The sequence below is a fragment of the Corvus moneduloides genome, chromosome Z (assembly GCF_009650955.1).
Source record: "Corvus moneduloides isolate bCorMon1 chromosome Z, bCorMon1.pri, whole genome shotgun sequence".
Classification (NCBI taxonomy): Eukaryota; Metazoa; Chordata; class Aves; order Passeriformes; family Corvidae; genus Corvus; species Corvus moneduloides.
In genome coordinates, this window is record NC_045511.1 from 30,363,017 (window position 1) to 30,435,105 (window position 72,089).

Here is a 72,089-nt window from a genome sequence, read left to right on the forward strand (position 1 = left end):
GCACCAGATGTCCCTCCTTTCCTATCTACTCTATAAGAATTTCATAGCAATAAAGCCCATACATTAAATATGCAAGGATCCACGTCTTTTAGCCACAATTTCATGGCACATAGCCTCCATTTGTTTAACTGTAGTGCCCCAGATGTTTGCATACTGGACTGTGTTTGCCTGTGTCTTGACTCCACCATACCTGTATATAGCACAAATATTTCTGTATATAGATACATAAAGACATAAATTAAATATACATGCATATATTCATAAGAATGTAGAAGATTTATAACCAGTAGAAAATATTCTTTAATCAGAGCTAGGAACATTAATAACTAAAGTCTGACTGTGAATAGAAAGCAATCAAAAGTAAAACAAATGTTCAGTCCGCACCCTGCTTTACAAAGCAGCTGGACAAGCCTTCAAAGTTCAGGGGGAGGGCAGGAGGAGAGTGGGCATTATGGGAGAGGGAGACACAAATAAGATACAGCATGACTTGGGCTGTGAACCCATCCTCTAAGGCAGCTCAGGGTGTTCCCTGTGCAACCCCAGGAAGCCATAGAAGAAATCAATCCTTTGAGCTGAAGCAAGAGGCCAGCACCCAGCCACAGTCGAGCTGGGTGATTGTACAGTATGGCTTGGGAAGACTTTGGGTGGGTTTCACACACACCACACTGTGCATGAAAATGGAAAACAGAAAAAAGCCAGTGTCAGAGGAAGAGGATGGGGGCAAGGGAGGACACGCCACAACAAAAAGCCCTTGAAGTCTTTCTGATACAGACCGCACAAACTGGGAGAACTGGCCAATGGGCCTAAGAACTGGAAAGTGCAATTTTCAGTAAGTTTCACACAGAGAAAGGAGGTGGTCTTGATGAGCTCCCCTTTCCCAAGTTGCAGGTCATTCTTAAAGCTACCTGTAAGACCACCATGCTGTTCAGGCTTGTGCAAAATTTGTTTTCTTATCCTTAAGTCAGTGACCTTATAGAAAGTTTCTAACCTTATAGAAAGTTTCAAAAAGCTCCAGATGACTGACTGAGGAGGCAGAAGTAAGAAGTGTGTCATGATCCGCTGACATTCATGTCCAGGGCCTGACACAGTTGCAGAAAGAGGAGTGGACATAGATGAGACAAAGACATTCTGGGGGAAAAGATTGAAGGAGGTTAACAAACAACTCCCCTTACATGCTGTTAATAAAGTTTTTCTGTACATGAGCTCACATGATTGTCAAACATTGCATTTCTGACATAATCATAGTAGCATTAGGTTGCAGACATGCCTGCATCACTGCTTCCATTGAAATACATTCATTGTGTTCCTGGGAAGGCAGAAAACTTGGGAGATATAAATTGTTACTGTGAACAGAGGGCAAGTGGCAACCTGGCAATCTGGCTTTCAAACCAGGAATTTAAAGGTTATTCAAGGTGGCAAGAAACTCCTTTAGAGGACCAGGTGATTATGGCAGAGGTGAATGTGCAGTGGCAGGCAGGCTTGATAATATGCAGTGTTTTTTCACCTATAACAGTGGTGTTAAGTACACCTTTATAGTGCCATACGTATTGGACAAACATGACTGAACATCAGTTCAAAAGAAAAAACAAGCTCTGAACCACTCAGGGTTTAAAAACTCAGCTTTTAAAACTATTTTAGCTGGTGGCCATGCACCTCAGAAATTCAGACTGACAAGAGAAAAGAATTTTTAAATGAAGCTTTAAACAATGTACACCATTTTCCTACTAGTAATAAGTGTAGTATTTCTAGAACATTTCAACATGACAGTTGGAACAAAGACATGTGATTTATTTTACCACATGCAATACTTTTCTGATACACTGATGCATTATGAGAGTTTATGAAGAGTTATAACCATAATTTCCAGGGGTCTCTCAGAGCCAAGTCTGTGGACATGAACCCTTTCAATTTGTGGGAAAGGATGCTCTGCCCAGTGTCAGCAGAAACGATATGGTGGGCCCTGTTCTTCTGGTGGGATGGCATCCTGTGGTGACATCATTATGGAGTAAACACGGAGGTGTAGCAACTGCTGGCAGCCGGTGTCAGACAGGCTATGAACACCCTACTACATCCTCTCCTGTTCTGGAAAGCCTTCTGCTGACATGCATGGGTGTCCCATTAATACTGACTCGAAGATCAAGCCATGCTGCAGAGGCCAGTGTCCTGGTTACAGCTAGGCTAGAGTCAGTTTCTTCTCAGTAGTTGTTACAGTGCTGCATTTTGATTTGGAATGAGAATGGTGTTGATAACACACTGATGTTTTGGGCTTCTGCTCAGTCTTGTTTATTCTAAGTCAAGAACTTTTTTTTTTCCTTGTCTCATGCTCTGTCACTGAGGGAATATGCAGAAGGAACTGGGAGGGAGCATAGCAGGTGGTGAGCAATTGCATTCTGCAACACTTGTTTTTCCATTTTGTTATCATTGTTATTATCATTTCCCATTATTACTGTCTCTTATTTATTTTCAATTATTAAACTGTTCTAATCTCAAGATACAAATTTTATTTTGATTCTCCTCCCCATTCCACTGGGGAGGTGGGAAATGTCATGGGGTTGAGAGAGTGATTGCATCGTGTTTCATCTCCAGCTGGGCTTGGAACCATGACAGCCAGCTATCAGGTGTTTTGAAGACAACACTGAGGAGGTGCTGTGGATGATAGTGCCAGACTGTGTGCAGGGTCTGGGGTAGCAAAGCAGTTCCTTTTAACAGGGCAAAGCAAGAACAATGAAAACGGTGCAGAGTGAAAAGTTTTTCTCTCAATGCCAAGGCAGGCAATCCCCATGAACCCAGCAAATATGGTTTAAGGACCAGTTTAGAGCCTTCAAGCCAATTGCTAGCATTAGTCGGGGTCAACTACCCACCTTCAAGCAAGTTACCTGACAGTACCTGAGAAGCCTTCCCATCACCACAGACACTGTACATGAATAATATTGTAAAGTTCATGACATGCTGAAGTGAAGACTTGCACAAGACCTTAACTGTGCAAAAAGGAGTCAGAACTAAGACAGGCAGTCACAACACAGACCCAGATTATTTTGAAAGAAGATGGAAATTACTTGGAAAAATATCTGTTAAAACAGGAAATAACAGGGGGGTAGGTGGGGAAATGATGATAGATTGTAAGTTTGCATCCAGTGCTATCTGTGGATGGGGTTTTGAATTCATAAAGTCTCATGACCTTGCTTTTCTATATTCAGTACTTCATCTCATTTTATTTCTCATGGTGAATTCGAGATAACTGGGAGTAAATACAAATTCTGTTTTCCTAGTGAGTGGGATAAGCTAGGATTGCTTACTTACTTGCATCAAGAGATAAATGAGTGGAGTGGCATGTGAGTGACCAGAAATAAATCATAGAATATTTTAGATTAGAAGAGACCTTTAAGATCATTGAGTCCAACCATGAAGAGGGGTTAGGTGATGAGTTCCATTCTGAAAGTGCTGGTACAAAGTGTTTAGCTGTGCACACATACAGATGTCACAGCTGTGCCTTCCAATCTTATCCCAGCTTCCTATTTTGTCCATTTAGCTTTGTCATTGGAAATGATACATTTCCAAAGGCTTGGTACAAAAAGCTCTTCCGTCACATCTCCTCAAGGGATTTTTATAAATTGACCTTAATTGTCAGGTTCATTCAACTGCTTTCAGTACCCTCTTCTTCCCAGATTTTTCCTAGAATTCAATGAATCAGAAACAAGAAGAAATACAGTCAGGCTGAAAATGCCATCAGCTCAAACACTAAATTGAATTCAGATACCCACATTTAAAGCTCTGCTCTATATCTGCATGAGAAAAGCTTAGGTTGTGGCCTGAGATTCAGCTCCATTCCATCCATCTCTTGTCCATAAAATAGGAGCCTTTTGGAGGCAGACTCACTTACCATGCACTTGAAAAAATGCCAGCAGTCTGAGATGGTGGCAAATGAGTCATCATAGAATCACAGAGTCACAGAATCATTTAAGTTGGAAAAGACCTCTAGGATCATCCAGTCAAACTGTTAACCCAACCCTGCCATGTCCATGATGAGGCCATGTCCCTTAGTGCTCTATCTACACAGCTTTTAAATACCTCCAGGGATGGTGACTCAAGCACTCCCCTGGACAGCCTGTTCAATGCTTGACAAATCTTTCAGTGATGAAATATTTCCCGATATCCAATCTAAACCTCCCCTTGCGCAACCTCGTTTTTTCCTCTCATCCTATCATTTGCTATCCAGGAAAATAGATCAACACCCACCTTGGTACAACTTTCTTTCAGGTAAAAAGAGAAAAACAGTTTCCTTAACTCTCAAAGGAGTTCATAAGGAGGAACAATAGGTGAGTACCACAGCACTAGCACAGTGGTAAAAGTCATGGGCTCAGCAGTCTGGATGCATGAGCTGTCACACTACTGTGGAATTTACTGTCTATGTACTCTCAGGACGTGCAGGAATACCACCACTGACTAGCAGGAGATGTAGTCATGACCTTGACTACATGTCCAATCAAATCAAAATTAGAGTTTATGTCCTCTGGACTGCTGCCCCATGCTTTAGGCATTAGGTTCTCTCTTGATGTGATGCAGGCCATGTGCTGCATGAAGATCATCAGCCTTCCTGATATCTGGCACACAAACCGTGGGCTTTACTGCAGTTAATACCTTTCCACTCGCCTCCCCAACAGACTCCTCTCCATAAAATTCCTGCATCTTGCCGTTGGAAAGGTGCTAATTTCTGAACAACTTCTTCTCTGAGCTCTGAAAGGTTCCTTGTTCTGAAAAAAGGCTGTGAAGACTGCGACGTGGTCACAGGCTGAAGGCTTTAAAAGAGCACCTGCTAGAAACATTGTAAGGTCTCTCTCCTTTGCTCACACTGCTGTGTGTTCTCCCACTGCCTCTGCAACTGCTAAGAAATCTTCTGGGTTACTCAATATTTCCAAACTTCTCAATGCAGCTAAAGTGATTTCAGAGATTTCTCATCTCAATTGTCTTTGTTTGACCCACTGGCAGGCTAGAAAACAGCTCCTTTACTTCCAAGGTGACATTTCTGTTCGGTCTGAAGACATCTACCTCCCATCAGACTTTCATGTTTGCCTTCGGTCTGAGAACTGGCCACAGGTGAGTGACACACAGTCTTCTTTACTTGAAGAAAAATGTGGAAATGAAATGCAGATGTCTGCTGTTACACATTGCATTGTTTCCTCCAATTCCTTCTTTCTCAAGCTTTCTGTTTTAAGGCAAAATTTTTTTAACAGGAGTAAGTTGAATGTAAAATGTCAGCTGGCTGAGCCTGGTTTAGCAGTCAGCTAATATCAATTGGTTTCTGCAGTCAATTCATTTCCACAGGTCACCCTCAGTTCCTAATTTCCTGCCAGTTTTATTAACTTAGACAAATACGTTACCTTTTCTTGTCACAGATCTAAGAGTCAGCCAGAATACTACATTGAGCACTTCATTTGAGCTAATATGAAATAGCATACAGTTGAGATAATATGAAATAATATGAAATATGAAATAATATGAAATAACTCTGGAAACACCAAAATTAGGTGACTTCTTGTATAACTGAAGACACTGTTTTCACCATTTCAACAGCAATTCTAACTACCCACAACATCTTCTCACTGTTGAAGAGGTTCTCCCGGTCCCTACACCTTTGGATTCCTCACGTGGGTGCATAGGCCAGTTTCTCAGATCATTGAAACAACTCAGAAACCACTTTTATGTCAGTGAAATAATGCAGATTTTTGCTTACTGATCTACTCAGTTTACCTACCAATGAAGAAAGCAGGTTTTCAGGTAAAATTAAGAATGTCTTTTGATTGCTTTCTAGCATCCACAGTCAGGCAGAAAAATTCATTTACCTAACACAGATGTTTTAGCAGTTGAGCAAGGAAAGAGATGATTGCAGGTTATAATACTTTGTTGTTGATGTGTTCCTCATTAGGACCGTATGTCCACAGCAATTATAAAGCACTGTACAAAACCACACTTCTATGTCATTGCTGGCCTTCCTGAACTAGCACAAGCTATAGACAGAAGAACCTTGTCATACATTTGCCTGTACTTGCCTTTGACTCTGCTTGTTCCACCTCCGTTTTCTTGATTGCAGCTCCAGCCCAGCCACAGTGTCACCTCTTTCAAGGCAATAAATGTTCTGCTGATGTAACCATGCTGTTATCATTCTTTGCATTTTAATCTCTTCAGAAGCTGAGATAGCAGCTGGGAAAACATAAATCGTATCGAAAGAGGTTTACATAAAAAGTTGCAGAATCTTTCCCCCACTTATAGTAAAGAAAATTGAACGACAAACAAAAATCTGGTTATTAAATTACTTTTTCCCTGTTTAGTGTTATTTAGCAGATCTATAGACTTCCCCTATGACAGGGAGGTAGGAACCTGGTGATCTGGAAAGGTGCACTCCAACCCCCAGCACACTATGATTCTATTCCATGTGGATTGATACCAGGGCTGGGAGAGATCAAGCTTCCAATTTAATACTTTCTTCTTTTTGGCTTGTTTCATGAATGAAATCCTTTTTTCTTGTATAAGGTTAAATATATTACCCATGGATAAACTGTTCTGGGTGTAAGAGTAGGCTGGGGTCTCGTGTCTTGCAACATTGATTTTATTTATGATTTTAATACTTGTATCAATTCCCATCCTCAAGGCCACGCTGAAACACTAGTCTTTACTGTTTCAAGGTTTGTTTTTACTTTAATGGAAGATTCATTAATTACTTCATAAATACTTAGTCATTTACCACATGTGAGTGTGCTTCTTTGTTTTTAGGAGCGTAACTTCTATTTTCCTGTATTTTGTAAAAAAGACAGCATATTTTACTGCCTTTCCCAAAGACATAAGGCTTCCATTGGCTACTCTTGTCTCTGTGTGACCCTATGTCCTGATTCTGATTATGTCCTAACAGCTTCAGAGCTACTCACTGGATATTTTTTTAAAAGGACACCTTTTGGTGAATGTAAAGCTGGATGTTTACAAACATGGTATTACAGGCCTTGCATCAGGAAGAGGCTTCCCTTGCATTTTGTCTGGGGCTGATTCCTGCCATGAGGAACAAATACTTCCACTTTCAGGGAGATTTCCCAGAGCCTGTGGGGAAAAAAACCCTCTGTGTTAATTCTGCTGAGAACAAAAAAGCATCAGGAGTATTCTTTTGTAGGCAACCTCCAGGAGCATTCACTCTGTGTGGTGTACATGCTGCCTACCAATACAGAGCGCAGCACTGTAAAAGCACAAATAAAGCTAAAGCAAATCTTTTGGGCATGCAAGCACAGAAAAAAGAAAGAAAAACCCAAACCAGAACATTAAAAAACACAAAGGATTTTATTTTCTACTTCCCACCAGCAAGCGATGTCTGGCCACTTCCTGGGAAGCAGGGTTTCAATACATGTTAGCAGATGCTCCAAAAGGCAAACACCATGAGCAATGAATGCCACACCTTCCTCCTCCTTTCCCTTAGGTTTTGTACCTGGACAGACACCCTGTGATGTGGAATACCCCTTTGGTGAGTTTGAGTTGGCTGTCCCAGCCGTGTCCCCTCCCACGATCCTGCCTACCCCCAGCCTCCTGGCCTGTGTGGGGTGGAATTGGAGAGAGAGGCTGGTGCTGTGCCAGCACTGCTCGGCAGCAGCCAAGGCACTGCTGTGTTGTCAACACCTTTCCAGCCACTAATGCAAAGCACAGCACCGTGAGGGCTGCTGTGTGAAAATGAAATCCACCTCTGCCAGACCCAATACACTCTGATATAAGGAGGTGGTACCTTTCTGAGGAGGGAAGGAGGGATAGTGCACAGGGATCCATTGTCAACTCTTTAGATTAGGAAAGATGCTAATGTGTGAGCTAATTTTTTCCAAGGGGAACTAACTGAATTATTGAGTTTAAATAGCTGCTTGCATTTATATCCATATAAGCATTTGTGCTGGTTGGGGATTAGGCATAAGAAAATGTAGAGGAAATAAAGGACAAAAGATGGAGAAGGAAGGAAGGAAAGAAGGCAGGAAGGCAAGAAGGCAGGAAGGAAGGCAGGAAGGCAGGAAGGAAGGAAGGAAGGAAGGGAGCTAAAATGAAATTATAATAAATCCAAATATCTTCTTTCTAAATAAAGAACAGGTGTCATACACCCTTCTAATGTCCATGGGTGAGATAGCTTCACTATAAAGAGCAAAGTCTGATCAAGACTGGCTCAGCTAAAATAGCAAGGCCTGGAGGGAGATTTATTCCTGTTCCTCTTCCTTTTACCTCCTAGGAAATCAGAGAGCAAAGCAAATTGCAACAATTTGTGACTGTAAAGCAAACACAGAGTTCTAATTATATTGTTTTTCACCTACAGTTTCTTTAAATACACTGTCCTGGCTTGTGTTCGCTTTTCTAAAGCCCATTAGTTCTGTCAGTAGTGTTTTTCCTGGAGGAGAAAGTTATTCTAGCTGAAAAGCCTTTGATTATTTTCATTATTATCTGAGGCACTGGCACGACTTACAAAACATTCACTATGGCCTCTGGCCTCTTCAAATGCTGCTGTGTCTCTTCAGCATCCGTTGATTTGGTTTAAGAGTTTCATCTAATTCAACTGACAGAAAATAATTTAGTCAGGTCTTAAAGCAGGTTTCTTTCTTGACCTACAAATCTAATTTCCAATCAGCAGTTGCTCTTTGGTTGATTTACAAATTTGGACATAGACAGACAGATGGACAGATGTACTCTATTCTGGTGCCCTTTATTTACTTTGCATTCTGGATGTCATGACATATGCTCACATGGCACATCCTTGCACATACTTTTTCTTTTACAGTGCTGGCTGTATGTACACTCTGAACAGTAGCTGACTGACCACTGATTATTGGTCTAAGTGTTAAGAGGAGAGTACCAACACCAAGGCTATTTCTCTAAGGATGATCAACAAAGGAGGAAAGCAGATTAGGCAGTTTTAAGTTAATGTCTGTGCTGAGTGGTTCTGACAAACTGCAAAAATAACATGCATTTTGGAAAAGTGCCTTGTGTCATGGCTTACATGAATATCTTTTTCTTCCCATTTTTTAAGCTGCTTCCATCTTGCTACACTCATTCTTCATCTCCAAGTATAAGAAACCAGGAAAGGCAGGCAAGAGACCACCATGGATGAGTTGAGACCTGATGGTCAAACTGAAGGACAAGAAAGAAGTGCACAGGCAGTGGAAGCAGAGACATGATGATGGTGTTTTATCTTTATAATTTGCTTTGTCATGAGCTTAATATATATGTAAATTAATGTAGCTGTGAAGTCATTTCCTTTGGCTAATGCCAGATGAAAGAACACCTCCCATCAGAATATTGTTGCCGTTAACTTAAGAAATGGCAGTAATTACGAACAGCTTTTCTGCCAGAGTGCATTTAAAATGCCTCTTAGTTTGTGAACGTTCAGCCTCTTACAGTGGAGTTGGGAGAAGGCCAAAGTGTAACATTTCAGGTTGGTTATGATGTGTAATCACTTGTACTGCTGAAATACCCCTACGTGGGATGAAGACCAAGGGCCCAGGAAAGGGCTAAGCCTTACTATCTGCAACCTGTCCTGTGTACCACTGTGTTATCTTTGCAGGTGGAGATACACATAACTGACATGGAGAAAACATGACGTAGCTGGAGGACCTGGTCTGGTGGAGACAGAATGGTCCTCCTCTTTCTGTCTCTGAAGAGCTGAGCAGAACTAAAAAAATTGTATGACCAGAAAATTGAAGTATGCTACAGACCAAAATGAACTTTTGCCTCACTCAGGGTTATTTAAATATTAAAATGTATCATATGCTAATAATCTTTATGAAGTACATGCTACCACATATATGACTTTATTGCTTAAGTCTCTGTCTAGATCATGCTATATGTAAAGAACTGTAGGAGGATAATATTGGGCTGTATATAAGGAGGGTAGAAATTTCACCTGGTTAGGAGGAAGACCAAAAATGACCTTGACAACAGCTGATGAAGACAATACTTGCATCTTCGCACTAGTTCTCCTGCAATCCATCTTGGATCGGTGTGGGAAATCCTCTCAGTGCATATTCTGAGTTGCAAAAAAGTGGTTATTAGAGTAGCAGGGAATCCTGCAGCCTAAACATCATATGCAGGCTCAGATGGGTAGATATAAGCAGGAAAACTATGTAAGAACATGTTTCACACAGTTGCATTTGAGATGGAAAACAAAACAACAGAATTCTATTACAATTCCCCAGTCTCTGCCAGAAACAAGTTACTCCCTCAAATGTACAAAGGTGGACAAGTCCATATTGGTGTGTCCTTGCAATTTTCACTGGCAGGTCTCAGGAGCAGAGACCAATTTTTGGTCCACAACCGCACAACTAGTAATGCATAGCATATTGTGTGGGATATTACCTGACTATTGGTGAGATGCTCAAAGAACTGAGCATTTATAAATGCATTGTTGGAGTTTGTGTAACTCCAAGGTTCTGAAATTACTCATGACAGAGTGCCCTGTTCCTCTGCAGATGAATTAAATCAGGGCCATAATTAGGGGCTTGATACAGCACTGTGAGTGTGACCTTGTAATGAAGAAAATCACTTTGAAAAGAGAAAGAATCAGAGATTCAGAGAATTTGTTTTCTAATTTTCATCAAAAAGGTCCTTGAAATGCGAAACAATTGTGACTAAACATGAAACACTCATTCTAAGTAACATGAGAGATGGTTAATAACTTGACAGTGTCTTTTCTATCAGTTTCTGCCTAAAATACGAAAGATAGGAAATAATATCAATTCAAGAAAGAGGATTTATCAGTATGGGCTTTGTCTCTTTCTGGGATAACATATTTTTGCTTTTTTATCCATAGAAATTTTTCATTTTTCAATAGTGACACAAATACAAATAGCCGTATCCAACCCATTATCTTACTTTCTTTCTTTTAAGGAGTTAATGGGGAGCTACCACATAAAGTATGGTGACCTAACTACGAACAAGAGTCCAGGAGTGTTATAACTTCACAATTTGCATAACTGAGGAATGAACAAGGGTGGGTGCTTCACTGTGTTTGACATTTGAGAAGAAGAAAGAAGGGATCAGGGATTCAAATGGTGGGAGCTGCTGGACAGCACCATTGCAGAGAAGGACCTGGGGGTCCTGGTGGATAGCAAGCTGACCATGAGCCAGCCGTGAACCCTCAGGCCACCAGCAGCCTGGACTGCACAAGGAACAGAACTGTCAGCAGGGCAAGGGATGAGATCCTTCCCTTCTTTCTCTCAGCAGTGTTGAAGCCATGACTGGAATGTGGGGGTTCAATTCCACATTCCCCAGTACAACAGAGACATTTGCTTTCTGAAGAAAGTTCAATGAAGGCACTGGAGCATCTCTTGTACAAGAAGAGGATGAGAGAACTGTGACTGTTCAGCCCAGAGAAGTGAAGGCTCAGGAGAGCATTACCAATGTGTGTAAATAGTTGAGTGAAGGGAATAAAGAAGAGGGAGCCTGAAAATTCTCGGTGTTACCCAGTGACAGAATCAGAGGTAATGGGAGCAAGCTGAAACATGAGAAATTTCATTAAAGCATAAGAAAAAATAAATTTATTTATGAGGATGATCAAAGAGTGGAATGGGCTGCCCAGACAGATTGTGAAGTCTCCAACTTTGCAGACTTTCACAGTCCAACAGGAAATGCACTGGGATATCTTGGTTTTTCAGACTCTGCTATGAGTGGAGAGATTGTCTACTGTCAGTTATAAAACAGAATGGAAGAATACCTCATGCTGTTAGTTCAGTGATGCAAACTCATTTAATTCAAACCCATTAGTAACAGGCCCAAAGGGTCCTTGCCAAAGTCATGACAAAGTCCATCTGTGTAAAAACAGGCCCAGGATTCTTTGCTTTTTCTTCATAACAAAAAGGCATCCTCTGACCCATATCATTCTGCTATCTTGCTAGAATAGCCAAGAAACCAAGGATCTGCAGTAAACTGAAGTTCCAAATCTTAACTCCACAGCAATGGTGTTACCTCCTTTTTAACTGGAACCTAGGATGTTGACTACACTGTGCAAGGCAGTTTGTCTTCCTTTGATGAAGGCATATGAGTCCCCCTACTTCTCATAAAGACTTCCAATGTGTAATATCCTGAAAAAAATGAGATCTACTCTTCACTTCTTTTGCACTACCACTTCTTAAAAAAGTGCAAATTATTACAGCTAATGTGCAACAGAAAAAACACTTGTTTTTCTTCAGTCAGGAAAAACCCCCAGACAATTTGCAATGGTTCATTTTTTTTTTTTTTTGATGTGTGATTTAGATGCTGGAATAAAACCCAGGCATTCAGGGGAAATTTTATAGAGAGAGAAAGAAAGAGTAGAAGCCATTTATCCCTGTTTTTTGTTTTTCAAATATAGATTCCCTCTCAGGGATTCTACTGTTCTGGAAAAGCCTCTCTTAGTCCTGCAGAGTTCTATGACATTTCATTATACTCTGACTTCAGTTTGTAAAAAATTTGTTGAAGCTTTCACTGCTCTAATGAGTAGGAACTAACATTATGATGCTTCAAACTGATCTGTTCCACAATTTTATTTTCTGGTTTGCTTTCACCTTCTCGACTCAGACACTTGAAGAACGAAACTTTCAGCCATGTGTAAAAATAGACTTTCTTTTCCTGATGCAGTCAAACTGTACAGTCTGTAGCAACTGCCAGGATATCTGATGAGATAGCCCTGGTCTTTTTGTCTTCTTCCAGAAAGTCAAAAAAAGACCAAAGACTAGTTTATTCTCTTCATGGGGTAACTGGGGTTTATTATGTTCTGGTTTTGTTGGATTTTCTTCAACCTTTTAAAGAAAATCACCTGCAAGAACCATTCCACTTGAAACTGTCACACCTCCCTTTTGGAACAGGCAAGATCCTTGAAAGAAGAGACTGAAGAGCTCATTGTAGATATACTGATCTAGCCTATGACATTTGAATTATGGAAAAGCTGCTGGGAAGGAAAGTGAGTCAGAACATCCCCTGTCCCTCTGAAGCTTGTTTTCTTCATGAACAAATTTTGAATAATTTCTTTGATATTACTTTCACTCCATTCCTTCAGAGTCCCCACCTGGAGCAGATTGGTAAATGTGAGGAGGAGATAGTTCTTACTCTTTGAACAGTCTACACAAACAGAGGAGACAGGAGACATTAGTGCTCCATCACAAAACCGTTGTTGCTATGACAGTATTCTTGTTGTTATGGCTAGTAGTTCCACTGATTAACTATTCATTTTAACATTTTAACATTTGTGTTTACCTGGAAGCATATGAACACATCAAGAAAAATAATAAACACCTAGTTATAGATAATGTCTCTAGGCAGGTTGCCATCCCAGGCTTACCCCATTCAGGCTGGAAATCCAGTGCAAGTCTTAAATATTTTTTCTCGGCCAGTGCAATAATCTCATCTATCTGATATTCAGTGAATGATAGTGGAAGAATTGCAGTTAGTAGCTCTTGGAAGGCTGCATTGTGCTTGGTCAAATTACACTAGATTTAATGGGGAAAAGAGTAAATATGATTATCAGAAGATTTCCTATAGAAAATGCTAGTTTTCATTGGCAGTAAGACACTTGGCACAGAAGACCTTGCAGGCTGACTGCAGAAATCAGGCTTGGAAAGTTTCTGGTTTAGAGAATAGCAGATTTTCTACTATTCACTTCCAAGAGCATCACCCACTTTGAACTCTGTTCTCACTGCATGCTATTACCCGAAAAAGAGAAGAGATTTATGGCATGTCCAGCAACATGGCCTGTCTGAGAGTTGCCCTTCTTCCCCATCAGAGATCACAAATTTACAGTGACTAAATAGCAAAAATATTGCCATAGGTCAGCCAGTTTTCATCCCATACAAATAAAATTATATTCTGTTTGATGTCCTTTAAGGAATCTGAAAGTCCCAATCTTTTACAAACCTGTCCAATACATGATCCTGTAACATGACTGCATATTGTCTTTAGTAGCTCACCTCTTGCTTAAGTATTGTCTTGACTCACAGGAAAAATTTGTTCGTAAAATGTGAAACCTAGAAAATTGTGTCTGAGGGAACACAGAAAAAGAGAAAAATAAGTCCTAGCTGTGCTGATATGTCCTCACTGAATCTCTTCAATTTTCTTCAAAGAAAAAACATCTCTGTGTAGCTCCTGCTCAGAATAAAAGAGTCAGACATCATTATAGTGTGAATCACCAGCAAAGATGTCTTTTTCCCATCCTAACAAATCCATTTCCCTCGAGTATCCCGATTCTTTTCTCTCACAAAGGTGTGGGACTGTAATAATTTTTGACTTCAAAAACTATTCTTAATCCATTTAAGTTTCTGACAACCAGATTGAAACTCTCATGTCCTGATAAATGGAATAAAATTGGAAACAATCATTCTATTTCTAAACTCCAAAATGGTGAGGGAGATGTCTATGAAGCCTAAGCAAGGTTTCTTGGTGACTCTAGCAATATGTGCCATAAGAAAGTCACATTTCCAAGCCCGCCTGAAGAACACAGTTTCTTTCTGGGGAGAACTGGTTAATGAGATGATCAGAGTAGGAAGTCTGACAAGTACCCTTAATGCATTCGTGCAGAGACAAAAGTGTGTCACTGTAACCCAGAGACAGACGTCTCATTCCTGCCCCGTACTGATTCTTCTCTCTGGACTCTGAGCAGCTGTCTTTTGGTGCTCTGCTCTGCTTTGGGTCATTCCATAAACCACTGCTTTGTTTGAATTCAACTCATACCCACTGCCTTGTCACAGAAGTGACCCATACCACAGAAATCTTACGTTCCTTTCCCTAGTCTAGAACAGACTTCCACAAGGCAGGAATAGCCAGAATAGCCATGTTCAGGTACATGATGTGGCAGGTATTCCTAAAGTGTATGCCCAAACTGTAAAGCATAAAATCCCCAAAGGAAGCCCTAAAAGCAAAGATGGTCAGATAATGTTGCTGTGACTCTGAGCTGCTGGTGAAAGGAAGGATATTGCATGCAGTATCCTCAGTCTCTGCAAGAGCAGCTGAACAACTGAATTAAAATTAAGTAACTCAGGTAACTGCAAAGCATTCACTTGCAACCAGTATCCTAATCTGCCCCATTCCTAGATGTTTATGACATCTTTCTGTTGCTTCTTTCATTGTTTTAAGCTGCCCCTTTTGGGGACTCATGCATCATAAATGGAAATGTAGAGGGAAATCTGTGGAGAGGACTGAAATTCCTTCCTTGTTCTTTCAAATTACAGCATCAATCAGGAAAGCATGTGAGATGTCACAGAACGTGGATAGGCAGAGATCACAATTTAATGTGGTGCATATGTGCTCCAATCCACTGCAGGTCAGTGCATATGAGCTTTGAAATGGTTCACAAGGCGTGTGAAATGTGCCAGGGAAATGGCACATGCCAAAAGTTTAACATGCTGAAACTACAGAGTACCAGATCAGGACATGTGCCTTGTAGGAAACTGTAGTCTGGGCACAAATGGCCAGGCAGGATGGAGGGTGGAGAGGATGCGAGGAAGTAGAGTGTTGTCAGAAGTTGCATGTGGGAAATGAAACAGAGAGAGGCACTCAAGTACACAGGAATTCTGTCAGTGCTGGCTGTGCAACAGCAATGAGGGTATCTTGGTGGTTAAGGCAAACCTGCTGCAGGAACAACACTACTGGAGTGAGGTTAGGAAGACAGGCATCACTTTTACCAGTGAACTATGAATGATGTGCAATTACATTTCATTCAGGGAGGTCTCCAGCCTTCGCCAGGTGACAAATTTCCTTGGAGAAGGTCCTTCCATTCCTCTAATCTGCTAACATCCACTTCAGAGAGCACGGGTTATCCCTCTCCTAATTTCAGGCAAGAAAAGCAGAGTGGAGCAGAGCTATCCACTACAAGATCTTAGCAATAGAAGCTCTACAGGCATTCAGAGAGAAGAAAGTTTCCAGGAATCAACCCAAAGTCAGAAAACAAGAGGTACCTTTGCATGTGATTCCACAAAAGGTATCCTCCTGTTGTTTGTTTTTAAATGTCAAAGCTTTTAACAGGAACAGAAATTGGAGTCACCAGAGAAAAGAAGCTGCAGGATCCTCAGTAAATTATCAGTGATAAATATTTGAAGGAGATGTAAAGCTTGCTGGCCTGTGAATAAAAGCAGAGTTAGATGCTGTAGACCCTGACTTCCCTTTGCATCCCAGCATCAGGAAAAGAACCCACAGAACAGTGACATATGGGTTAAATTAAAATCTTCCTGAAGATGTGTTAGAGGCTAAAAGATAATGCTTTATGGCTCGTCATTAGAAAACAATAGATGGCATGGCTTTAGTCACCCACACTGTAGCGCCACGCTGGCAAATATCCACTGGAGTCTTCAACATTATGTATACAGGTAGGTGTAACAGATACAGTGAGACTGCTCAGTGTTCAAATCAGGCCGGAAGGCTGCACTCATCCTTGTAAGTTAGCCCAGGAATATCCCAGGCATCTCTAGCAGCATGGCAGGAGTTGACCCCTTAGTAAACTATCTTAGTTTCCACAGCGAGTGGCTGGATGCCAAGTGCCTGTGGCAAATGTTCCCTAAAAGATCCTATTTGGGACAGTGTTCAGCTAATGAGAAACATGGATTGTAGTCTATCAGTCCCTGAAAATATGTTCCAGGAATGCTCCCCTACAAATCCAGACCCATTAAAATAGATACAGATAATATTATTTACAAAATCAGTGCTAAACTGAAGAAGTAAGATAATGAAAATATCTCTAAGTATCTCAATAATCACTATGACACAGTGAATTAAAAACACAGTCTCTGATACTGGGTGTAAAGGAGTCAACAAAGGGGATCCTTGGATTATTCAGCTGTGTTTTGGCCATGTTGCTATGTCTTTACAGACATCTAACCAAGTGATGGTAACTTGGAATAGAAATAATTACCTCAGATAAGTTCTTGAGATAACTACCAAGTTGTTGAAATTCACAACCAAGCAGCATGCTTCCTGTGCAGCACTATCTGGCTATCAGCAAACCTCCAAGTGTAGTTTCTTACATTGTCTTAACTGATGCATGGAATAGGGTTGAGGTATGCCTTATGGTCTCTCACACTGCTGGACTTGTTCTCTCCTGCATTAAGCAAAGCTGCAGCACAGGAAAAAATTTTGTCAGTATAACTAAGTCATTGGAGACGTTAGTGGTAGGAAATCTCTCTTAGATTCAGGCTTTGTATAGGAAATAATTTTTTTTCTGTTGAAGAAGGTAAGCAAGCAGAAAAAAAACATGCTTAGGCAAAAGCAAAATTACACTGCATTTAGTTAAAAATAAAAAAACCTTTAAAAATTAAGGCTAGAAGAAAGTTTTGGGAGAGAAATATAATATAGGACTGATTCATAACCCTAGTATTTTAATTCAGTTATGTTTTCTGAATAAAATTATATTTAATGTTTCCAAATTATAAAAAGATGTGTGTTTTCCCAGTGAAAGGATAATCTGAATAAGTGTTAAACAGAAAATGACAGTCCCCCTTCCCCAGAAGAGCAAGCAAGAAGACAAATAAAAACTTATTATGCATGCAGTAGGCTAGTATTAAATCCATAAGAAATGCCACTATTGTAAGCTGCCAGGGACGACTGATAAATCAGGTGATTATGTCACAATTCATAGGGAACTGGAAAACTGGACCAACAACAATCTGATGTAGGGCAAGAAGGGAAAATGCAAAGTCCTGCCCATGGAGAGGAAAAGATTCACATGCTCTGGGGCAACCAGCTGGATAGCAGGACCACACAGAAGGACCCAGGGGCCCAGATGGACAGCAACCGGACCATGAGCCTGCAGTGGGCCCTCAGGAGGGTTCAAGGACAAGAGCTGCCAGAAGGCCGAAGACAGAATTCCTCCTCACCAAGTTCGCCTGATGACCAACACCCCAGAGGGCTCTGCAGCCCTTCAGAAGGACCCCAGTAGGTTGGAGAGCTGGGCAGAGAAGAACTATCTGAAATTCAACCAAGGGCAATGCAGGGTCCTGCACCTGGGGAAGAATAACCCCAGGCACCAGCACAGGCTAGGGTGACATACTGGAAAGCAGCTCTGTGGAGAAGGACCTGGGGTCCTGGTGGACAACAAGCTGTCCATGAGCCATGAAGGACCAGACAGATAGTTAAAGGACCTGAGCATCTTTTGTACAAGAAAAGTATGAAAGAGCTGTGACTGTTCAGCCCAGAGAGGTGAAAGCTCAGGGGGACGTTACCAATATGTTTAAATAACGAAACAGAGGGAATCAAGAAGAGGGAGACTGACTCCTCTTGGTGGTGCCCAGTGACAGGATAAGAGGTAATGAGCACAGACATGTGTAAGAACACACATTTTTGCTCTGACTGGGGTTGAGCACACAAACAGGCTGCCCAGAGAGATTGTGGAGGCTCCAACCTTGCCAACTGTCACAGACAAACTGGGCAACCTATTCCAGCAGATCATACATGAGAGAGTGAATTAGACAGTCTCCAGTTGCTCCCACCAACATCAGCTCTTGTAGCTGTTATGTGACTTTGTGATTCTGTGAGGTGGATCATGGTGTGGAAATGACTTTTTCCTGATTTCTGCCCTAGAAATGCAAAACCACTGATTAGACAGAGGTAAGTATTGCATAGTGTCATTTTTATGCCAATTCAAGTTAAGAGTTTAAGTTAATTTTATATTAACATACAGAAGCCTTCTGTGGAGAGGTTACTGGCGTCATTTAAGTCATTTGTAGACCCTACAATATGTTAATAGGAGTGTACACACACCATCCTTTAGAGAGTTTAGTGTACAAAGCACCACCATTCACACTTCACCACTGGAAGATATTTATCAGATCACAGCATTTAGAAACAAAACATTGTTCCAACTATTCAGCAGCTGCTTCTACAGAGCTAAACATTACAGAATGTGGCCCATGGCAATCTTCCTCCAAATACTTAATCTGTTCTTGTTATATCTGCATAAAGCAATGATGCCTTTGACCTCTGGAATATCTGCTTCAGCATTAAAAATCCTTCTGTCAGTGTATAGAAGATTTATTAAAAAAACCACCAAAAATGAAAACAAAACCCCCAGTGATGCCTAAACTGTTTATAAATATGGGCCAAAATTGTAGCAAACAGCATTGTCTCTAAATGAATTACTGTTTACTTTACTAGGAGGAAAAACTCCCAGGAAATAAAGAGTTTCATGCTAGTGTAGAATGAGGTCACCTGCATAATTACTAAGAGTTACTTAATAATTACTGCTAAATGTGATTGGTTTATATTTGGTCACTTACATACACGATTGCTCAGAAAAATTAATTCATGGTTTTCACATTTCTGTAAATGGAATGTGGGTCTTTCTCTTATCTGTCTCAATTTCACAGCATGCTGTGCCGTATGAGCTCCCACCTTTCACACCCTATTGGTCTCTTGCTGACATCTCTTTTAACCCTGCTTTTTAGTACTTCCAAAATAATGAACAGTTTTATTTCCCATTGTTCACGTGCTCCATTTTGTATCATCTTAAAACAATATTTAGCAGAAGGGCCAGCAAAATTTCTAAAATAATGAGATCTGATTTGGATCCTGTGTAAGTATTTCCACTAGTATAGCCCATTTTTTCTATCTGATTTAAGCAGTTCTTTGTTTGACTAATTTGCTGTTCCCTCTGCAGCCCGGTCGCTTATACAAATATCTCATCTGTTATAACTTTCTCCTGATAATCATGCTAATCAAGTTAAACCAAGCCTGTAATTGTTTCTCAGTCCTGTGGCTTAACTGTTGAAACCCACTCCTGCTCCACAGCCATTTCTGTCAGTCTCCTTAGGAGGTGTAATTTTTATCTGATATGGATAAAATCTTTTGAGTTCCTGTAATACATATAAAGTTGAGAAAACTGCAAAAAAAAAAGTCCACTTTAAACCAAACAAGAGAGCTAAAAGGAAAGACAGAAACACTTGAAGCACAGTAAGAGTATAACCAATTATCCATAAGCTTCTTTTGCCTACCTCTACTCATACTGAGAGCTTGCCCAAACCTCGACCCATCACAAATATTCTTGTTAGTTTTATTTGAAGAACAGCATTGTGTACATTTTTCTCTTCAACCAGCTTGTAAAACCCTATAATTCTGATATGAAAGAAACATACAATATAAAAATACTGCATTCTTTTCAAATTGCTTCTAACTGTCATTTGTTTTTTTTCTAAGAGCCTATGACAACAACCCTTATGCAAACTGAAATTTGGAAAACATGCTTCTTTGAAGCACACTGTGATTTCCATATTACAGTACTAGCAGAAGCTATAGACAATGTTACTTTTCTATTTATATTCTAAACAGTTCCCTTTCCATTCCCTTTGTTCTGATGAGCTCTCATTGCTTTCTTTGTTCTCACAAAGTGGAAGGATGACAAAATCTTACCTGAATTTGAGGAGAAGGACAAAGATTTTTGCATTGTAGGATCATGAAAAATGTTTAAATATGAGAATTACATAGAACGTCAGAGGACCAAACTTATGCATGAAACTGTGAACTAGCTTACTGATGTTATCTTTTCAAGGCCTACAGTTGTGCTTCAGAAGAAGAGCAAAGTCAGACCCATACATGTTCTGTCTGGTTTAAGGACATTTCCCACTGTCACTGAAGTTCTTTCACTCATTGGTATAACAACATATTCTCTACTGAATTCTGCTAAATATTTGCCAGAAAAACAATGCATGACAAGGGAACACAAAAATGTACAGGTCTGCACTAAGCTCACCCATCTAGCTATTTTATATCTTGACTCTTTCAATTCAAGACTCTTTCAGTGACACGTGGAAAGTGCTGTAGATGAAACTGCAAAGACTCCTTAATGAAAGATGAGAGATAATCCCTGTTCCGAAAGCGTCTCTTTCCGATAGTGTCATCTAAGTCTGCAGAGATGAGGAAGGAGTTGAGCCCAGAAACCTGATGCTAAGCTTTCCTTCCAGAGTGTGCATTCGGATACATACAAGCACTTTGAGATGAGACTAGAGCTGTTTCAAAATGTGTCTTGAAACAGATGTTCCCATTGATAAGCTGTTAAATTAAAAGGGTAGAAGTCTATGAGACCCCACTGGGTGACACTCTGATCCCATTCTTCTCAGTATTTTAATTATCAACTTGAATAATGCAACCTGCAAAAGTTGTACCCATCCAAAAGTAAGAGGAACGTTTATACCAGCCATCTGGCCTCAGGAGCCATGATCCCAACAGAAGAGCTAGTCACTGGCTCTGATGACAGCAAACACAATAATGGATTCCAAAAATAATGAAGGAAGAGTTAAATAAGCAAATAAATGGGGAAGTATCAGTTAGTCAACAGAAAGACAGAAAAGGATTCTGAGTTATATTGGAAAAAAAATTAAGTTTATTTATGTCAGAGAGATGCAGCTGGGCACTGATGTATATTAAGACTACATTGCTATATCTGAGAGGCAATTACATTCTTCTGGTCCATTTCTAAGTTGTGTTAACTGGATAAGTCAGTACTTTTCTGTTGCAATGCTTGGTTTGGTTTAGCAAGCTGCAACCTTCCCAGAGACCACAGCGGGGCTGCTTAGGGCAGGGCAGCCATTCCGCCCTCCCATAGTCCTTTTGGATGGCCCCGAGCTCCTGCTCCGGCTAGCTGGGCCCTGCAACACGGTGATAGTAAAGGAGGCGAGAAGGGTCTCTCTATTGAGAAACTTTATTGCTACATGTTGGCCCACCGGTTCCCAGAGGCAGAGTGACCGAGAGAGACCCCATGATCAGGGCACAGGGGGGTTTTCTCAGCGCACAGGGGTGGAGTTGGGGTACAGGAGAGAACCCGAGGGAGTGGCCAGGGCTAGGGGCAGGGGAAGGGGTTGCCTACATGGAAGGGGCAGACCTTTAATAGGAAAAGCAGTGGGGAAAATACAGCTCCACACTTTTCCAGGGAGATTCCAGAGCCCAAGAAAGATGAAGAAAAACCGAAAAATCCAGAGAGGCTCAGAAAATATGGCATCTCAGAGAAAGCTGGAAAAAGCTGAGTTAATTTCACTTCCAAAAAGATGTATAGAGCATGAGTAATTTGCTAATGTCTTCCTAATGCTCCAGTTGAGTTTCACTAAACTTGATTCCCCCCATCTCACTAGGAAATGTCATTAGCAGTCAAATGTAGTATGGAAAGCATGGCTGGCATTTCCCATACCAAAATTAGTGGGACCTTGTATATCCTTCAAAAAGACATAAGTCCTGTTCTAGGCCAGAGGATTCTGAGATCAGGATCTGCAGAGGTAGAGACTGAGTCCTCACTTAGAGGACACACACTTCTGGCAGCTCCTTGTAATGATGAGTTTAAAGACCGCATTTCACCCAAGATATGAAGTTTTTGTCTCCCTGTTCAGAAATATCCATCCCTTCCTTACCTGCTGCACATGGAGTCCTACCATGCTACATTACTCACAAAAGTAAAGTGTAAATAAACTGAGTAGCATCGACCTGAGATACTCAGATACTCTGAGTATTGTCATGGCTTAGCATAGTTTAGGTTTTTAGTTAAAGAGGGCTCCATCAGCCACGGAAGTGATTCTTTGCAAAGAGGTGCTTACAGCTTCCTCTAGACCCAATAGAACCAATCAACTGGCCAGTTTGAATATTGGCAACTTTGTTAAGCCACTTGAGAAGCTTGGCACACCTCTGTGATCCACATTTAAGAACGAACAAAGCCCGGGAAAGCTCTCTTGCTTCTGGCTTTCAGACAGGTAACTGGGGGCCCGCGTCACGGCTTGGCTGAGATCTCAGCTGCAGCCCCTCAGTGCGGGCCGGGCTGGCCGGGACACAGCCACCCCGGAGCCACGGGGCCCTGCTCCACCGCGGCCCTGCTCCGTGCGGGCGGCCCCGCGGCGCGGCGCGGCCAGGCCGGCCCTCACCCCTCCAGTGCGGCCGAAATTCACCTCAGGCCGCTGCCCGGCAAAGAGCAGGTGACCAACAGCGATAAGGGAATTCCAGCTGCGGGGCCGGGTGACATTAACCCTTGTAGGGCTGTAAGCTCCCTCCAGAACAGATGACGCCTGCAGACATCAATCCTCTCCCAAGTCGGAGGAAAAGGAAAGGTGAAGGCACGTGAAGAAAACGCCATAAAGACACCAAAGTCAGTGAAGAAAGAAGAGCTGAGAAAAACCCCGAGAGAGGAGAAAGAGGAGATGCTTCAAGCCTAGAAGCTGAAATACTGTTGTAAAGCTATGGTGATGGACTATGACACATCAGAGTACCTGTTGTAATTTCATGAAAGCATGGGGGGGTGGAGCGTTCAAACTGCAATTGTGAGCAAAAGTACCTGTGCTGAAATAAGCAAATGATGAAGTAGCTGTGATTTGATGAGAAGCTTGAACAGAGAGAGATGAAAGTAATGAAGACCCTTGCTCCCAGGGAAGAAGAAGACCTCTGTTCCTAGAGATGAAGAAGCTCCAAGAGATAGGTGAAGAGAATCTTTGCTTCTGAACAGCTCAACCTTAAAATGGTACCCCATCAGCTCAAGACTGAACCCTCGAAAGCAGTTGTGGGGAAAACTGTAAGACAAGGGAAGGGACTCTCACATGCGAGCAGAGAACCATCCTGGGTAGCTGTCTGGCTGTGACATTGAAGCCATGAGAGAACTGTTTCTTGTGGAGATGTCTCCATAGCATGAGCAAGAGAGACTCCTCTCTCTAAATGAACTGAAAAAGATTATTATGGAGGTGGTAAACTGACTGAAAATCTCAAGGATTGTCTTTTTACATTGTCAGTGGGAGAAGGGAGAAAGATGGGGGACAAAGAAGTGTTCTGAAGGTTTAGTCTGACTTTTTTTTTTCTTTCTTTTAGGTCTGTTAAACTTCTTTATATTCTTTTAAGTGTTGTGCCTGCTTTGCTTTCTCCTAATTCTTATCTCACAGAAGGAAAATAAGTAAGTAATGGATATTTTGAACCAAACCACTACAGTGTTTAAAACAAAAGCATAAACAAAGGAAAACCCTGTGCTGCCGAATCAGCAAACTCCATGTAACGATCCTAATTGGAAGACTGTTGTACACAGAAGAACTAGTGATCCATGAAATAGGCAGTGTGAGTGGACAAAAGCCAGGGCTGTGCTCTGCTCTGCTCTGCTGTGTGACATACACAGCCTGGCCTTCAGACTGTCTTGAGCTGTATCTATTAACTACAGGATCAAGATACCTGGGTGACTGTAGCAGAGAAGCCTACAGGCAGGTCCCACTTTATATTGGTGATTTTACCACTTGCATGCCCTTGTCTTTGTCTAACAGTAAAGCAACAAGCTCATGTAGGAACCCCATATTCTTGAACAATGAAAGTGTTGAATAGAATTATTTTCCTTGAAGGAAAATACTGTTAGAGGAACAAAAAATGAATAAACTTCCCATAGGTGGATCTGCACAGCATGCCACACCCATTCTACACTGCCCAATTTGACATTACCAGCACCAGAAGTAAGTTTGTCTATACTTTGATTTGTTTCTTAGTGGTACTACCTCTAAAAAATACAATTTTAAGTAGTACTTTACAGAGTCTGAGAATCTTTCATACAGGGTTTATAAAAAACCAAACCCTTCTGGTGCTGAGTCCTGTCATTCCTTTATCTGTATTTTCCACTCCAAATCCTGAAATGAACTATCATTACTAGGACTCCTCAGAGATATAGGATATGATGCTGTAGGATATGTAATTATGTTGCCATGCATCTTCAGGGAAACACTAGAGTCCATGTTAAAAAGGGTTGAGATGGCAGAAGAATATTGCTTAATCCATTGAACCATAAGAAAGCACCATTTTGCACCTTTCTAATCAAAGAATTTTTGCCTTATACTAAAAAGTAGAAAAATGTTTCTGTTTGTAAAGAAAAAATTGTCTTTGTCAGTTGTTTTTTACAATGCCAGATTATGTTTGATAGGTTCATTCCAGTAATAAAACTTCTCAAAATTATAATTTATCCAATGTAACTGAAATCTGCATATCCTTACAAATCCACTGATATGAGTTCCACATCAGTCATGGAGTGGAGAAGGGACTCTGCTGTGGAGATGACCATCTGCTGTTTGCTTCAGGTGTTGCGAGGTTTGGGCAAGAAGCAGGAGTCATAACATGCAACTTTCTTCATGGGCAGGAAAAACAATTTAAAAAAAATTAAAAGATGAAGCTGGAAGCCTTATTGTGGAGGCAGCAATACTTTATGGTTGTGATTAGAGGAGGGATGGGGCACTGCTTCCAATTTCAAAGAATGGCGTTACCACACGGAGTTAGTGTCCACTCACAGGTGAAAATAAATGACTCAGACAAAGATATGGCACCTCTGCAGTTGAAGCCAAAACCACAATAGCATAACTATTTATTGGGAAAGTGAATGGAAGTTCTCTGTCTAGTTATTGTATGTGAGAGACACATAATAGTGAATCTGCCTGGAATAAGATTTTAAATAGTCTAATAATGCCCACAGCTGTTTTATCTGTTGTCTCTTCATAAACTGCTACCTCCTCTATGGACCTCATTACCAGAAGCTCTTTTAGCTTCTTTTTCTGACAGAGATTAATGAAACTTCCTAAGTTTATTGAGTGAAATTATCAAATGATAGTTACACATAGAGACACCAATCCATACTTGTCCAGGATCAAGAGGGTTCTTCACATTTCCTCCAAAGGATTTTGCATCACACTCTGATCTGTAAGAGAGATGTTGTGCAGTACACTTAAGAATGAAATTAATGCATTGTGCAAATATATTCAAATTTTGGACAACTTCCATGATTATGTTCCTACCAGTCAGCATGCATTTTAATGCATTCTTCCCGCACCTGGTGCCTGAATAACAACTAAATTGCACACTATCAACAGAGCTTATTTGCTTTATTGAGTTATAGATGCATGAGCGAGAGAGGGATCCAAAATGTTTGAGCTTCATATAATTCAGATTTTCACTTCAGAACTGACTGTTTTTCCTACCTTCCCGGACTTCTTCCAGCAAAATAGTCCAAGAACCTGCTAAGCATCTGCAAGGACTCTCACTCCTTTTCTACCATTTGATTTGTGTGCATATGTGTGGGCACACTGTGGCATGAGCTTGACTAAAGTGGAATAAAGTCCCAAAATAGCAAATTGTGGGCTATACTTCAGGTCAACTGAGTAATCACAAGACAACTATTTCTCTTATCAGAAGGACAACACCCGAATCTGCACAGGAGTTGCAACAGTGTCCACAGTGGGTTTCTGGTCCTTACAAATTAATTAATTAACTGTAAACCGCAGTGAACCACAGTGTTTACTCCAACTGGCCCAGCAAAAACAAAGAGGAAAGGACAGGTACCTTGAAGCATTTTCTGTGAGAAAAACAGGAGTTATGCTATATCCCTGAGCATCTGTGTGAAATGTTACCATTTGTTTTCGTCTGCAAGTATTGCAGTCTGCCCAGCTGTCAAACCAGGATGCCACACTCAGCTCTGCAGGGTCTTCATAACTACAGCTGCACTGAAGAAAATGTCTTGGTCACAGAAGGAGACAAGCAGGCTCCATTACTGAGCAAGTGTTAGTAACAGGATCAGCTGTTGAAAAGAATTACAAGTGCTGGAATAATCATTTCCTTACATATTTAGCAAAAGAGATTCTCAAAGAACCACATGAAAGGAGCAAGAACAAGCATCTTATGTTTTGTTGCCCAGAAACACATCTGCAAGACTGAGCTGAAGGGTTTTTTTGCACAAGCTGAAACTTTCAAAGTGAATTCAGAGTCCTATATAGAACATTTCATGGAAATCCAAATTAGGCCAACACGACAGAGGTGACTGGAGAAAGTAAAAGTCTCAGCTTAGAAAGATAGAAGCAAGAATGAGTGCTTTCTACTTGGTGGAGAAAGTTTTCTCCTCGAGGGCTGAAGAGAGAATACAAAACCAGCCAAAATGGACCTCAAAGCATGGGAGGATCCTGGAAGTAGGTGTGAGAGCTGCTCACGTTACTAGGAGGTGATCATGACAGCAGTGCATTTCAGCCTACTGTTTTACATTTCAGTACACTGTGAATTACTGCTGAGTATGGTCTAGGCAGCATTTCCTATCATGTTTCTTTGATATGGAAAATAATTTAATTTGTAAAAATACAAGTAGTTGTTTCTCTGATTTCGAAGTTCTTCAAAAGCTTTGTCAGTCCAAACCATTCACAGTTTTCATGCTTTGATCCCAGGGTCTGAGCTCATCTTTAGCTCTAGTCCCTGAAGTAGCATCATGAGATGAAAAATCAGCTTCCACTAACAAAGAGCTAACCAACAGTTTTCCTACAGTTATAGGAATAAAGACCTAAAGCTCTGTGTTCTAACATTTAAAGGTGTTTAATTTTGGCATCTGAAACAGTTTGTATGCATCAGGTTTGCTTAAAAAGAAACCTTTTGAAATGATGTATCATTTCCCTTTTCTACTTTGTGATTTTTTTTCACTGGTTGGAGTCTTGAAAAGTTGAAAATGTTAGGTTCTCAAGATTTCTGAGTGCTGGAGACCTCTAAAAGCCTGTTATTTAAATGAAAAAAGGAAATAATCTCGTAACTTCAGAAACTGGTGTTTTAAGACAGGACATCTGATGAAATGCGAAGTGCCAATCATTCTGTATTGCTTCACATCTCTTCAGGAACAGATCTCTAGCCATTACACCATGCTTGCAAGACTCACTCACCTGTATTGGAGAGTTAGTAATCCCAGGGAGAACCATGGGAGCAGGTTACACAGAATTTGCATAATGTATTACCAACATAGCTCAGAAGATGCACTTGACAATTCACTGCACAAAATCTTTCTTATTCCTTCTGAGACAATGCTAAGGAGGTTGCAACTACCTGCTATATCTGAGTAATAAGGTTTAAGACTCAACTCATGCTTTATTCAGAGGATCAGATTTGTTTGACAGTTTTACACCCTCAGGTGTGATTTAATTAATGTTGGGGGGTAAGCTAATAGTTGTTTTTTTCTTCCTAGTGACTAACTCCACTTAGGTGATGAAAGGCATTACTATTACCTGGTACTGCATCATCTGGTCTCCTTTTTTTTCTGTCAAAATCATCAGGTGTAACAAAGAGTTTTGTGGTTACTGTAAAGGCCCTACTATCTAGTGCAAATTGAATTTCCTAGTGTATTTCTAGGCTTTTCTGGTTTCTGGCACACAGCTTAATGTCAATGGATGATCACTTCTCAGTGACTGGAAACAAAAAGTTTGAGGCAATAATGGTGTATGCCTCACAGTTCTAGCTACATTGCCCGAACATGTCCCATTTCACTGTCAAAAGACCAGACAACAGCTTCAGTTTCATCAGCAGGGTCCAGTGCCCTCCTCCCCAGCCCCCAAATGAAAACAAGCATCAGCATCTCCACCAAGAAAAAACCATAGTGAAAAATAATTTGTAATAATCTGTAACCTACAAGAAATTCAGGGTTCTTTCTAAGACTTTATGGTGTGTATGAGATACCACCTGCAGACAGAACTAAGCTATAAAATGTGAATTGTCATATCAGTAACCGTTAAACTTGAGTCTGTTATTCTCTTGACATTATGACAGCATGGAGAGGGGAAGTGTCTCTGGTAAGACTCCAAGGAGATACAGTCAGAAAAAAACCCTTCCCTGAAGTATCTGCACCTCAAACAGGTGACACAGGATAGGTTTCACTGATGCTGGCATGAGTCTAGCAGAAGAGGAGACTTCAGGATTCGTGTTGCCTTAATGATATAACAGTGTCTGAGGTATTATGATATGCTGTAGCCTGAATGATTTTGGTCTTATTTCTTGATAGACTCAACTGAACCAAAAAAACCCCCCCACAAGATACAAAGTAACATTTCAAGCCTCAAAACCAAGAACTAGAGAGTCTCTGTCTCCTGAGCTTTGTAGCACAGACGACTCAAATACACCTCAAGTTTGATAGAGCAAAAAGAAAAGCTTACTTGACACCCTAGCCTTCACCCACTGCCAGTGGGACAAACACTGGATGCCAATAAGCCTTGGAAAAGGAGGAAAAACCTGGAGAGTAGAGTTCTTGCAGCCTACTATACTTTCCTATGCCACAAGCAATAGATGAAAGACCACTTAATTCAAACCAGGCATCAGTACATCTCTAAACTACTGAATTGCCTACAGCCATTGAGGTACTGCTTCGCTAATACTTGAAATAAATAGAAGAAGTGGGAAGAAATCATTTCATCATAAATGCAAAGTAAGCCACACACAGGGTTAAAATTATATGCAATTAATTTTATATTCTGGTGGACACAGAAGAATCTTATCTCCAGTGGGACTTAATCTTCCATTTAATGGCAATACCTTCTCCAGCCGAGCCTGCAGCATACTCCGATCTTTGCTGCTTGGGGTAGCTATGTTGCTTACTGACTTCTTTTGAAAATTCTTCAGAGCGTGAATTGTTCATCATAATGAATAAGTCTTTTGCAGCTCCTGACCTGCACAGAAAGGCTGAGCACAGCCTGGATAAGGGCTAGATATGTAGGAACACACAAGAGAAGGATTTTGAGAGAATACAGACTTTTGCTGCTAAGCCTGTTTCTGAGTACACTCCAGCTTGCTGCTGCTGTCATCTTAACATGCACATCACACAACAATGACCAGTTAGCTTCACTTAGGCTGCCAGTCAATTTTCAGATCTGAGCTGTGAAGTGACTCATATAAGGCTTTCCTACTTGACAGCAATAAAAAATGATCCTAAGAGTGCAGGGCTGAATTTAATAGGGAACGACAGTTATCCCTAGCTCAGCCACTTTCTCATGAGAGCTTTCCTAACCCTAACTCACAATGTCTTTCTCTCTCCCTTGAAAGCCGTGTTCTGATTCAGTGGCCAGTGATGGAGAAGTCAGCTTTGTCTCCATTGCTGCTGTAGAGTTGCTCTTTGGCTGCGCATGGATCATCCAGGCCTGATAGCTCAGCCTGCTATTGACAGTTTTCAAGGGCAAGATAGGTCTCTTGCAGTGGCACAGACTTTTCTACCTCACTTGAGGAGTGTAAATGGTTAGACACAGCTTAGAAGATCAGTAGCCTGAGAGACCTTCAAACAAAGAAGTTGCCAGTCAGCAGAAACAGTCCTGTTCCAGAAGGCAATCCAAATTGCTCCATGGGATGAATCACAGTGATTCCTCTCACTGCCTGGAGGGCTTTTTGTCCTCCACGTTTTCTTTCAAAGAAGTCCAGGGAAACCAGGTTCAGAGGCTTTGCTGATATCAGGAGCTATCATGCTGGCAACTTTCCTCTTACCTGTAAGGCCAGACCTGCTGTCAAAGGAGAAAATTGTATCACTTGATATGATTTATTCTTGACAAATCCATACCAGTTGCTTTCTATCCTTGCAGCATGCTTTTGGGTGCTTCTAGATGGAATTATCAGTAATATGCCTAAGAATTTTTCCCCAGGTTCAAGTTGTCCCTATGTTCCCATTTCCCCTTTTTAGAAAGAGGTAAGATGCCTGACCTTCCTGGGCTCCTGGGAATTCCTTCAGCCTTTTTGACTCATTAATTACTGTATTTTGGTCTCCTGTGTCCCTAGTAATAAAATCTGGTAGTGAAGAATTGGATCTCAGGAGCTGCTTAAGGGATATTGCCACTCTGACTGCCCTCTCCTCCAGTTCAATTAGTGATAACTGGCTAATATTTAGTTCTCTGTGATTAAAAAAAAATAATTGCAGAGCCATCAGATGGGACAGCACTGGCAGTAATGATGTGAATGAATCCCTTTGAGGTTATTCAGGCAGCCAGGGACTCTGTCCCAACTGTCCTGCAGGCGACCCTTTCTGATGCAACTCAGTTAGTTGGTACCTATCACTCAGCGGCTTGTGCTGTAAATCAGTTCCTCAAGATTCACTGAGTAATTGAATTCCAAGCCCTGGGATAAAATAAAGGAAGAAAGAACACCTGTGACTTAAAATACTGAAGAAGCACATATTTAATAAGTATTTCTGTGATTTCTTTTTCTTTTCAAGCTGTGACAGAATTTCGTTCTCTGTTCTGTTAATGCAACAGTCTTCAAAGAACCTTAAGCCTTTCAGAGAGTCTGTTTTTGTGTTCAGCCTTTGATTTCTCTTCTACAGATTACCAGGACTGAAAGATCATATATGTCAGGACAGTGACCATGGCAACATGGCATGATTTATTCATTGTCCAAGCATGATGTTTAAAATCACGTCTAAATCAGTGCAACAGGACAAATCACACAAAAAAAATTTTATATATGTTTTAATCATACTTACATAATACATACAAGATATCTAATACATGGATAATATAATATATCTATACCTATATCTATGTATGTTTTATTGTCTGTTAAAACCTGTACCTAACTTCATTGCTCTGCACAAAGAGTCAGCTAGCCTTCCTCTTTGATGTGGATCTGCACAGGGGATCTAACCAGTTGTCACACCCTCAACACAGATAAAGGTCATGATATTGTTAGGAATTTTCTGGTTGGATCACCAGACTTCATTTAAGGTACTAAATTATATGCATGAGATATAGATGCTGCCATATCTTTTAACAAGTTGCTGAAATGTTCGAGTACCCTGCACCTTGAAAAGAGGGAACCTCATTTCTAATCTGAATACAGTCTAGCTGTATTTTCCAAGCACTGGCTTCTTCCAGCAGAATCCTTGGTCATGCAGACCTGTGGGTCTCATGGATTGTTATCACGTTCCTGGTTCCTGACCTTTTCACTGATTTAACTGGGAGGAAGAAATAGGTTTCTTCAGATTTAATTGAATGTTTTCTGTCCTCCTTTTTTTCCCTAGGTTTTACCATTTCCAGCAACTGTTAGAGTAGTGGGACTGCAGTCTTAACCATAGCCTGGAAGATGGTGCTGGATGCCACTCCTGGCAAAAATGATAGTCTTCCTCCAAAGAATACTCATGTCCCCTCTGACTGAGGAGAAGATGAGCTTGGGGTGATAACCTCTATCTTATTCTTTTGGTTTTGATTTTTTATTCACATTCACAAGAAAAACATATTTGTTTTCCTTTAGTTATATCAAATTTCCATGGAAGTTTCTATACCAGGAGTATTTAAAAAGTAGGTTTATATTTTAGTTCCATCTGCAAAATTTGAGTTCTCTCCCTTACAAGAAAATCCTCATCCATAAAAAAAGGTAAAATCTTGATTTGATTTGATGTGTGTATCATGTCTTGATGACACAGTATAGTGCAGTATATTCAGTGGTCTCAATATTATTTCAAACTTCATCACCACAGAATTACATTCTCTCTTTTGTAAGCCAGAACCAAAAGTATGTTGCCAAAACTTTGAAATCAAAAAACAATCTCAGAATATACACAAATGACAAAAATATATTCTGGAATTCTCGTCATAGTACATAACAAATACTTATTTGTGCTTTTTGACAACATACCAAGACATGGAGAGATATTCACTTACATACAAGTCCAGCTCCAAGAAGCAGAGGATGGATGGATGGATGGATGGATGGATGGATGGATGGATGGATGGATAGCTGTATGAAATAATTATTTCATGAACTACTGACTACTAGGATGGGAAGATGGAGGTGGTACCATGAGAATTGCCTTCAAAGTCTCAGGAAAAGACAAAGTAACAATCTTTTTTTAATCTGTGCATCTAAAACTGGATATAAGTGTTTTATGCATATTATGTCAAGGCTGGGATCAGGACATTACTAGAATTACATCAAAAAGAAAAACTTAACATCACTAAACATTAAGAATTGTGTTTTCTCTGTGCCCCATACAATCTCACAAACAAAAGATGTAAACTTTAAAACTGTCATTCATAAAACACCTTGGATTGTCATGGAAATATGACCACTAAAATTTTGAAACATAGGTCAAAGGCCATTCTGCAAAATTCAGCCTTCTCCAGGAAAATATAGGACAGAGAAGTCTGATCTAAGGGTACTAGGACAATAAAGCACGAAATATGAATTTAATCTGATATTTGCAGAGAGATTAATGTTGGGTATAACAACAAGTACAAACAGGAGACAATCTTGTCTCAAGCATCATTGGGGAAATAATGTTACTTATACTTTTCATTGTTTAATCAAATACAAAGGCTCAAGAGTACTCGGAATCTTGAACTAGAAAATTATTCTTCCTGGAATAAATAAAGTCTACATGGATTTTTATTTTCCTTTCTTAGCCCCCAATACAAAGAAAAGACAGGCCAGTGTTCTCCAACAACCCTATTAAAAACCAGTTTTTGAGCACACAACCTCAATATTTGTGTATATGTTTGTTTATCAGTTATATAAATGTATTACTGTAATAAAATGCTAGATACATTATAAAACATGGACCAGAATAGATATTGAAAAAAAATCAAAATATTTTAATTTTTGTTTAATTTTATTTTATTTATAAATGATACAGAAAGTATTTTCTTTATGCAAACTAGTGGATTGTTTTGTGCAACCCTTTCAGAGCATCCTACACTCAGTGTTTCTTCACTTTAGAAACCATGTCCCTACAGGATGTCATTGTAGACAGAGATGAGGAAAAGTGATAGAAGTGCAGAAAGGTGAGTCGCAAATACCTATGGGGAGGACAGATCTTGGATTTAGGCCATGAAAATGGAAACATTTGTCAGGATTTTCACGTAAAATCAGCATTGTCCTTCCAATTCAAATCTGAAAATTCATCAAGTGCCTTTAAAATGTGGAATTTGGGTGGTCTTTCCTTTTGCCATCCAGTTCATGCTTGCTGCTTTGTATGGTATACTAAGGTGTACGTTATAGTTTGCTTTCAAATATTCTTATCAGTCATGGAAGCTACATTAAAATTTTTTTAAGAGAAAATCCCAGTGTTCTGCTCTTCCTTTTCCTAGGCAAGATGTTGGAGCTTTAAGAAAGGTTCCCCTCTTAACCTGCTCAATGACATCGTAGGACCTGAAAACTGTTGGCTGTGCCCTTTAAAGTGTTGCCTTCCCCTTCCATCTCACTCGTAAACAGCATACTTGGACTTAACAGTTTATAAGCAACAAAGGCAGGACATCCAGCTCCTTAGGCAGATGGGAAGGAAGGTAACAGTGCATGAGCCTGCAGGATTTCTTCTCTTGTCATATTTTCTAATTATTGTTGGTGCTGTATACAAACAGGAAGCAATTGGCTGCCTGAACAATACCTGAAAAGCTATTGCTTTTCAGCAATACAGATGGATCGTATTGAACTCCAAGCTAAACAGGGAGTTCTCCCATGGGCACAAAAATTTTCGTTAATTCAATAATGAAGTATAAAGTTTATGAGCTGCTCACCATGTTTATCTTGAAGTAAGAGAGGTAACTGCATAATGTATGTGACAGGCAGAAAAGCAGGATGAATTTCACACGGTAAATCCATCTGATAACCTGCTAAAGGCCTGCTAGCATTATAGCCAGTGCTGCAGTTTCTGCTGCCTCAGTTTCCCTGCCTTTGTACACATGCTTCCTAGATGGATGTCAACTTGGGTACAAGCCATCTTGGAAGCAACATGTGCTCTGGATGTTGGCACCACCCTAACACAGGATCCTTGTCATATCTAGGTAAAATGCTTCCTTCTTTCTCTGCAAATCTACTGGGCCCTGAATAATGAACAGTAGAGAGGTGACACCACATTTGTGCATTTCAAAACTCCTTCACCATGAACCTACAGCATAGGTAGTACCTTTTGCACATTTCTTTGGTTTCTCTTAAGTGACTATTAAGACAGTGGAAATGTCAGTGCCAAAGGGGAAGAAAATGAAGCTAGTTTCCAGTCATTTAATGTTCTTTTACTCCTCACAAAGGTAACGGTGAAATAATTTTACTTCTTCACTGTTAAATCCTCCTTGAGGACTAGTATCAATTCCCAATCCCAGCTCCCGTCTTCATACTCTTGTAGCCAACTCCAGAAATGCATGAATTTTAAGTGCAAAACTAATTGAAGGCAAGTGGAATTGAGGTTGATTGAGTAATCCAACAAAATACTGATAGAACTCTGCTGTAGGACCTAAAGGAAACTTAATGAAACAAAACCAATCTTTATTGTTAGTATTTCCCAAGAGGATCATTTCTTGGTGAATACCGCCATGCTTCTGTATGAAATATTCAACAAAAAATCTGCTTCCACATTCTTAGGAAAATTAATCTTGAGTCTCTCTTGAGACTGGAAATGCTACAGCACTGAAAGCTAGAGCAAAGTAGGCTTTGTGTCCTGGAGGGTTATTGCTCATTGAGTGACATGGACTTATTTATGTTCCGGTTCCTCAGCTGGTCCCAAAGCTGAACTTCATTCCCCTAGTTCCTGCCTTGAGGTTCAGGGGCTTTAGAAATGTTGGAAGACAGTTTAACGTTTAAAACTGAAGCAAAAATAATTGCTGAGTAGCTCAACTTCTTCACATTGATTGCCACTAGTTCTCCTGTCTTATTTGTGGAGGGGGCACATTTTCCTTACTCTTTCTCTTCTATGCAGCATACCTGTAGAAGCCCTTATTATTCGTTGAATCTCTCAAAAACTGTAGCTCTGGCTGTGCCTTAGCTTTCCTGTTCCTTTCTCCATACATCTAGACGGTGTCTATATTCTTCCCAAGATGGGGATCTGTCCTTTGCGTTTCTGTCTTTAGTTGGACTGGGAAGCCAAACTGAGCCATGCTGGCCTCCTACCTTCCTTTCATGGTAATCTACAGGGAAACAAGGCCTCTTGCACTCTGAGAAGAGTGTCCTTAAGGAGCTGTCAACAATTTTTATCTCCTTTATCCCTGAGGGTAGTTTCCAAGGCTCTCAATGCACTAGGTCCTCAAAAACTATTGCTTTCCTAAAGAAAAGGATTCTTCATCTGGCCCATATCCCTCAAGACAGTAAATTCAATCAAAAAATGATCACTGCAGGCCAGGCCGACACCAATTTTGACATCTGTAATTACTTCATCTATGTTGGTAAATTACAGGTCTGGTAATGTTTCTCCTCTGGTTGGGCTGTCTGTCACCTGGATTAACAAATTATCCTCAACACATTCCAGGAGCTTCCTGGCCTGCTTATGGCTTTCTGTGTACTTTTCCATTAAATTCAGAGTGGTTGAAGCCCCCCCATCAGGATCAGAGCCTGGAGTGTGAATCTTCCTGTAGCTGAAGTAAAAACACTTCATTAACATCCTCCCCTAGATCTGGTGGCCTGTAGTAAACATCAGCCATGAGGTTTCCCTTGTTGACTGGACCGCAATTTTTACCCACAAATTTTTACCCATTTTATCTGTTTATTGTTGGTTTTCCACAGCAGCTCTATGTAGTTCATCCATTTTTTACACAGAGGGTAACATCCTCCCCACTGCTGCCCGCTCCTCCTTCCTTGCCTGTCCCTTTTGAACAGTTTATAGCCACTGATGCAGTGCTGCAGCCATGCAATTTGTCCCGCCACGTTTCAGTGACAGTGATTGACCACAGTGTTCCAGCTGCACAGTGGCTTCCAGATGTTGCTGTTTGTTACCCATGCTGTGGGTGTTCCTACACAGGCCCTCCACCTGAGTTACAGGTTGTTTCACCTATTTAGGTGAATACTCCCCAGTGCCTTTGAGGCATCCCACAGGTGTTTCTGTGTTGGTTTTGAATACATTAGCAGCCCCTAGTTTTTGTCTATTGCTCAAAACTTCATCCCTTCCCCACTAAATCTAATTTAATGCTCTCCGTGTAAATCTGTTGGTGACCAACATTCTGCCCCACTTTGTCAGGTGAATCTCACAAGCTCAAAACAGACCCAGCTTGAAAAGGCAGGCCCACTATCATAAAAGCCAAAACCTTGAGTATGACATCAGCCACACAGCCAGGCATTCACCTTTCAATTTGACTCCTCTTTCCTGAACTCCTATATCTGAGGAGGACAGAGGAGAACATAACCTGTGCTCCAGGTGATTTGGTATTGCTGAGGGATATACAGTCTTTTCTGAGTGTTCAAAGTTGCCTTACCACAGACCCTACATAGAATGGTATTGGAGCAGATGGTAATTTGTAAGGTTCACTAGGCTTAGCAGCCTCTCAGTGGCACTGCGAATGCAATCTGTTGATAGGCAGCGAACTTCTCTAGAGAAAAAGTCTGGATGGGAAATAGGTGCTTTGGTGCTTCACAGCCAGGAATCTCCAATTAGATCTTTTTCTGAAGCTGCTGTTTCTCTCACAAGTGATGAAATTGAATGGTTGGTGTTTCCTGGATCCTGTCCACTATTACTGTGACCTTCATTCTGCATGCCCACTGCACAGTATCTGTTGTGTAGAGACACTTCAGGGGAAGGTACTCCATGCAGAGAAAATTGTGCAATCTCCTTTATCTCATGAGTTGCTAGTGTCAGAAAGTTTGAGGTTAGATTACTTTGTACACCTTAAGGCAAGGCTGTTGGACAGTCCGAAACAGCGCACAACACCACTTATTGACCTCCTCTCACATTCCCAGGTACTGCACTGCCTATTGAACTCCTCCTGTAACAGACCTAATTGTCTGAAGATTTCTTCCATCTGGGTCCATTTGCAGCTACGATATCTACTGCTAAGGATGGATGCTAGAGGGATTTTCAGGTACTGGGGCAACAACAGCTATTCTGGACAGGTATTTCAGCTTTTGGTAGATCTCTTTGAGTAGATATATCAGCAGGGGTGTAATGTTTCTGCTTTGGTTTCAGTTGCAAGAAATGGGCACCATTTTCTTTCTATGGGCAGTCTTGTTACAGACTACAGGGCAGGAAAAAAAAAGCAAGCAACACCCACTTTGGAAAGAAAATTCTTTTGAAAGTCTTTAGAAAGACTTTATCCTTCTAATTAAAATTTCCTGGAGACCTCAAGTTTCTGTGTAGGTTTGAACAGCCACCAGCTAGCTAAAGAAGTCCGAAAAGTCTAAATAATCATATTAATGTATTTTAAAAACCTTTCTAAGGGAGAGTGGGAAAAAAATTACAGCAAACTCTGGAACTCCAGGTTTAATTTTCTGAAGTTCCTTTCCTGTGGAAATGTTGCTTTACAGACCAGGTACAACAAGAATGCAGAAACATTATCAAGATATTGGGACTAAAGCCAAGAAATAAAAATAGGAATTACCCCATTGTGAGTCTCAGGAAAGGGCTAAAACTGTTGGCATCTCTTCTTTGCACCACTCAGTATCTAGTGTAAAGCAACTGAAGTTTGATTACTCAGTACCTTTCCAGTATTTGCTTTCCCTTTTCTCTTTCCCCAAACAACATGTGCTTTGTGACATTTTGCTATGAAAGCAGTTTGTAGTAGTTTCACGTATAATGTGACAACTTGCATCTTCTGCCAACTGTCATCTTTTCATGGAAATATGAAGCAGAGCAGGAAAGATCCAGCACTTCTTGGTGCACTATGGCTTGCTTCTGTCAGATACTCAGTAATGCAAGGTTAGCAACACAGAGTAACTTGGCTGAGGTCAGAAGCAGCAGAAGTGGGTTTTATGTAAAAGAAAGTTAATTAAAGAGTTAGCACATATATGAAAGATAGTGACATTATACTCTGGGAAAATATTGAATGTAAAAGCTGTCTCTCCAACCGTCTTAAAGTAATTCAGTTCCTTGGGTTTTTTTCTTTGGTTAAGAGGAAAACAGAAAGCAATGCTCATTACCACAGCACAACCAGAGATTCTCAGCTGTCCTGGTGCACAAACAGAAATTAACACAAGGAGTGACAGTTCTGTTACAAGATGAATCAACTCACCTCAGTTCTTCCATAACCCTCAGGACAGTTAGCCTTGTGGCAAAATGAAACCACTTAGTATCTTACTTCTTTTTAAGAAAACTTATGCTCAGAGTACTTACTCCAAGGTAAAAATAAAGTGCCATTTTCATAAGGCATGAAGGCCCATCCTTGGGCCTTCACTTCAGAATGGGCTCAGTGTCTTATGGACATATGCCTGACTAATGTCAAACCTGTCAGGAACTAATCTGTTTCCCATCCCTCTGTTTCTCCATCTCTGTTGTTCCCATTTGAGCAGAAGACTTTGTCATCACAAATCAGAAATCTTTCAGAGACAGGTGTCATGAAGAGAATGAACAAAAGGAAGCAATATCCAGAAAGGGTGAGTAAAAGATGGCTGTATCTGTGTGTTACGCGTGGGATTTACTGGTGACATTAGTGTTTGACTAATGGTCCAGATTTAGAGAAGAACTTCTATAGAAAACTAGATATTTTCCAGGTATATTGATGAAAAGATCATGATATTTTGGATCATGATAAAAAAGATGACTGGGATAAGGGTACAGATACAGGAAAATCATTGAATGCCACTGACCTTGAACTTAGCAAGATTTTCAACATGGTTTCTTACAATATCCTTTCATCCAAGAAGGAACTTAAAGGTTTAGTCAGGCAGATAATTGCCTGGGTGAAATATTGAGAGGATCACTGGGTTCAAAACAAAGTGGCTGATGTGTACTCCACTTGGGCAGAATGATAGGTGGCTTTTCTCAGGTATTTTTCCTGGGCCCTATCTGATATTGGCATTGTTACCTATGACCTACATGTGTCGACAATGCATCTCATCACAACTGAGGATGACCTCAAATTGGAGTTGTAGCTCATACATTTGAGGGCAGACCTGCCATTCATAGAGACATAAATAAACCAGAGAAATGGGCTTGCAGAAACATAATGAAATTCAGTGAAGATAAATGAGGAGTTCTGCACCTGTGAAAAAAGCTCATTCAGCCTGGAGAAAAAGACACCTTTGGAGGTATCTCATAATTGTCTTTCAGTACCTACAAGATCATAAAGATGACATAGCAAGACTCTTCACAGCAGTGTGTGGAAGAAAAATCAGAGACAGTTATCAAAAATTAAGTCAGTGGAGGTTCAGAGGGATATAAGGAAAAGAAATGGAAGAGTTTTTCTAGAGAAAATGTCCAATCTTCATTCTCGGAGGTTTACAAGACTTTTTGGATAAAGCCTTGTAACCTGGTCTGAATTCAGTATTAGTCCTGCTTTGAGGATGAAATTGGATTATATACCTATGAATCAAATGTAGGATTCTATGAATCTTGCAAGGAATGAGAAATAAATAATATCTATTATCTGGCTTCCTGATTTCCCAGACTCTGAGGAGCCTCACCAGCCTGTCCAGCCTTACACAAGCTTTGTCATTCTGACAAGGATCAGGACTAAACCTTCCTCTCCCGAGAAACCAGCAGAGTGGAAGCTGTGTGGTGAAAAGTCATAGCACAGTTTTGTATAAAGAGGTAACACTCTCAAAGGCCACTAGCAAAGAATGTTCTCTGAAGGGACCTGCCGTATCCAGCCACAGCAGATCCAGGCTGCCAAGCCTACCAGAGTTTATTGTCCAAGTGGTGTGGCAAATGATAATTGCAAATTCCACAGATCATCTGACTCAGTTGTAAGCCACATGCCTCACCCTTTATGTGCAGAAAAGTGGAGGTTCTCTCCTCATTGCATCAAATACTTCAAGCAATAAACAGGCTTTTTCATCCTGGGCTTGTTAAAAGGGGGAGAGACATGAATTCCGCTTTATTCCTCCAACCACAAAAAAAAAAAAAGGCGAATTCTGGTGTCATTACTTTTCTTATAGCTACATCAGTCCTCTGAATGAGGATCATGGAATCATGGAATGATTCTACACCACATAAAGTATCCATTGCCTCAACATAAGACATTTGTATGTATCTTTCTCAAGAAGGGTGTTGTATGGAAATTAAACTGAAATATTAAAGCTGAAAAATTAATTTTCATTTAGGGCTGAGTTCCAGCTGCCATTTTGCAATGGAATGTATATGACAACACAAAGTGAGGGAAGCAAGAAATGTTTAACAGGCAGGCAAGCTGATCAGGACACCAGGAACTTGAATTAAACACCTTGGATTTAATTCATAGAAGGTCTTCCATCTCAGAGGGAATAATTGTGTTTCCACCACAAGGCACCACAAGACGAAGAGTTAGTAACAATCACACTTTATACAGGCTAAGAAAATTTATTGTTGTAGCAAGATTGTAAGGTTTTGTGAATGATGCAGCCAATGATTATATTTGCTATCTTTAGTCATTGACACTGTGCTGCAGTTGATCTGAAGTTTGCCATGAAGAAACTGAAGCCAGAAACATGTCAAGCATGCAAAAGATTTAGGGTTGATGGGATAGAAATCACAGAGCAAAATAAGAAATGAAGAACAGAGCTTTGCCATCTTATTCCTTATGTGTAACTATTGACATTTGAAAATTCAGTCACAGAGAGAATCTCTATAACCTCCTCTGTAATCACATGTAATTAGGAGCTTATATTGTGCCCTGAATACAAAGGCTTCAACATGATCAGTGAAAGTAAAAATCATCCCCATCTGAGACAATGAATTTTATATCTTAGAACTGAAAGAACTCAGAAAATCAGAACACGCTTCAGACTTACAAATTTTTCCTTAAGTCACCTACTTATCATATTTATGGCTACACTTAATCCTCAGTTGCCTCCATTATTTATGTTAAATCTGCTAATGATACTCTAATGAGTTGTGTACACTCAAAATGGGAACTCATTTTTCAAGGGAAATGAAAAACCAAGTGATTCCATGTTTCATTTCTTAAGGAGCTATAAAAACCTCTCTACATTCTAATGAAATTAAAGCAAAACAATGAGAGTACAGATGGGAAACAGATAGAATCAAATTAGAGAAAAGAACAGGGCTTCATTAGGGAAAATCACCATAGTACACCATGTAGTCAAAAACTTGTGGAAACAAACATGATGGAACATTGGATAAACTGAAGCCTGCCTCCAGATTTATCTGCACTGCATCTGAACTATACTATTCCAAATCCCTTTCACAGGTTCATATGGCAGATGGGTGAAAAGCAAGGTTCTTTTAAGCCCACAAACTCTACTTTGAGTAAGAATGACACTGTGAGAGGTACCATTCTGAGCATAATCTCTGAAGATAATAAAGAGAAGTTTGGGGGGTTTTTTAGCACGCTTCCTTCAAGTCACAAGAAGACTTATATGCTCCTCTATCTGGCCTCCTAAAATAAAGTTTTCCTAAAAAAATTTCCTAAAAACTGATTAAAATGAAATGTTGTTGGAGTCTTCATTCGTACCAGCAGTGAACAATAAGTATTAAAATTACTAAATGGAGTAAATTGTCCATGCAGATTTATAATAAATTGACAAGCAGTATACTCTTAATTTCTCTAAGGTAGAAAGTAAAAGTTGAGATTCAACAGAGCCAATGTCCTATGCTAGTGTGTACTTCTTTATCTCCTATTGTATCTCTGCAGAGGATGAACGATTAATTCACTGAATTTTTTTGGTTTGTTTGATTTTCCCTGACTGGTTTTTACTGTGGAGGGAATGGAGAAAGTGAGTCCACTCTCTCCTGGAATCTAAAGTGATTTCTCTTCCATACTATGTAGAAGTATCTCCCACTGAGTTAGACATTTTCAAAATACAGACTTTTGACCCCCATTTCATACAGTATTTTGTTAAAAGCTACACTTGTGGGAAAAGGCTTTCAATCTTATCAGAACTTTATGTATTTGTTCTTACAGTGACTGGGGGGAAAAGTGCAAGAAAAAATGGTTTTCAACCAGGCACTCTTCTCCTGCATTATGGAAACGTTTTTATTTTTAAATAATGGAACCATTCTTAATAGAGACATTTGGAAAGACCAGGGGAGTATCCTGTATGTAGCTTATTCTTTTTGTAACACAAACTGACACTTGCTACTAGCCATAGTTTTGCTCCTTCCCTGTAGGTTCCAGTGAGATGTCACTGTTCCTTGCTGATAGAGGAGCTTTGAAAAAAGTAGAAGGCAGATGATGGAGGGAATGCAGCATGGGAAGAAGGGCTATGCTCTCACAAATGTGCCACAAATGTGAAAGCTGTGTTCTGCATAGCCAGAATCCATCTCTGTATACAGTGGCCATTCTGGAAGCCTTTCTACCTATGACCTCATCTGAGGCAAAGGCAAAACTGGTATTTGGTGATAGCCAGGCTTTTGATGCCCTTTTTTACATGCTTATGTGAGTGGCCTTGTTTTCTAAAGCTCCCATACCTAAAGGGTTTTGTGACCAAACACATCATTCCCATTGAGTATCTTACAATCCAGTATCAGGCTTCCTGTTCCAAAAAGCTGGCTTCCAAAAATTGCCCACATGTCAATAGAAACAGCACAAGGTTCCTTTGATTTCCCTCTTCTTTTAGGCTTATATCAGGCAATACAAAAAAAGGAGATGAAGTTTTATCTAATCTCTGCAGCTCACAGGAATAGAAAAATGTTTTAATTCAGTAAGGAGCATGTCACAGGCCCGAAGGAATTAAACTGGTAAAAGGTTCCTGTGTCTGAGGAAAAGTATCCCAGTCAGTGCTTTTTTAAAATTTGGTCACTGCTCGGGTACAGATGTAGAAATTTAGGCACCTCAGTTTGGATATAATTGGGAGCCACACTGAGGGGAGCTGCATGCAACCTCTGGCAGGCACCTGTTCCACTCTTTTGTCCCGAAGGAAAAAACTCACTCTGACACAAACTGGGACATACTTTTCTTACACAGTGTACAAACAGGTCTGTCTCACATGGAAGTAAGGTACATGAACAATGAATAATACTGTCATCAAAGTGTTTGGCTTTTTCTTCTCCTTTGCAAAAAATTTGGTCTAATAATAAAGCAAAGAGTATTTCAACTCACACATGGGTTGAAAGAATGTAATTGTTGGGGCAGGTTCAGAGAAAGATCTTACACAAAAGATGGAAGCAGGCTCTTTAACAAAGTCTGTAGCAATAGGACAAGAGGTTTTAAACTAAAGGAGGGTAGTTTCCAACTAAACAGAAGGAAGAAATTCCTTTCTATGAGGGTGGTGAGGCATGGGGACAGAGAGGTGCTGGACACTCCGTCCCTGGAAATATTCAAATGTCTATTCCCTGCAGAGAAGTTGTACTAGATGACCTTTAAAGGCCCCTTCCAACTGATTCTATGATTAGAATATTCTATGCAAACAAAATTTTGGTGTTTGTTACCAGGAAAATTTTATCATGAACAGAAGGTATATTTCCAAGTGACTTTTTTACCAGAAATAAAACTTACCACTAACAAGCGTGTTTTTTATGGGGTAGGAAGGAATTAAATAAATGAAAACAAATAGAAATAAATGGAAGAAAGTTCTATCTAGAAAAAGTTACAATAATGAACACCCTTAAAGTGTATAATTAAAAGAATACCTTAGAAAAGGTATTTCAATTAAAATATTCTCCTTTTATTGATTGACCATTAAACTAATGTACTTTCAATCCATATTTAATTTGCTTTGCTCTACCTTTCCTTTTACCAGAGCACAGAATCAACATTTCTAGCACAGACTGGTTCTCTTGAATGTACTAAAAGGACTTCATGATTTTTCTGGCAACAGAAAACAGTTTACAAGCATCCAAATATACTTGCTACCAACGGTAGCCTCTTTCCTTGTTTAGGACATTTAGTCTTACGGGAATTATTCATGTCTTCTTGTTTTAAGATGACAAATCTCTTTGCAAAAAACCTGACACTGAAACTTGCGTCAGAACCCTCCGATTACAACTTCACCATAAACCAGCACCCTTAAAGGAAAGGTCTTTGCAGCTGTTTTGAATATTCCTCAAGACTGAAAGCCAGCACAAGAAAGAGACAAAAATCCTTATATACTTGCACTTGTAACTAGACTCTCAGAGAATCACCATAGCCATTTCAATTTTGTACCTGCAAATGTGCTAAAATAACAATCAGTTTCTTTTAAACAGGTTTGGTGGGATTCTACTTTGGTATAAAGACTGAGAGGTCTCATAAACATAATTAATTCCAGCATTTGACCATAATCTGATCTTCTGATTTCTTTTATTTATCCAATTCTATGCTATTTTTTTAAATGGCAAAAAAAATTTATTTTCCGGTTTATATTTTACAAGCTTTGCTCTTTTTTAACATCTCTCTTAAAGACCACTGTTAAGCTTACACAGGTAATACAAAAGCAAGCACACTAACAAGGTAACAGTCTATTTATTTCCTGTCCTTGGCAACTGATGGATCGCAGATTAAATATTTTTTAAACATTTAAGAGCCAAATAGAGGGATAATCCCTTCTGAATGTGTTATGTAAACAACAATTGAACTACAAATGTGCAGGACTGAAGCTGCACATGCATCTTATTTTGAGCTATCCATTGTGTTAGAAAGGCGAGACTGGCTCTTACTAGCTTGAAAAACAGACTGTGTATTAAAAATAGGTTTCTGAAGAAGGGATCTTTGTGCACAATTCACAGGAGAAATCATCACTCTGCAGTCAGATCTTGTCTCTGACCCTTTTAGCAAGGTACTAAAAGGTACTTCTCGAGCTGTTCCAGGTGAAGCCAGCAATGCAGGTGGTTTTTCGTTTATAGTGCTGGGCAAAAAGGCCCTGTTTTCCTTGGATGATTCTGGTCTTACAAGGATGTAATGTTTCCTGCTACTGTCTAACTCTGATAAAAAACCAAACCAAACCAGCCAGCAGAACTTGAGAACAGCCTTTCTTGTGTCTAACCAAGCACCCATCTGCCACAGAACCTCCCCTATGAACCAGTCATGTCAGAGAATTTACAAAAACAAGGTTTGTGTAACATCATCCTCGCCTCTCAGATATATGGCTTCTATCTTCAGCAGTCCCAGACCTCTGCTTCTTAGCAGTGGGTTTCAGGGGCTTCTGCAGACCTTTTTCTTAGGAGAAACTTATTTCTGGTGAGAAATGTAGGCATCACCCTGGGTTTTATTTCTTTAACTCGCATAGCAGTACTCTTTGTATGATCATCTGAAGTAGAGCTCTGCTTTACGTAATTATCCATACTCATGTATAAAGGGGTACAGTTGCATATAATTGGACTTTTTTTATCTGAATATACATATCTACGACAGAAGTCCTTGTCTAGACACCCCACATGCCATGTGGGGATGGCAACAGGAAAAGGCTGAATGGTAAATTGAAGAGTAGAACGGAGCCATCTCTGCTGCTTTTGGAGAGGTAAAGACCCATCTGTTTTTAAATATAGCTGTTCAAATATATCAAAACATTCTGTGCTGTCTTCATTAGGAGCACAGGGAGAGATTATAAGTATCTGAAGCCAATCTTAGGACAGGTTACCTCAATTTATAATAAGCTACCTTGCAGCGATTTCTTCTTGGTACATAACTGGCTTTAGGAGAACAAGACCCTACAAAGATGCTACAAGAACATAATCCTTGATGTCCCTGACAAGAGCAATTAGCAGATATGCAAAGAATATGCTACAACAGTGGTCTGCTCCATAGTGCCCTCCTCATCTCCTTCCAGTCCAAATATCCTCACAGAGTCTTACTGTCATCAAGTAGCTCTGATCAACAACTAGTTTGAAGTTGTTATTTTGAACATGCCAGCTTTCACCCATCGGGACCACTAGTAATGGTAAAGGGTGTGTAGAAGAAAAGGAGTTTTCTCACCTCAAAAAGACAGCTATAATGCTCCTCATCCTGCCAAACTAGCTATCTGTCATCATGGTCTCACAGCACCAGCCCTGCTTAGCCCTGAGAAAGATACAGGAAAAACAGATTCCTGTTGGATTTTCCTGATGAAAGCCAGGTTGTTCAGATAAAACACCCTCAGCAGTTCTATTGAGCAGGAACTTCTTTCTCTGCTTCAGCTGCCTATTTTGCTGCTGCTGGTCTCTCACCAATACCGTAGGGTACCACAAAAGGTAAATCTTGGGGCTTTCTGCATAGTTTTTTCAAACAACGCAGCATGCAAACTGCTCTGGGGCAGCACTCAAATGTATATAAGAAGGCTGCCAGAGCCAGTCCCTTTTTCTCCCACCTGACAGGGAAACAGAGTGTTCATTTTCCTTCTAGCCCTGTGGCTCTTACAGAAACATTTGCAAAGAACACAATCTGCTGACAAATAGCAAAACAGGCTTAATCCTGCCAGTGAACACTTTGCTTGTTCAACCAGCTCTAACTGCGGCTTTTCAAAAGCTCAGCATCTCTGCAGTCTAGCCTTGCAGTCTTACACTGCAGCCTCCAAAGTCTGCATTGAGAGCTGATGACCGTGCACTGCAGTGTGACGCACTCCTACCACAGTGCTGCAGTCTGTACAGGCTGAGTAAAGGACAGCAACAAAACAAGAGCTTCTGGCAGAGCTCAGCATCCCAGTCACCTTCACGGGCATTGCTTTGTTGAAGCAAAGCTTAAATTTTTCAATGCAAAACTCAAATAGTAGAGTGACTCCGCTTTGATGTCTGTTGTGACAAATTGAACGATGTTCAAGGATTAACCCTAAGATGACAGTGGGACCTTTGGAAGCCCTGTACTGCATTTATCACCACATTTTTTCTGATGGAAAGAAGTTCCCGACAAACCTTTTCAGCACTGAATAGCTTTGCACAGCAAATAGCATGTCGAGTTTCAGGACCCATGTCATACAGCCAGCTGAACTAGGGCACCAAAATGGCTTTAAACTGGTAACCAGTCACGAACAATTTGTCATTTCTACCTCACTTTGGCTCACCTTCAAATTGCAGCATTTCTATGTCAACTAGCAGAGTTGTGCTCTGGAAGGCCAATCTGATGGTGTATAGTTCAGACTTATAGAAGCAAGCCCAGGACTGAAACCTGAAGACTGTAGTTGTTCCTTGCCCAGCTCTCTCAAAAGATGAGTTCCACTGACAGAAAATAAATGTTTCACATAGAGCAGATAATGGATGAAACAGAAACAAAATTCAATAAAAATCCCCAGGCATGAGAGACTTTGAAGGAAACACAAATATTATTGAAAGACTTACCTGTTCTTGATTGAAAAACTTGAATACACAGCCACAAGCATGAAGAGACCTGAAAGAAATACTGGAACATACAATCACATGAGCTTACCTAAACCCTCTTTGCTGCATTACAGGAAAAATAGACTCACTGAAACGTCATCTTCCATTAAAGTCTGTGGGGTTACCATTTATTAACTCATGTGGTTTGACTCTAATGTTATTACAAAGAGAATCAGAAAGTGCAGAATAAAAGAACACTCAAAGCACGTTCTAAACCCCATCTTGCCATGCTGTCTGCTTACAGTCCAAGAGAAGCACTCTCCTCTATAGCAAAGGACAGAGGTATTTCTTTTGGGGAAGTTAAGGTTCCAAGCACTGCTATAGTTAAGGGGTTTCGAGTAAAAATACTCATTCTTGGCATTCCTTCTTGGTTCTTAATGCTGAATTGGGTCTGGTAACAAGATGCGAGAGAGTAGTCAGGCGCTTTCAGGAAATATCGCCCAACAGATTGATTTCTCTTATAATAGCTCCTGGCATTTCAATACCTCAAACTAGCACTATTTCTGGAGATATTCAATAATGCTGCTTTATTATTCTCAGAACAGAAAAATCTGGCAAACTGAATGCTTTCAAACTGGGGCAAACAAAATGTTCTCCATGACACCTGCAGAGATGACTCCAGACAGGAGGTCATTGGATTTCTTTAAGCCACAGTACAAACTTCTGTGAGCTGAAAGAAATATTCTTTTTATTTGCCTTGATAAATACTTATTTTAGCCTTGTCTGTAATTTTCTACTTCAATTTCACAACATAGGAAATCCAGATGCATTTTTGTTTCTTTTCTCATTTTCTGGCCTGGGTATTTTTGTCCACAGGCTTTCATGCTTACCTTTAACTTCAGAAAGTTAGCACAGATTATCTTAATTGTCTTTTTTTGGAATATGTTCTGCCTTTCATGACTCAAGCTGTGCTTCTCTGGTCTGACCCGACAACCTGATAGATCAGAATTGAGACCTTCCACTGGCAGGTCTGCAGAAACACCAGATCCAGCACAGACAGGAGAATCCACTCCCAAAGTTGTAGCAGTACAAACAGTAAAAAATTCAGTTTGCTTTTGTGCTTACATCTTCTGAATACAGGACTGGAAGGAAAGGAACATCTCTGAAAGGACAATTTGCAGTGTCATGCACAGATCCAGATCATTTTCTGACACAGACCAGAATGATAATAACTCTTAGAGAAGCTCTCCAGCTCACTGCATTGCTTTCTCTTATGCTCAGAACCAAGGTGCCTGCATCTTTTTAAAAGCTTCTTCTGTGTCATGTCATGTCATGTCATGAGTTCTGCCAAAGGGACCAGAATCCAATTCTGAAAAATGAGTTTTCCATAAAGGAACCTCAGCCTCTCACAGCCAAAAGAGTTCCTTACACCCGTCTTAATGTTCCTTTGTTCTCCCACAAATCCTTCTAAAACTTGCCACAGCCTACAGAAGAGCATGAATCATAACTCTCTACTATGCTAATAAAAACTACCCACTGCTTCTTGTGATGCCATGTCCATCCACACCCACCAGTGCTGTCTTGCCTCCAAATGCAACTATATCTTTCTGTTCAACATAGCTACCTGTGGCAATGAGATAAGATTCCCTGTCTGGTAGAATGAGTTGCTAAAAGAATGCACATAAACAGCCAGTTGTGACAAGCCATTCTTGATCTCTGGGCCAAATATCACCCCAGAGTGATGAGAGCAAAACACAGGTATAAATGTACTGGTGATGCATTGAAGAGAGAGGTTGCGTTGCTGCTTGAGGTTTAGCAAGGACATCGGTGATTGTTTCCAAGAGATGCAAGCAATTTCAGCAAGAGAACACTAAGAAAAGTCCAATTTGGGACCAGAAAAAGAACATTCAGAAGCAGTTTGCAAAATTTTGTTCTGCAAACATTTTCATTATTAAGAAGAGCCGTGAAAATGGCAGGGGGAAAAAAACCACAACAAAACTAAATGCAGAACCTGGTAAGGCACAACTACTTGTTAGATTGTCCAAGTCTTGGGTGCTCTTGCCACATTAGAAGACACCTCTGTGGCTACTTTTCTGCCACACTGAAAAGCTTGATGACAGGAGCACCAGACACTGTTTCATAAGGTATGTGGAAACACCCCAAGATTTGAATTGCAGCCCAGGTGGGTGAAAATATCAGGAGTAATCTATGAAATATCAGAGAAGGGAGCAGAAGCACATTCCAGAAGTACAGACTGGCAGTAAAGGAGAAAAATTAGTGTCATCTTTATGGCAGAAGGGTACCATATTTCTTAATGTCCCCAATAGCAGCACCAGTGTCAGACTACCACTTCCTTCGAGGTTGCCATTCCTTTCCTGTGACAGCACTCATATTTCTGACAGTTCACAGGCACTTGCCCAGATAAAGTGTGAGAGCTACCTTGGGTCTCTGATATGCTGTTTCCAGATGTTGTCACTTACCATAAATGCATGTCATTCAAGAGGCACATCTGAGCTGCCTCCTCTGTATACACCCAAGGGGATGTGGAAAGGTATATCTAAGACCAACATCATGCAGAGCCTAACACTGGCTGAAGCTGGACCTCCTGGGCAGTGGGATGACTGAGGGAAAGCTGTCATTCATCTAAAGATGTCAGAAACTGCCTGTCATCCTGTGAAGCATTGCCTATGGTATATCACCCACGAGCACTGACTCGGTCCTAACTTCCAACTTCTGGACCCAAAACTACTTCTGACCTAGATGGGGTTTTTTTCCATATGTCAGAGGCATTAAGATCTTGACTACTCTGTTCTTTTTTGACTGTCTTTTTTAATATGAGCTGAATTATGGCACTCTAAACAGAGGTGCTGATTCTTCTTGTAGACTACAATTAGGTGCAGACCTGGACAGAAGAGGCATCTCCTTTCCAAGCTTGCCCCCTGCAGCACAGTTTCCAGAAGTCTCATTTTTGCAACTGGTTCCAGTTTCATGCACAGCCCTCATTCCATGTCTGCAGGGTGTTCCGGGAAACACTGCCTAGTAAAGTCCATGCCCTTGTGCTCTCTGGCAGAAGAGACACAGAGATTTCTTGCTTTCCTTTTCCTTTTTTGTTCAGCTATAAGGCAAAATGCTGTTCTGTTTTAGCCCAGGGGCAAGCTTTCTAAAGCATCTGAAGCAGATGTATTACTGGTTTTCTTAGGGCTGTTGTGGTTGTGAGTAGCCTGAAAACACACTTGCTGGGAAAATTTAGCTGGACCTGAGGAGCACAGTCACAAGTAAAACAGAATAGATAGCATTGACAAAGACATACTTCCTCCAAAACACACATAGTTCTGGGCTGCTGCCTGACAGGAACTCTAAAGACATTTTCTTGCAACAGAAGAACAGAACACAACAAGGCTAGTTGGCCTGGACATACAACATGTGTCATTCAGTTTGCCCAGTTAGGGATTGGAAATTACACTTGCCACACGTCTTCCTGCAGATATAACAGACTGTCTGAACTGGAGATACTGATACCATCTTCCAATAAGCCATGTCAGGGCAAGGGATGTCAAAATGGAGCTGTTCTAACAACACATTCATTTGGATGTGGAGAAATGACAAAGACTGAATCCTCTCACTCTTGGGAAGGACTGTGTAATGTCAAGTCTGCAAATTAGGCTTATAGGGAATTGGGAAAAAACAAATTTCATAGGGCAAATGGCTGTAGTTTCTGCCTTACTTGCCTGTGTCTGCAATGGACAAGCTGAAGAGGAAATTAAATGGAAGCTTTAAAGGAGAAATCTTTGTCTGGACTTTTATATTATTACCGTACAATTATTTATTAAATAGAAAATCTCACACAAGATCACTACATCCTGGGCCAGTTTTCAGTAATTAAGCTGGCACCCAAGGTAAAGCTAATGAGCCCCACTCCCACATTTGTGCAGGCACTTCTATCTGACATGCATGAGTACGAACTGAGAGACTGCACATGCAGATCAAGCACACACAATGCCCACAGGAGACCTTTGGCAAACCTACCTGTGCCTCCACATGTTTGGGAAGACAAGCTGGATACTGGTAAGGTTTCATTTTTCTGCCCAGGACATCACTGGCGCTTTGAAGTACCTACAGACAGTAGACCAAATGACAATATAATGCAAACAAAGATGATTTTCAGTCTTCCTAAGCAGGAAATTAAAAAAGGAAGTTGTCCATTTAAGCAATGTAAGATAATGAACCAGTAACAATCGTTCATTGTTTCAAGAACCTTATTAGGCAGACCAATAAGTCTTCATGGAAAAGAGAGAGAAAGTTTTGCTTTGGTTTTGCTACTCATGGTTCAAATTCTACAGCCTGGGGACTGGTTCTTACTGTGTGAATAGATACTTTCGGAGAGGACAACTGTCCAGAGTCCTTGGAACTTCTGGGATAAACTAAGTCCCAACAATTACATTTTAGATCACATGACTATGCTAAGCTATGCTCATACATACCTCTTCTGGTCTTCAAAACCAGGTACTACTTTAAAAAAATTGGAGATCAACCATTTATTTTGAAAAATATGATGAAAGTGACTCTCTTAACAGCTGTACCAGCCCAGGGATTTCTGATACAGCAAATAAATTTTCTAATTCAGTGGTGACTGAAATGTATTCTTGCATAGTTTAGCCAGGAATTGAGTAGCTAGCACACTAGCTAAAGGTGTAAAAGATCCGTAGTCCAAATTCAGCTACTCATCTGAAGCATGCCCTTATGCAAGCCATTTACTCTCCATTTCTCAGCATATTTCTTTCCTAGCCCTTCCGAATTTACATATGAAAATTTCCAGGAGCAGGGAAAGGCACTAAGTGTGTGCATGTATCCAGCACAAAGAGGGCATCCAATTCTGAGTCAGGGTTTGCAGCTGCTGAAGCTGCATAATGCTTAAGATATGGATATGGGTAAGCATGTGAGAAGAAAGTGTCCAGGGAGTGAAACTGTACTTCAGGATTTAAAATCAAGGGCAACTGTTTTAGTTATGCTTTTGTGACCTTCCATTTTTAATCACTATGCTTTAAAGTCTCAGCTAGGTAAAAAAGCAGATTGCTTTTAAAATGTCACCCAATAGCTATTTTAACTAAAAGAATCCACCAAACACCGAAAATTGTATTACTATGAAATCAAAACCACTAATTTGACATTAAAGTAACCTTTAAAAATCATTCCTCAGAGACAAACCTAACCTTTTTAGCCAAGCAATAAGAAACACACTTTGCATAAGTCATATTAGATCTGATACTTCTCATGAGCTACTGAAAATATAGGGAGGGCATCAAGTACCTTTAACCTCCAAGGCAGCTGTCTCAGATGTATCTCACAAGATGTGATCCTTCAAATAAGGATGAACTTATTTCTCTGGAATTTTTCTTGCATACATAATCATAAATGCCAGGTAGAGGCAAATGGGGGGATCCATTGATCTGTCTTCATCTGGGCTTCCCAAGGGATGGAAATACGGGAAAAGTGCTATCTGTCACCTCACTGTTCTCAACCCAGAGCAGAACCATATTGCTCAGTGCACCCCTGCTGTGAAAATTCACACTCCACATCAGAGAATATGGGTTGCTCTGAGTGTGAACTAATTTATGGCTTTTCCTGATTTCCCTGTGGAAAAAGTTTAACCTTGAACAAGGCGTAGGATGAGGATGAATCCAGATTCTGGACATCCCCAGCATAGAGGACAGTTAAGTGGTTTTTCCTGGTTTTTTTCAATCTAGTGATGCCAAGGTGGAAACACATTGAAACTACGAGGAACAAGTGGAAAACATTTGCATTGATTAGTCCAATTTAGCAACGTCTAATTTAGCAAGAAACATGACAAATGGTGTTTTGCAGAGTGTGCTGGCATTTTTACAGCTAATTCATGAAATAACATGAAGAAAACTTGTCACAGATGGCCTTTAATTGAGAAATAAATAGGTAGAGTGCTAGCCACTAAAATATCTGTTGAGAGCTATATTTACAATGCATGAGCTAACCAAACTGTGTATTATCTACACCTCATTTAGCGGAGTAGTGTCCAAGTCATTTTATTACTTACCCAGGAAATTTGGCAAGGCGGACAAAAAGGCATGCAACAAAATACTTCACACTATTGCTCATGGTGTTTGTAACTCTGTATTCTTCTGTGCTTGGAACCCGTGATGATGGCACAAAGCGGTCTGCTGAATAGCAGTATAGTCTCACAATTTCTTTTCAAGTATAGATAAAGTGAAGGTACCCACACCCACATATTTAGTGAATCCTGAATGCTGTCCAAGGAGCCCTTTGAGTCAGAAACATCTCTTTGTCTTAGCTCAGATCTCTACATTTAGAGGCTGCAAGAATTTTTCAGCAAAACCATTTTTCCCCAGTATGAGTGATCCCCTCCTGCAAACACTGGTTGCTGTGTTTCAGAGATGTTCAAGAATCAAGCTCAGGACAGCAATTACGTCTGAATGACCAAAATGCTACAGGAAAAGCAGCACCAAAAAAGGTAAGGCACGACAGAAGTTGCAACCTAACACTACATTTTCTAATCAAACCCATGTCCAAGGCAGTCAGTATCCATACCATTTTACAGAAGGGTAAAAAATGGTTTCCAGAGTGCTTCCAGGACTTGTCCCCCTTGTCCACAACCCTAAGTTCAGCCACGTACCATAGTGCAGTCTCTCTGCACCCCAGTTTGGAGGGGCAGTTTCTAGTGCCACAAAACAAATGCAGCCAAACAGTCCAGAGATTTCTGTGTCATCTGCCCTAATAGCTCCTCATAAATTAGCACCTTTCTCATCCTCCACCATCCCTCACCTCCCCCCCATTGCTCCTTTCTCCCTCTTGAGTGGGCTAGAGACAGTGTGTGCCATAGCTGACCTGAAGCTCCTGGAGCACTGGCTGGTGTAAACAGGATTACTGACCAACTGGCTGCTGCCTCTGAATAGGACTGAGTTCCACACGCCTTTCCCTGAGCCAGGCACATTGTATTTGGATTTCTTTCCTCTTGGAGATCTTTGTACCTTAATCAACTTCAATTCTGTTTGTTTCCAATTTAAAATTAAGTGTGAGAAAGAACAGAGAAGTGTTAAAAAATAGCTGGGTAAATACAGAAATACGGCGCTTTTTTTTTAAGAAATAAGATAAAAGTCTAAGTCTTTGTTAAGGGGAATAATATAATATCAGAAGAAAAGCCAGATTAAATGTTTCGATCTACTTTTGTTACTAATCTAGAAAGGGTGGGAAAGTGTATTTGTATGTCACCCTCCCAGAAGTGGCTTTGAACCAGCTGCTGTATTCTGAAGAGGCTCTGGATACACCTCTCCTCTCAGGAAAATGTTGAGAAAGCAGCAGGGCCAGATCTCTGCTGGAATAGTTAGTACTGACTGATTATTGGACAGTGTAAGCTGTCAAGAGTGAAATGAATTAAGGAGAGCCCTTCTGAAGTAATGGGGTGAGCGAAATGTGCTGGAATGGTACTGGACATCCAGAAAACAATTGTTTTGTTAATATAATACAAGAAAAAGCCAGGTAGGAAAGAAATTTTGCAATTGACAGAAGACTGGAGAACCTGTCTTTCAATTTGTAGGGCTAGAACCATGTAGATGTTATAGAAAAGCAGACATATAGGACTCTTGGGAGATGGAGGGTGTTGGCAGCAGAGGAAGACATCATATAAGTTCCCAAATTAACTTTTGATCAAACATTGATAATTTTACATTCTGAGGAAACCTTGGGTATCCATGATAAGTCTATAATGAGGACCACAAAGCTTTGCCATTTCAAATGTGAGTCTAAATAATGGAAATATCTAAGACAGAAAGGTATCCAGAGGTCGTAATGATACAAGGGGCTTAGATTTTAGGAGTTGAATGCTGTGCATACTGCTAGTATTGCAAAACTTTGCAGGTGCTTGCTAAACAATGTACTGCTCGATGAGCATTTGTTATACCAGCCAGGCAAAGGGGAAGGATGTATGGGAGGATAAGGATAGGATGCCAGATCATTGATAAGAGGAAGAAACCATGACTAGAATTCTTGCTTTCAGACCTTGGAACAGGCTCGAACCAGCTTTGGGGTTTGGACTTGGACCAGAACCTCAGAGAGTATGCACAAGGAAGCAAGGTGAAAATTTTAAGTCTGAGGTACAGTGTTTACTTCCTCAGAAGATGACTTTACTTCATCCCAGAGACCCCGGCCCATGACCACCAGGCGGCACTGCGCAGGCATAATAGAATGCTAAGCTAATTATAATACGAAGTGGAGACAGACGATGAATATATATAGGTGTATTGCGTAACTTGATGCATATGTAATTTGTAACCAGATATATTTCAAGCTGAGTACCACAGCGGGTACACATGGTTTTTTTGGGGCTACCCTCGATGCGTCTGGCGGCGCAATAAACATACCTGCTTTACAACTTTTGAGTTGTAGAGTCTTTTCCACGTATCAATTAGACAGAAAACAATGTGGGCTTTTATTTTTGCTACAATAGTCAGTGCAGACTGAGATTATGCTGGCACAAGATGCAGGAGCTTCATCTCCCTAAGAGTCTCTTTGGGCATTAAAAACAGAGTAGTACAAAGAGCCTGAAAACAACAGCAGAGAGATAGTTTGCAGGAGCAGTAGACAGTGCTGTATCAAATAACAAATGGACTATCAGGCTGGAGGCAAATGGGGTATTAGTTCATTTTATGTTGAAAACGAGCACACCAGCCAATAGGCAAAGTCTGCCAAAAATAATGACGGAATTAAAAGGAGAATTCAATGGCAGATAAGCAGGTAAGACCTTAGGGCTTATGGTAATCATTTTGCTCCAACTAAGTACATGAATTAACTAGATGAATAAATAGCTATTTGAAAAAGAGAGTTGGAGAAGTACCACTACCAGGCGAAAGCATCCTTTCTCTCATCTAGCTGATGTGGGGTTTTTTTAGAAGATACTGCTGAAGAAACGTTTTCCAGAGAGTAACCCTCACCAGGACATAATTGTTAAACAGAAGGTGTCATCTGGGAAACAGGTATTGATTGAAGATGACCCAGGACTGCAGCATGAGGAGACAACTGCTACTGGCAACAGTACACCAGCAACTTTAAACAAGGTGGTCAGACCCAGATATCAGTGGTGTGGTAATCATGTGGCCCTGTGATACAGCTCTGCCATTCTTAGTAAAGACTACAAGCTTTGCAAGCAATGTGCAAGACCTGTGAACTGAGACCTCTCAGGTTTGCCCTCTCTGAAGTTTCCTTAACCTGCCTGTAGCTTTGTTTTGCCTCTCTCAGCTGTGACAGCAATTCCTCCAGCTGATCAGGTGCCTGTGCCTCATCTCTTCTACTTTTGCTTCTCTTGGTGTGGCATGACCATAGTTTTGCATAGACAGCAATGACAAGCTGCTACTCGATGTGCAGTGAGATTTATACAATAGCAACTTGGTGACAAAGTGCTGACAAACCCAGGCCTGATAGGACAGCAGAGGCCTTGAGAAGGACACAGGATGTGGCACAGAGGAGCACAGCTGCAAGCAGGTTGCCTGTGGTCAGCTAAAGCATGAACCTGCAGCTGGACAAACTGGGTTCAGGGGTAATGAACAGAACAAAGAGAGAACATACTGAGAGACAACATACTGGCACAGGGTGTAGTAAATTTGGGTATAACATGGAGCTGCAGACCAGTGTAGAAAGAGAGCAGTGTCTCATCAACATATACAAATTATCCCAAGTGATCCTAGAGGGACAAAGAAGAACTCATGACACGAACATTCTTCCTGGCAAAGGATTCTGGATGCTGACAGCTCCCAGTGATATCCCCCCATGACCTCCACCCACATGGAACCTCTTGAGACAGGGGAGCAGTGGAAGGGTGAGCACAACATAGAAAGGGGTGAAATGAATGAGAGAATGTATGTGTGATGAAAATTTCATAGCAGTTCTCCAACTGCATTTCTCATTTCTATTCATTTATTTTTGCAGAACTTGGAGCTGGATTAAAACTGAATAATCCCTTGATATTTCAGTCAAACAAATATTAGATTCTTGGCTTTACTAATAAATGAAATGTTCTTCCTTCTCATCCATGAACAAGATTTCCAGTGTAACAGCTTGTTTATTGCAGGACAATGAATAGCAACAATTTGCAAGGAGCAATGAACAGTAAATGTTCATGGATTTAAACAGAAAAGTGCCTTTTTCCCTCAGCAAAATGGAAGTAAAATCCAAGTCTGTTGCTCAGAAGGGTCAGAACCAACTAAAACTGGCAGCACCAAAAGGCAACAGGCAGTTAAGGCACAGAACAGAGCTCATTCATTTACAGAACCACGGAACAATTAAGTTTGAAAGGGTCGTCTTGTGATCCTCTAGTCCAGCCTGCCTGCTGAAGCAGGGTGAGCTAGAGCAGGTTACCCATAACTGTATCAAATTGGGTTTTGGGTATCTCCATAGATGGAGACTACACAACCTCTCTGGACATCCTATGACAATGTTTGACCACTCTCTCAATAAAGAAAAAATTTTCATGCCTTTAGGTAGAATTTCCAGAGAGTGGCGTTTTCTATTGTCGTTATGACTGAGAGTTTGGAGCAAGGAAGCTCCCTACACTTGCTGCTTTCCCTTTTTTTATACTTATTGGACCTGTGTTAAAGAATATGGAGATGTTTGAAAGGTAAAGTTTCTGTCTAGATTCAAACATGCTCATGAAGATATGATTACAGTGGAAATTCTCCCTTCTGGGACTAAGTGTGGATCCTAAGTGAGAAGGACTTTAGAAAGCAGGAGGGTCCTTTCTGAACCTCATGACTCAATGGGAGGGTTTTCTCTGATAAAATTTGTCTACAGTTCCCATTCTGCCTGCCATAACCAGCTTATAGGGAACTCAGCATTTTACTGTTGTATTAGCGGTAACATACAAATTGCTGGTTGTTTCCACATCATGATAAATGCTTCATCTCATCCATAGATTAAATACTGACAAAAAATTAAACATTAAAAACCAAAATCTCTTCTGAGATGCATGACTAGAGAAAGCAAGATGTAATTCCAACTAAGGCTTCAGCAGGAATACTATTTATAGTATTATTATTACCTGACATTTTGAAAAATATATATAGCACTTCAGGCAAGCAGAAAGAACAAGCAGATGTTTACATAACTGGGATTCCCAAAAAAGACTTGAAAGGAGCTCCACCAACAGCTTCAGACACATAAAGGGCTGCTGTAAAGAGGCAGAGAATAACATTTCTTATGTACAAAGTGGATAGGACAGGAAGCAGTGGAATTAAATCAACATAAGGAAGCTGTGTGTTAGGCACTAAGGGAAATCAGTGTGCTGTAGAGAATTGTGATCTTCACCCTTGGAAGCTTTTAAAGACAGCCTAGGCAATGATGTGCCAGGATGTGTTAGAGTTAGTCCTTCAGTGAGACACAAAGGTAGGCTACATGTCCCTTTTACAGCCCTCTTCTGTCTGATTCTGTACTTTCTATCCCAACTTAACAAATCATTAAACAGAGTTTATCTACAATGAAATAACTGATTCCTGTAGACTTTAGCAAGACTACTAAAGCATGTAGAATTAGAGGATATTAAACTTGGCTGAACCAGGCCCTAGGACAAATTAATGAATTAACATATAAATTCCATATAAAAGAAGATTGAGCTTGTACCTCATATGAAACTGGATTATTTTTAAAATGTAATTTGGTTTCCTTTCTCTTCCTCTTTGTTTTTGGGGTTTTTTTCCAAGAATAAATATTCCCAGAAGTAATGCAGACTTTATAGACAAACATGACATTTCTAAAGCCAATTTTATTACATTTATAACTCTGTCAAAGTACATAGCAATTTTTTTTAGTGCTCTTTGAAGAGGGTAAGTGGGAAAGATTCTCAGTGATTCTAGAGCATTCAGTAAAGATAAGACCAGGATGGGAAGGAGAGAAGGTTAAATATCCTCTCATAATTCTATTAGGGTAACAGAGCTTTTGAATCTTTTTAATGCCTCATTATGGACTAAATTCTCAAGTGCTATAAGATTTCTGATCTCAATATATACATCATCCATTATATCTTTCCCTCAGCCATGGTAATACAGAAAGAGCCAACACTTTCTGATCATCTGACGTTAGAAAAATATGTAATCCAAATCACCAAGAAACTCATTGAGAGGGGAGGAATAACCAGGATGGTTCCCTTGCAGTCTAACAAGGAACTTGGGTGTGTTCATTTTTTTTCTCTCTCCATTAACATATATTTACAATAACTGGATCACACCCATGAGAGCTGTCACTACACATATTGGTGCCTCATTGGGCAATCCATTGAAACAGATGAAGATGAGAGAAAATTACACTAGTTTTCACAGGCTGTGTGAGAAGACTCTGAAAATCCTATGGCATTTGTCTGATAGTTTCTTAACCATTCTCCCAAGAGCTGTTTTGAATACAAGATCAACATCTTGTCCTGCGGGGGTGCCTGATCTCAAGCACAAAATGTAAATGGCCGAGCAATACACAGTAATATCAACTCATAATTTTATAATATCATATTAAAAGTAATATTTTAAAAATTTCAACCTTTATAAAGGATGTAAGACCACCAAATAAAATCAATGTTTTATGTAGACAAAATGTTCTCTAAAAGTGGTTGGGGAAGAAAAAGATTTATGTAAGTAATGAAGGCACAATGAACAATATTATTAGAATGAGTCCTTTTTATTTATAACGTTAACCCAAAGACTCTCCAGGGAATTTCTATTTAAATACCCTGCTGTGAATATATTACAACTGTAAAAGAGGATTTGATCTGATTATAAATGTTATGAATATAGGCAGCCACACACTGCATATTAACAGAATACTTACTGAACTTAGCTGAGGCCATCAGTTAGGGTACCCAGTTATCCCTGTGACTGTACTTGATACGATCTTGTTATAATGAAAACAGTTGTAGTGGTTTGGTTCAAAATATCCATTACTTACTTATTTTCCTTCTGTGAGATAAGAATTAGGAGAAAGCAAAGCAGGTACAACACTTAAAAGAATATAAAGAAGTTTATTAACAGACCTAAAAGAAAGGAAAAAAAAGTCAGACTAAACCTTCAGAACACTTCTCTGTCCCCCATCTTTCTCCCTTCTCCCACTGACAATGTAAAAAGACAATCCTTGAGATTTTCAGTCAGTTTACCACCTCCATAATAACCTTTTTCAGTTCACTTAGGGAGAGGAGTCTCTCTTGCTCATGCTATGGAGACATCTCCACAAGAAACAGTTCTCTCATGGCTTCAATGTCACAGCCAGACAGCTACCCAGGATGGTTCTCTGCTCACATGTGAGAGTCCCTTCCCTTGTCTTACAGCTTTCCCCACAACTGCTTTCGAGGGTTCAAGCTTGAGCTGATGGGGTACCATTTTAAGGTTGAGCTGTTCAGAAGCAAAGGTTCTCTTCTGGGAGCTTCTTCATCTCTAGGAACAGAGGTCTTCTTCTTCCCTGGGAGCAAGGGTCTTCATCAATTTCATCTCTCTCTGTTCAAGCTTCTCATCAAATCACAGCTACTTCATCATTTGCTGGTTTCAGCACAGGTACTTTTGCTCACAATTGCAGTTTGAACGCTCCACCCCCCCATGCTTTCATGAAATTACAACAGGTACTCTGATGTGTCATAGTCCATCACCATAGCTTTACAACAGAATTTCAGCTTCTAGGCTTGAAGCATCTCCTCTTTCTCCTCTCTCAGAGTTTCAGCTCTTTTTTCTTCACTGACTTTGGTGTCTCTATGGTGTTTTCTTCACTTGCCTCCACCTCTCTTCTTCCTCCGACTTGGGAGAGGATTGATGTCTGCAGGCGTCATCTGTTCTGGAGGGAGCTTACAGCCCTACAAGGGTTAATGTCACCCGGCCCCGCAGCTGGAATTCCCTTATCGCTGTTGGTCACCTGCTCTTTGCGGGCAGCGGCCTGAGATGAATTTCGGCCGCACTGGAGGGGGCAGCCGGGCCACGGCGCCCGCACGGAGCCCGCACGGAGCAGGGCCGCGGGCCTGGCCTGCACTGAGGGGCTGTGGGTGGCGCAGGGCCGCACGGCTCCAGGATGGCTCTCCTGGCCGGCCTGGGCCGAACAGGGCCTGGCCCGGCCCCGCTGGGCTGCACACGCTCCCCAGTTACCTGTCTGAAAGCCAGAAGCAAGAGAGCTTTCCCGTGCTTTGTTCATTCTTAAATGTGGATCACAGAGGCGTGACAAGCTTCCTAAGTGGCTTAAAAAGTCGCCAATATTCAAACTGGCCAATTGATTGGTTCTGTCAGGTCATAGAGGAAGCTGTAAGCACCTCTTTGCAAAGAATCACTTCCGTGGCCCTCTTTAACTGTGCTAAACCATGACACCGGTCAAAAATAGGTCTCATGAAAAGCTGTGATATGATCTCAAGAAATTATGTTGAGGGGGGAGAGTGTTCAAACACAGTGGCAGTAGTTCATAAAAGAAAATGAACTTCCTTACGTTTCTTCAGCTGGAGAACTTTTCCCCTTCAATGGGGAAATTTCCTGAAAGATGAAGACTTCATGAAAGATGAAAGCAAGGCAACTACAGTGCATCCAGTTTCATTTCTTCCCTGGAATGTCATTTTGAGGGGGAACATTTGCATTCTTGATTCTTCATCACACTAAGGGAGGCAGCAAAGAAATTTGTATCAGCCAAATCCCTTACCTCAGAAGGAGCAGCACAGGGTAAAGGGTGGTTGGACAGCACCCAGGCTTCTTTCTGAAACCAGTGTCCCTCCTGTGTCTGATCTGCACTTTAGTCATCATAGCTTCCTGCTAACAGCCTGTTGAGATCTTCCTGGCTTTCCTCCTCCCTTCGGCTTCTCTGTTGCTATGAAGTGCAGAGGTACATGGAAGTACGGCATTCTGTACTAAAGATGGTTTGGTCATCAGAATTAAAGGGGGATAGACAGACTACTTCCTGCTGCTGGTACCTTCCGCAGCCAGTCCTTCCAATAGCTAGCAAGAATAACAAACCCAAGGAGGAATTCAGGTCAACACTAGTCTGTTATTCAGTGTCTGGCTGAATGATTTCAGATAAAAATTATTTTACTTGTAAACAGAGCTGCCGTACTGTCCTGGTGGTGAAACACCAATTAACACTCACCTGCTATGAATAAGATACAACCTTTCATGTGAAGTCAGCTGTTAGCATGTGGTATCAGTGAAGCAAGGAGGAAAATTCAGTTCAAGACTGAGGAGTGGTATGGGAGGATGGCAAACTGTTCAGTAGAAGAAAAGAGGGCAATGGATATTGTCTACCTGAACTTCAATAAGGCTTTTAATACTATCTCCCATAGATTCCTCTTAGACAAGATATTAATGTATAGGCTGGATGAAAAGGCAATGAGATGCATTGAAAAACAAATGAAGGGCCAGGTCAAGAACATGGAGATCAGTGGAACAAGGTGTATTTGGAGGTCAGTAAATAGCAGTGTACCGCAGGTGTCAATATAACGTTCAATCTTAGTCAGCATCTTCATTAGTGATCTGAGTGATGGCTCTGAGTATATCCCCAGCAAGTTTGCAAGTGATACAAAACTGAGGAGTAATGGTATGCCAGAGGATTGTACTGGCATCCTGAGAGATGGTAACAGGCTGGAGAAGTGGGCTGACAGAAACCTTACAAATTTCACCAAGGACAAGTGCAAAAGTCCTACACCTGAGGACAAAAAACCCCAAGCACCAGAAGAGGCTGAGAGCCGCACAATTTGGGAAGCAGCTGGGCAGAAAAAGACCTGGGGCTCTGGGTGGACACCAAGCTGAACATGAGCCAGTGGTGCACTCTTGCACTTCTTGAACAAAGAAGGGTAAGGTTGTCCTGGGCTTCACTGGAAAGAATGTTGCTAGCAGGTCAGTGGAGAGGATCCCTCCCCTTTCCTTACACTGGTGAGGCCACACCTGGGGGGCTGAGTCCTGTTGTGGGCTCCCCAGTATAAGAGAGGTACGGTAGTACTGGGGAGAGACCAGCAAAATGCCACAAAGATGAGTAAGTGACTGGGGCACCTGTCCTACAAGGAAAGGCTGAGAAAGCTGGGACTGTTCAGCCTGCAGAAGAGAAGGCTCAGCAGGGCCTCCATCAATATGCAAAAACCTGAAGGGAAGCTAAAAACAAGAGCCAGGCTCTTTCAGTGGTGCTCAGCGACAGGACCAGAGTCAGTAGGTATGATTGCTGCAATTGTAACACCTTGAGGGTTTTGGTTTCATTTTTGTTTTGAATTTTTATGATTTGTAAGAATTTTTTTGTTACAATTTGTCCTTTAACATGGTCAGGGAGGGTGGCAAGGTTCTGGGCCATTCTCTGCACACCCTTCTGTAGTCACTCTTAGGCTACAGAACTGCAGTCAATGAGAGCACTTCAGCATTGTGGCTTTCCACCCAATGTACCTCTGCAGCACAGAAACAAGTTTCATTTTGTGAGCAAGCAATCTGAGGGCTGCTTCTCTTGCAGTCATCAAGGAGAATGCCTCCAACTAAAGAAGACTGCAGATTTAAAGTGGATTTGTTAAAGTACAAAAAGGCCCTGTTAATCTGTTGTTTTTCAGAAGAACATCACCTTTTATTCAGCATAATTCCCCTCCACTTTTTTATGTAGTCTAAAGGGATCTTCCAAGGAAGTTGCAGACAGCAGCTGCATCACTCATGGAAAAATGTATTTTACCACATGGCTATTACATGGATGAGACATGATGATAAGAGTGGGGCTGTTTGCTAGCATTATTAAGGTTTAAGACAGGAACATTTCTCTGTGTTTCTACAGAGTTCTATTTGCTCTATAATGTTTACCAGAAATTAAAATAATTTTATACTTCCTTTTTAGAGTTAAGTATTGCCTTGAATAAACCTCAGAAAATTTGGGAAAACTGCATAGACTCATCTGAGTTTCCTTTTTTACTCTCTCCACACACATCAATGAATGTGCTACTCCGGTTTAAACCTCTTTCCACATAAGGTCAGCTAGTTCCTTCAGAAGGTTTTGTGCAGACTTTTTGAGAAATATGAATGATGGCATGTTCAATTTTATGGTGTGCACTCACTGTACCTATTTCATGACTTGGATGAATTGTGTCATGCAGATATTATAAATCAAACCCAACACAGCATGAAACACAGGCAACAACTGGTTAACGTGATTTGTATCCCAGGAACAGGTGTGTTGTTGCTGCTAAAGATGATGTCCGGAGTTTGTCTAGCAGAAAAAATCTGGTTCTCTGAGAGAGAAAGAAGATTCCTGTTTGGCTAGATGAGGCACAGAGCTGGCAGTGCATAGCAGAAAAGTCATGATGTGTTTTCTACTCTTTGTGGTCGTGCTCAGTGGAAGAATTGGTTTGATTTCAACGTTGCATTCTGTTTAAATTGCCCTTCTGTGAAGCACACTGAAAACTATTTGAAGCAATGAAAGCTGTTTTCCACTTTGGAAATACCAGCAACACCAAGTTCAATTTGCCATCACTATGCCAAAGAGCCACTGAAGGAATGTGCAGCATGAACTACCACAGTTCAGGAAAAATCAACAAATATATTTTTTTACCCCTTCAGCTGTTTGGCATATGAAGTTATCAAAAAGAAATGGACAGCAACAGACGCTGCACTCTTGCGCACAGCCCTGGCAAGGGAGGGTGCTATACAGCTCAAGAAATCTCTGAGGATATTTAGGGCTTTCTAGGTCTAAAGTCTCTGATGTTGGGAAGATGACATGAAATCAGGACTTCTTTCCAGTACAGCAGATTCACTCTGTACAGCAGAACAAGAAAGGAAATGCTATTTGTCTTCCAGATGGGAGAAAACTTCACTAGCTACATCTTGCATACCTAAATGCCATGTGAACATCCTCATCAGCAATTTTTGTAATTTATTACTCTGAATTTTGATGTCTTCACTCTGAGGAGTTGGTCCACAGGAAAAAAAACTTGCTTGATAAAGCCCTCTTTATACACAGCCTAGAAGTTTAAAAAGAAAAAAACCAAAGACAGATGAAGTACAACAGCTTCAACTATTTTTTACCTATATAGAACTCTTTATACAATAGTTTGACTCTTTAAACAAGGAACTCCTACTTTTCATTTCCATAAACATACTGGAAACCAGCTTCAAAATCAGCCTTAATGCAATTTTGCATGGACACAGCAGGACTGATGATTGCGGTTTCATATTACATACAGCAAATAATAGAGCTGTTCCATCACCTCTTTGTGTCTGAGATGCTTTTGCAGGCTTCTAGCTCTGAGGGGCAGTGCCATTCCCACTTTCTCTCTATCAATTTGTATTCAGTGTTCTCTCAATCCTTCTTTTAATATTGCTTGAGAGTGGTGTGAAAGGAGAGAAAGAAGAGAAAGCAGGAAGAGACTCATTGTCACTGAATCTGGCAGCAACACTGATGCAAATGGCTCTTTCTCACCCAGCAAATTAAGAAAAATGAAAAAAATCCCCAATTTACAGCAAGAGAAGTCATATGATACTACCTTTGAGTGATTTTTTGTTTCACTATTAGTAATGAAGGATGATTTTAGCTGGGTGCTGGTTAGATAGAAAAGACTCTGGATTGTGCTGGGTAGATAGAAAAGACTCTGGATCCATCTAATGCTACAATTCAAGTAACTCCTTTTTTTGTGTAGTTAATTGTCACCAGTTACGGAAACAATATTTGATTTTCCAAGGATAAACAGTTTTACATATGCCCTGATTTAATACACCATTAGTAATGGCTTTATGCTCAACCCCTTCTTTTTTGGGCAGAATTTGATTTTCATTCATTGTGTCATTTCCTGCTTTTTTATGCCCATTAAAAACAGTAACTGTGCTGGGCCGCACCAGACAGGGAAGGAGGCATCCTGGAGGGCTATCATGGCTGAACTGTTCCTTCACAATTTTTTACATCTTTCATACTTTTAAAAGTAACAGACCAATAACAATAGGTACAGGTGTCATGGCTTGAATTTTCCAGAGGGCTTCTGTGCTGCAGAAGGCAGGAACAAGACTGTCATTCCCCACACTGCATAGTAACACCCTATGATTCTACGATGAGGAACACCAGACAGTACACAGTGAGGTAGCACAGAAACTGCTTCATGAGATCCCTCACAGTGATTCCTTTACTGTGATTCCAGACTTTTTTGTTTCTCTCTTTGTAAAATTAATCTGCTATGTACAATGCTGAGATAGCCCAGTGCTTTTGACATAGCTGTGAGATGGGTTTAAAGCCTGCCCCTCCTGCTTCCACCTTCCACATCTTGATATGAGATTTGATTTGGGAGGGACATGATGGAATGCATAAAGTACCAACAGGAATAAGGCAGTTGTCTTGTCCAAAGAAGATGGAGGAAAGCACTGAGAAAAATTCATCCACAGAAAGGGAACACTCTAGGCATGCATATTTGTCTAGGAGAACACACTTGTGTTACGCATCTGACTGTACTGGGAACTGACAGTGCTGCTGGACTGTTTTCACAGAGAGAGCAAAATTACTGCCCATTCTCTCAGTAGGAGTCCTTAAGCTTTCTTGCTATGATCTCCCTGAATTGATTGTCTAAAGCCAATTCTAACACAATGTGGAAGCTTGGAGCAGAGAAGCAACTTCCCTTTTTTGTTGCATCTGGAGACCTGGTTGTATCATTTATGCAGGCAGTGAAAGGTCACAGCCTGGCCTAGTCACTGTTAATAAGTGGTACACTGACTGTTCAGCATGCCTGCTGTGAGTTATACTGAGTGAAAGAGAGGGGAAACTACCAGTTCTGGCTGATTGGAGCTGGTTCAGACCAAAGCAGGTTGATTAAGATTGATGTACCCTTCACCATCTTTTTATTCTCTGCCCCCAGATACATTTTTGCAAGTTTGCTCCAAACCACGGATGCAAAAAGCTTCTCACAAAGTACACTTAATGGAAGCTTCAGAAGGAGGAATACAGCAGCCTGAACACAGAGCAGGTGCAGGCAGACAGCTGGGCTGGCAGGGCAGTAATCATGGGAAAACACTTGGCTTGGAATTGAGCACACCACCACACACCTTCATTAGTGGCAAATCAGCACACAGAAGGAGAACCAAAGAACAGCTTTGTGGCTGCCTCTTCTAGATGACTGAAGGAAGCAGTGAGATGACATGTAGGTCAGGACACAGAGGCTGACTTAACATGATCCTAAACTAACAGCATGACAAACTGGACCACTGACTTGAATTTCCATGGAAAGGAGGACACAGAGTCAGCAGCAGAAACTCTGAGAAAAAATCAGTTAATGAAAGTGCTTCCAAGGCATCGAAGTTTTCCTTAAGTTCCAGGAAGAGGAATGTGTACAGTCTGAATCTAGGCTGCCTCTCCTCTAAAGATATTTACAATAAAGAGAGAAGCATGCTAACCTATAGGAGACCTAAATAATGAGATACCTCTTAAAACATGCAGTCAGTGAAAAATGTCGCACTTGGAAAATTACTTCTCAGCAGATTAATTGCTTTTTCCAGCATGTGTAGCTTAATAGTCCCTCTAATCCATTGTGGTCTGGATGACGTATTTCGTACAGAACTAGCAGTATTTCATTCTACATTGCCTTTTCTTTGAATCTAGAAACAATGGGCAATAAAAGAGGAGGAAAGAAATGTAAATGAAATAGAGTCAATGGGAATTTCAGCTCACCAGCTTTATACAAATAATGATTCCCATTTATTTCTCCAACCTCTAGCTTTTCTATCCTATATAAATAAAAGCAATGGTCGACTAGCAAAAATTAAAACAGCATGATTTCCCTTTTTTTCAGGGATTTTTGACAAGGACTAACATCTTTTTGTGGGTGGAGTATGAGATGTAGTTTTATATTTGCAAAAAACACCAAACAACAACAAGCTATAATCAGTTTGTTGCTTTGTCTAGCACTATGTCCGTTATGGATCCATAAAAACAATTATTTCACTTGGTATTCCCATGTCAGCTCAGAGGCTCAAGAGAGACCTCTGCATCCTTTTCTTATATGCTTTTAGAAAACAGCTCCTCTCATGCAAGCTGAGGAGCTGTCTGAAATCAGAATATTCAAGAAATAAAAAAAGGATTTTAATGCTATTGGTAAGGCACAGGGTTCAATCTTAACACACACCAGCATTAGTTAACCATCACATAATTTGTCCTCCCTAGCTGGTGAAATCTATCCTTCACAGTCCATAAAGATTAACTAAACTTACACAGATGAGGCAAAAATGGATATGACTCCACAGAACAGGTAATATTAACAGAGTTAATTTGATCCTGCAAATGTAGGAGGGCCTGGTACTACTCCCTCAAGACCATGACTAGGAAGAGAACCCTCATTTGGTCAAGGGAAAACAAAGGAGCGGCCTTGCAGGAGAAAAGACTTTGATGCTCTACTGCAGCGGCAGGACCTGGTGGAGGCCAACAGAGTAGTGCCAGATAACATGCTGCAATGCAAACCCATGAGGACACCTGCCTGTGTCACAGGATACATACAGCTGTCCCCAACAGCTGAGCAATCCTGAGCAGACAGCTGGTCCTGTGCATACATCACGTGGCTATACCACACCAGAGGAAAGGCAGAGGAATTAGACAGCTTAAAAGCTGTTGCACTGTAGAGGTTCAGGGTTGGAGTTTATGCTGACGTACACTAGCAAAAGGCTTGTAGGGTCTGTTCTTCAATCTAATTCACCCCTAAAAAAAGAAGTAAATCAAGCAGTTCAAGAGCAACTTCATCCTTTTAAATTGCCTTTCCCCACTGCTCTTTATGCCCTCCTCTCTCTTCACTTAAGCACTGCATTTCAGTGTGAGTGCCTCAAACTGGTTGCAATTTATAAGCATGTTATCCTCACAGCCAGGTATTGATGGGAGCAGCATGGAGCCCTGGGGCTCTGTGGACACGCTGCAGGCAATTCTTGGGATACTGCAGGTGGATTAATTATTTCTATTTCTACAGGCTGCTGCTCTGAGGCATAACATCTGTTCTAGGCATATAAAACAGCAATTAACAATGCCAAGCATGTCCAGACAACTGTCTACTTTGAAATAGTCACACACATCATCAGGATGATCTGTTAAACTATTCACATTCACCACTGTAGTTGCTATAGGCTCATCTCCAGTAAACAGACAAAGAGCAGAAGTCAGGGATCAGAAGTGGCATTTTCAGTGCATTAGACCATGGCACTCTGAGCATCCCTGAAGCTTTCAGGTGGCTTGATTGGGAACAGGAAGGGTCTTCTGGGGCACAAAAATTACTATTAGGACCCATATCAGCACCTGCCACTAAGTACCAAAGTTTATTGGTCCTCTAATTTGCAGGATAGCTATCTGTGGTAGCACGCCTCCTATTCCAGCAGATGAGGATGAACAAAGGAAGACTTTGAACATGGACTAGGGCCCAAAACAATCATCCAGTGGAACTAACAGGGTGGACAATACCACAGTGCCATTCCAGACTCTGCAAAGTCTGAAGCAGCCTGGGAGCTATGAAGCTTCATGAGTCGTGTTGGACTGCTGGGGAAAAGCCAACACTGATGGGGAAAAGACTCTGTTTCAGCAAGCCTTAGCATAAATACTAAGAGAAGTGTATCTGCTTGGAGCATAGTCCTTCTGAAAGGTGCTGACCACTTTTGGTGAAAACCCATGGGGCAGTAATAAGGAATTCCAGATAGGCTGGAAAAATGAAGATTGCCACAAAGGAGGACTTTGGACTGGGGAAACAAAACTGACTAAGAATCTGGCAAAGGAATCAACCTTATACATAGGTGAAGATGCTTAGGACATCAAAATAGTGTTCTCCAAATATATTTCTTGCTGTAATTAGGGACAAAATCTTTTAGATGTGACAGTATAAAAAAGATCAGAATGATATTTCATTTTCCCTTGTAATTTTCCATTTCAATTAAGTGAATATAATAATAATATCTAATATTTTGCATTTTACTCTACTACTGCATTGTGAATTAAAATGATGATTACTGAAAATGGTTGTTTGAATTGCATTTGAAGATTGTTTATACCAGTGCAAGACTTCTGACTTTTGTCTTGTAAGCAGAACACTTTTTTAGCATTTGCTCTATTCATGAGATTAATTATGGACAGAAGGTGTGTCAAGGAATATTTGACAGAAAACAGATGCTTACATGACAGCAAGTCCAATCTATATATTGGAAGTTCCTCAACTAACATTTGCAAAATTTCTTCTGAAGTTGAAAAAAGCATTTAAAATAGTTCTTTTGCTGTAAGTGATTATACAGTATTCCAGCCCATAGTCTCTTTTTTCCATCAAAATAAGGAAACTGAGGGCTGAAAAACGTTTTCCTTTACACAAATTTCCTTCCATTAGAGGTTAGAAGTCAGTTTTGCTCCATTAGAGCAAAAGCAACAGCAATTTAAAACCCACTCAAACCTAAAAATGCTCAAAACCCACTGGAAAAAAGCCACCCCAGAAGCATTAGAAAGCCTGGTAACATCTCTCACTGTCCTTAACCTCGGGCCACACTACAATCTCAGAAATGCTCATTAGGCCTTAGTCTTGATGAGCAGTACCTGAGCTTATCTCCATTTGAGTTAATGAGAAACACGGTCTGCTCCCAGGAACTGGTGCTGTCTAATGAGCTCCTAGTTTTAACAAACACCATTGGAAACTTATTTTTCTCACCTGAATAACAATCCAAGAGGAATAACATTTTTGTTATTGAACTTTAATAGAAAGTTACCAACTCAGATTGTGGCCAGGATGTCAATGTGTTAAAAGCCAGCATTCTTATGAACCTATAAACAGAGGTCCTAAGTGAGACCCTCTGACTTCCAGCATCTCCATCTGAGTAAGGACTCACAGAGCCAGAGAACTCTCAGATTTGCTGCACTTGCATGACCACTGTTGAACAATGATGACAGACGCTGGGCTGATACCCCCACTCCTTGAGGCTCAACCCTTTGCCTGTTGAGAAGATGCAAAGACATCTGACATGAACACTTCACCGAGTTTGAGGGAGAATTTTCACAGGTACCTTGTACATACTCTAGGTCTGTGTGAATATGCTACAGAAAATTTACTTGGAACCTTAGATTCTTAAGTACTTTAGGATGGTAGGTAAGTTAGGGCTATAAACAGGGCTTGAAGTAAATTCTGTATAATCTTTTGTAAATTGTTTAAATTAGATCATTGTTTTAGTGTTGTTAAACTCTTTAGGCACAAACTACTGTTCAAGTCCAGGGCGAGGTTTTGCACAGAAGAGAGTCACCTGACTCAGTGGCATGACCTCCCTTGTTTTTTGAATCCTTACCCTTTCCATCCTTACCCTTTTCCATCCCCAGGCTCCACATAGATAATTTTTGGTTGATTTTAGTTTCAGATTAATTGATCTTACGTTTCAGTCCAATTTTTTATTATTCATTATGATTTCACTTTTATGTTAAA

The 72,089-nt window shown here is 40.6% G+C and overlaps 3 long non-coding RNA genes across 3 annotated transcripts; all 3 read right to left on the reverse strand.

The window, feature by feature from the left end:
* Positions 1-4,426: 4,426 nt before the first annotated feature.
* On the reverse strand, positions 4,427-13,500 carry LOC116437820. Its single transcript, XR_004237493.1, has 3 exons — positions 13,319-13,500; positions 9,908-10,030; positions 4,427-6,198 (listed from the first exon to the last, which is right to left on the reverse strand). It is a non-coding gene; the product is annotated as an uncharacterized LOC116437820 (long non-coding RNA).
* A 1,903-nt stretch (positions 13,501-15,403) lies between these two features.
* LOC116437821 lies at positions 15,404-17,969 on the reverse strand. The gene is made up of 3 exons (XR_004237494.1): positions 16,877-17,969; positions 15,927-16,087; positions 15,404-15,795 (listed from the first exon to the last, which is right to left on the reverse strand). It is a non-coding gene; the product is annotated as an uncharacterized LOC116437821 (long non-coding RNA).
* A 7,420-nt stretch (positions 17,970-25,389) lies between these two features.
* Positions 25,390-48,064, reverse strand: LOC116438608. Its single transcript, XR_004237838.1, has 3 exons — positions 47,720-48,064; positions 26,278-26,512; positions 25,390-25,636 (listed from the first exon to the last, which is right to left on the reverse strand). It is a non-coding gene; the product is annotated as an uncharacterized LOC116438608 (long non-coding RNA).
* Positions 48,065-72,089: the final 24,025 nt, after the last annotated feature.